The sequence below is a fragment of the Mus musculus genome, chromosome 1, assembly GCF_000001635.26.
Source record: "Mus musculus strain C57BL/6J chromosome 1, GRCm38.p6 C57BL/6J".
Classification (NCBI taxonomy): domain Eukaryota; kingdom Metazoa; phylum Chordata; class Mammalia; order Rodentia; family Muridae; genus Mus; species Mus musculus.
Window position 1 is genome coordinate 92,436,190 of NC_000067.6, and position 60,374 is coordinate 92,496,563.

Consider the following 60,374-nt stretch of genomic DNA (forward strand, 5'->3'; position numbering starts at 1 on the left):
CTCTGTGTGCTGGGGGGTATCTAAGAATGCTGGGGCTTCCTTCTTTTTGTGGCTACAGTTCCTCAATGGATTACTCCTGTCTTGTGACAGGAGTGAGCTCAGGGCCTGAAGGTTGTCTGTGACGTAAGGTGATCAGTAAGGCTTCTCTCCCACTCTCACAAAGGAAGAGTCCTTTCATTACCTGGGTTTCATCAGTAACAGGGTCTGGGGACAGCCACTCTCTCCAGCCCAGTCACTGAGAAAGTTGGAACTGAACCAGCCAGTGGATTAACAGGTTGATAACACAATGACCCTTGTCAAAAGTAACTGTTTTGATGGAGGACTTGTAGGATGAAGTGATTAAGAGCAGGTGCACACATCTGGCCATACCTGCAGGCCCCTACCAGCCGTGACCCATTTCCTGTATAAATACACCTGCATCCATTTCCAGGCTAGAGGGTCCTTCAAGCCAGCGCAGTTTATTACATTGGCCAGCTCTTACCCACCATGAGGCTTTCTCTAGCTCTGCCTCACCCCTCACCTCTCCACTGCTCCGTTGTTCTCCGAACAACCAGAGCCTCTAAAGGTCAGACTGAAGGATGGAGCCAAGCAGATCTGTGGGGCTGCATGCAGGGAATGCCAACCAGGTGGACACCCTGTGCCTCCTGCAGGCAAAGCATGGCCCACAGATAGCTTCAATTCGAAGCTGATCTTGCACTTCCCTGCTTCAGGCTGTGGAGAGGACTGAAGGGTGCAGGGAGTGCTAGGGATGTCTGAGATGGAGGATCCCCACATTTGGATCTTACCATCTGCTGGGCAGTGCCCCCTGGGGCTGTGAGGAAGGAAGCCAGTGTGTGTGTGTGTGTGTGTGTGTGTGTGTGTATGTGTCTTTGTCTCAGTCTGGCTCCCAGGTTGGCTACAAGGAGGCACATTTCATTTCTTGCCATTGATCTGCTGGCTGAGCCTCATTCACAGCCCACTGGGCTATGCTCCCACCCCTGGAATACCCTGGCTCTGGGCAAGTCCATTCGCTTTGCCCTGAGGCTACTGAGTTTGGCAGGAAGACAGGGGCCCTCTGCTTTCAATCCGCACAGCATGAAAAAGATCCTGCTGCTGCTGGCACCACCTCGTTCTAGGAAAATGCAGGTGTAAAGGATTTGTTTGACATTCTGTCAGGATACTAAAAAATGTAGTAAAAGCCAAGCACTTTTGGGTGCTTTGTTATACTGCTTTGAAGACCCCTTGCGGTAAGCCTATACTGCAAATCTCTGGTCCTAGGGTGTCTGGTGAGAATTCCAGAGAGAGCAGGACACACCAAAACTCAGAGCTTGGGTCTCCGGACAAGTCCAGGGCCTTGCAGCTTAAAAGGGCAATTTCCCTCAAATTCCAGTCATCTTCTAATCCTGGGTTTGCTTCCTTTCACATGAGTTTCCCGCTAAAGAAACCCAACAGGAAGAAAGGACCTGAGGGCTGAGGTCCTGGCAGAAGCACTGCCCTCAGGGCTGGCTTTATATTAGATGAAGAGGCCAGGGTGCCTCAGGCTCTTTCCTCCATTCACCCAGCTCTGAGCTGTCTCCTTTCAACGCCCTTGTAGCCTGGTGCTACAGCGCTAACCTTGCTCATCAGCCCCAGGGCAGGCCTGCCTGGCTCCTTGGCGCCAGCACATACTGCTCACAGCCAATCCAGAAGTCCGTTTTGGTAAACAGAACACAGGATGTTTCCAAGCAATTAGGAGCCAGCAGGCTTTAGAAGAGGGGCCCGTGTCAAGCAAGAGAACATTGTTCATTCCTGTTGCACTGGCCAGGCACCCACTTACAAAGTGTAGCCTGACTGCCGGTCCTTGAACCCTCTGGTATTCTTCATCCTGAAGTGGCCACCTAGTCACATGCTGCCCTTACTGAATTGCTTTGCCTGGTGAACGGCTATTTGCTGTAGCACCACTGCTGTGTGGAGGGTTGCAATTGGCAGCAGTCAGATACCTGGGGAGCATGCCAGCTGCCACCAGGCTGCAGGCTGAGCCTAGCGCTACTGAAGATGGAGGAAACCACGAGAGCCTTAAGTCCATGAGGACTTCCTCTGTCAACAGAAAACACAGAACCAGTGTTAAAACAGCGCCCTGTTCCTGATCCTCAAAGTGCAGAGGCGGCTGCCAATGTGGGCTATTCAAAGTGTGTGGTTATCTTTCAGCTCTGATCCAAGCTCTAAAGGGCAGTAGAGACTCTGGTGAGACTGATGAGGGACTGCATCAATGCCATACCAGAGTATTTACCAGTCCTCAGGGCTTAGTCCTGGAGACTGGAGAATACTCACCCTCTTTTGCCCGAGTGAACACAGGAAATGGGCAGATGGACTTCTGTAGCAACACTAATCACAAGTGTCACACTACACCCAGGGAGTAGAGTCATCAGGGGAAGAAACAAGCACTTGGAAGGACTCTTAGGGTCCGAGTGTCCTGACTCTGTCCTGACGTGCTAGCCACCATGGCTGAGGTCTCTGGACTGTGGCCCAGGACCTACTTCTCACAACGCTGCATGCCTGTTCTGTGGGCCTTCAGGGGCAGCAGTGCCACCCAGCCAGGGATAGCACGCAGAGCCAAGATAAAGATGCTTTCTTTCTCTTTGACCCTTCTCAGGGGGCTCACAAGCTACTCAAACCACAGAATCCCAGGGCTGGCCCATTTCAGAAGGGGAGGGGGAGGGGCCGCAGGCAGGTAGGTGGCCCCAGCAGTAAGGCCAGCTTTTCTGGAAGATCAAAGTGTTCTCTTCTGTACTGCCTAATATTGACCTGCTCTCCAACAGTGTTCTGTGTGTGCCTGAATGGAGCCCAGTGCTACCAGGGAACTGAGTGCTAAATTTCATTAAGTTTTAATTAAGTTAAATGCAAGTTACATGTGCTTGGAGCAGCCACAGCAGGGGTCTCAGTACAAACTCACAGCTTAGGACAGCAATTCAGATTGACACCCGCTCCTAAGGACTCTCCCCCCAGGTTCCCATGCAGGAGAACAATAAGATGCCACTGCTCTTTCACCTGGGACTGGCACCCTCATTTTGGATAGCATCATCTGTACTACCCCACACCCTATGCTCAGCTTGCTCTTCAGAGATAAGAGAAAGCGAGCCTGCTCTAAGACTCGGTTCTGCTAGTCTGTGGCCATTCTTCACCCTTTTGCTCTAATGTGCTTCAGAAAAGAACAAATGCTTCAGAAAAGACGCTTCAACAGTGTGTGAGAGACCCAAAGTGCAGGGGTGGGTGGGTGGGGGGCGCAGGGCTGAGCATCCTTAGGCACCAGGCACAAGTGTGCCACGCAGACACAGGAGGAGGGGCTACAGAGCCGGCTTTATTTCTTCAAGTTGGAAGGGTTCAAGGGAACAGCACTGGGGCACGGGGCTTCCAGTGGGAGCTGGGCTTTCAGCAGACCAGCTCTGCTTTGTTTCTCCTCCAGATGATTCCAAAACATCACTAGAAGGTTCCAGAACCTTTTCAGTGGACGCTGATTCTTTCATCTCTGCCCAGGCGTGGGTCAGACTCTTTTTGTTAGATTTTTTTTTTTTTCTGGCAATTTCTTGATCATTTGCTTTTTTTCCTGTTGTCTTGGAAAGCTCTGGAGTTCACAGAGTTGGGCAGAGCAGGCATCTCCATGGCTATGACACGGCTGGGCGGAGGGGACCCTTCACTTCAGCCAGATCCACTTGTCACCCACCTCGGCATTGTACCCAGGGGCATACTTGCGGCCTGGCAGCTGTTGGGGGAAGGAATTAAACACTGTTTAGAGTAAAGACCACTTTTCCAACCTTTAGAGTTGGTCAGCTACTGCCCATCCAGTACCAGGGATACCGGAGAACAGAGATCCATTGTAATGAAGCAGCCTTGCCCACAGAAGTCCTGTCCAGGACAGAGATCCAGATGGAGACAGAGCCCTAGCTGGTTTTTCTATTTTGTATGATGAGCAGGAAGGACAAGAAACCAGTGGCACTCAGTGATAGCTGGCAGAGGAGGCTGGGCTTAGAAAATGCCTTGTTCTCAGCCCCGACTGCCTGCTTGACTAGTGTGAATGGAGACAGTAGCTTAGCCTTGGGAACCAGTGATGGACTTATTACTAAGAGGCCACAGTCCGAGCTGTCTGGCTTCTGTGACACCATCAGTACTGACTCATCAGGACTCCTCCTGGTTATCCTGCTGTTGCCCTGCGTCATGGAGACCTTGTAGCTTCAGAACAGTAGGGCTAGCCTTTTCATGTACCCCAACCAATTGCAAGTGATATAGATTTTGGGGTGGGCGAATTCAGAGCCTCAATCTGGGCTTGGGTAGCAGCTGAGCTGGTCAGCCCACTTACTCTCCTTTATCCGCACCACCCAAGCGAGCTCTCCAGTTCTCATGCCCTTGAGGTCTTACTGAGCTGCCCAGTCAAGGCTCGACTCTTGTGCTGCAGCCTGTGAGGAGCTGGCTCACCGGTGCCTTTGTCATCAGGGCCATCTCCACTGTATAGTCCAAGGAAGTTTCAGCTTAATTCCCTCCTCCCCCAGTGATAAGGCCAGTGAGGGAGCAGGGCTAGCTCTCCTACTCTCACGACCCCAGGGTCAGCTCTCCCCACTGCTGCAGATGGTGTGGGGCTAAAGGGACCAGGTATCACGCCCACCCCCACATCATCTCATGGCAGATGAGTGGCAAGACCAGCTCTCCTGAGACCACTGACTCACTGCAATGGACATTACAAGTGGAGATGTGTGGACAGAGAGACATACTGTGGGACACACTGTGACACACTCCAGCTTCCATCAGAGGTTTCCTATGCTTGTTGTTGTTGTTTGTGTGTGTGCTATATTTTTGGGGGAGGCTGCAAGGGTGAAGGGTGGGTATTGGGGAGGAGATGAGTGGGACTGGGGTACATGATTCGAAACTCACAAGAATCAGTAAAAAAGTTAAAAAAAGAAAAAAGTTATTGACTTACTCATGAATTTCCTATACTCATTAACTGATGGCTCTGATTGGGTCATCAATACTTAAAATATTTGAGGAACTAATTTCTTTTGGTATTTTAGTTAATAATAATTTAGGAACCTAAGAAAAATTCTGAAAAATTTTTCAGGTGATGGCATATTTTGAAATATACCCATTTGAACCTTGGAGATTTTTTTTTTTCAGAATTCACTATTGTAATTACTTCAGATCATTGTCGTGAGTTTCAGTAGTTTGTTGTGTAGGTAACAACGTATTCAGAGATGTGTACTGTGGTTTCCTGGTCTGTACTGAGTTTATTTTTTCCCTTCTTAGAAAAATAAAACAAAACAAAACAAAACAACCCAAAAGAGGCTGTAGTCCCCAGGGCTTTGGTTTGGAAGGAGTGCATAAAGGGAGTGTGAGTAACACAAGTGGGAAGTGCAGGCAGGCATGGGAGACAGCACTGGGCTGGGGGCAGGGAGGACTCTGACAAGGTTAGTTAGGCCTTGGGAAGCCACTGAAATACCCAGGCTTAAAAAACATTGGCAAAGAACTACTTTGGAAGCAAGGAAGCCATGGGAGAGGCCCCTGGAGCTGTCACTGGGCTGAAAGGATGGAGAACTAAGCCTCCCTCTTCCAGTAGCTTTGTCCTTCCCTAGCCGGTGGCTAAGAAGGACAGATAAGAGCCCAGGTCAGAGAGAACTCCTGACAGACAATGTGAGAGATAGGGACCCGCCTAGCACAGCAGGAGGATGCACCACACAGCCGCAAGAGCAGCCTATCAGTACATGAGCAGCATGAGGGCAGCAGAGGCTGGAAGCACCCCTACCGCCCACTTCCCCAGAGCTAACAGAAAGAGGCTTTCCTGCGTAGAGAAGATGGTGGGTCTGGAATGGCCTCAGACAAGACGCACAGGTACAGTGTGTAGGGGAGGACCTGGCAGAACAGCCACTGAAACACAGAGCTTCTCCAACTGCCATCCAGCTGAAGAGGTCCACTTCTTCTCATTTGTTGAACCAATCCCACAATTATGCTTGATGAACAAAACACACACACACACACACCCTACCCACTGTGTGCAAGTTGGCTATGGTGGCTTCACCAAGGTGCAGTTGGGAGCTTGAGAGGCAGTGACAACTGTCATCTTGTGTCTACCAAGTGAAGTTACTGAGGTTTGTATTACACCAGTGGCCAGTTGGTCAGCATGTCCAGGAACTTCCAACCACTACTGTCCTGAATTTTAGACTAGAGCAAGTAAAAACTAGCTGAAGACCACCAATCTGAGGCCTCACCAATGTCTACTAACTGCTTCACAAAAGCCACTCTCTGGAATTCTTAGGGGTATTTAATTGGCCTATAAAATCTAGTGAGGGATGCTCTGTCCCGGGTTCTGGAGAGAAAGCACAAGCACTTGAACATACATAAAAGCACCCTAAGTTCCCAGTATCTAACTGTGTGCTTGTCTGTGGGCTGGAGGCCATGCTGAATCTAAACCAAAAATTAGTTCTTGGGAGGTTGCAAAGGAAGCTCAAGACCCTGCTGCCTCTGGGGAGGACCCTTCGATGCTACAGGATGCACAGGTACTTCTGTTTTCATACAGAGTAAGTCACTTGCCTGGAGCGCAGAGCTATTCCATCCACAGAGCAAGAACCAGCCCCTTACACACAAGCACAAGAGGGATCTCAGTCTCCCGAGTCTGGAGCGGGCCCTGTGCCCGAGTCGCTAGACAGCTCACCTACTCACCCCAGGGAGGGCGGACCTGTGCTGTGAGCCCTACTGTTTCCAGCCCCCATTCCACCGTACAATGCTTCCCCTTGCTATGTGCTTAGGATAAACTCCCAGAAACAGAACTGCTTGCTGAAGCAAAACAGCCTGAAGAGCAGGTGTGGAAAGCCCCCCCGCCCCATGGGTTTAACTTGACTGTGTGGAAGAGCTGGTCTGGATTACTGTGCGGAGGCTTAGGGTGTAGACTCAGCACTGTCTCTCCTTAAAAATCTATCCATGATCTTGGTCTTTTAGGACCTTCACCAGGATCAGCAAGCTGGCTTCACTTCAGTCCTGGCCCACTGACTGCCACTGCACACAAGGTACCTCCTACCCACTGTGTGCAAGTTGGCTGTGATGGCTTCACCAAGGTCCCATTGGGAGATTAAGATGTGGTGGCAAGTGTCATCTTGTGTATACCAAGCAAAGCTACAAGCAACATGAAGGAATGGGGTTCTGAGAGTTGTAAAAGGTCCCCCTCTATCTACATGCCACAGCCTGCTGAAACGTATACTTCAGTCTTTAGCGTGGACTCCCACACCCTACCCCAACCATATGCTGGACTTGGGTCAACTTGTAATACACCAGCTTCCAGGCCCTGGACTCCAGTATTGGGGCCTGAGCACTTTAGACCTGCCAGACTAACTGTCATCAAGTAACAGTAGCTTCCCAACTGGAAAGCTGAGACCACGCCCTGATCCTGAACAAGCCAAAGTGTAGAAGGTAGGGGCTTAGGGTCTAGGCAGAGAAAGAGCTCCAGAATTTGTTACAGGGCCACTGGTCTTTGGCTGAAGACAATGTCTATGTGAAGCTGGACAAAGAGCCTCCAGGAGCTGTGAGCAGAATGAATCCATGGCTACTCACAGAAGGCTGTGGGTCAGATGGGTTCCCACCAGCTCCTCCTCACACAAGCACAAGCGAGATCTCAGGCCACATCGTACCCCCAAACAGGCTATGCTAGAGGCACTGGAAAGCTGGAACTCAGGGCTAGCAGGCTTAATGCTGATGTGCATGTAACTGCACTGCAGCCAGAAAACTTGTAACACTTGTCTTAGAATAGAACAAAATCTCACATTCCAAACCATGAAACTCACAATGTACTGCAGCTAGTGATACATTTCCAGACACATGCAAGTGGAAAATATGACCCTAAACCAGAGGGAAATCAGACTGACTCTGAAATGACGAAGGCGATGGATTAGTGAACAGGGCTATTAAAGCATCTGTTACAAAAGTGCTTGACATGTTCTGGGAACAAAATGACAGATGACAGAAATAAGGGAGAACTGGAAAACAGAAAGGACCAGGCAGGAGTTCTGAATATAAAAGTAAAATTCCTGTGCCGGGCAGTGGTGGTGCACGCCTTTAATCCCAGCTCTTGGGAGGCAGAGGCAGGCTGATTTCTGAGTTCGAGGCCAGCCTGGTCTACAGAGTGAGTTCCAGGACAGCCAGGGCTACACAGAGAAACCCTGTCTTGAACTCCCCCCACCCCCCAAAAAAGTAAGATTCCTGAAGTACAATTCTGTTGGCTGGGTGTAGGGTCACGCACATGTGCTATGTGGGGCTAGGAAGGACGAGTCCTTGGGATTAGCTGTGCTGCACACGGCAGGCCACACCCTAACTGTCATTGCTGGGTGCACAGGAGCAGTGCCAGTCTGCTTTGTGACCACGGGCTCTTCCCAGAGGCATCCTCTCTAACCTGGATCACATCTCCTGGATCTGTCCTCCCGGCTGCCAGTCAGGCATGCCTCCGGCCCTCTGCCCCTCCCATCCAGTCTACTTTTCTTCCAGTATTTCCTTGTTGTTGCATCAACACTTTCATGTTTTCTGTTTCTTTGAAGAGCCAAATGAACACAATGGAACACCAGCACATTTCTTAACAACATAGAAAAGAGCATGAAGACCTAAGAGAACTGACTCCAAACAAAGTAGAAAGAAAAAGGTCAAAATAGTTCCAGTGACCCATGGAAACCTCCATCTAGTGCATGTATAAATAGAGTCCCCCAAACCCTCAAAAATAATGGCTAAACCTTTTCCAAATGCTTTGAAAAATATAGCTACTCCACCAAGAAACTCAGTGAACCTCCACAAAATACAGAGAGACAACCACAGAGGCACATCACATGAAACCGAGAAAGCAAGCAGGAAAGGGGCTGAGAAATCCTGAAAGCAGCCAGAGATAAAAGGCTACAGGGGCACCAAGACCAGGAATGACAAGACTTCTCACTAGAAACAACACGGGTTTGAGGCACAGAGAACCTGCCATGTGTTGTAAGTACGACTGATCAAGCTAGAATCTTGTAGCAATTGAAAATACCTCTCAGATTGAGTTGAGGTAAATACTTTTTAAAGAAAACCAGCCACTGGAATTTGTCACTATCAGACACATATATAAAAACTGTTCAGCTAGTCAGGCAAAACCTGGGTCCAAACAAAAGAATGGAGTACACCCAACATGACAGCTCAGAAAGAAGACAGAATTAGAACGTTAAAGGGTAAACAGTTTACTGTATCTTTTCTTCCAATCCATTGCTTCAACGCTGCTTCTAAAATGGCTTCTAGAAACAACAGTATAGCCATGGAGGAGACCTCCCCTCTTTTCCCTTTTAAAACATGTTTTCTAATTGGCTTACAAAATAGGAGGTCTTGATATTTTTCCCTAAACCCATTCATTGTCTTTGTTAACTCTCTCATCCCATACCCTGTCTTCCTTTTTCTGGCTGGAGCTAATCCTTGCCCAGCATCATCCTTTTCTACACTCACATCACCGATGCTCTACCAGATATTCTCCCTTATGGGGGCACTGACAGCTCCTTTCTAGTTCCTGGCTTCTACACATGCTCCAAGTTAAGCACACAGCTCTAAAGAGTCTAAGCTGGATCCATACATGAGAGAGAACATGTGGTGGTGTTTGCCTTCTTGGCCCCGGGTCATCTGTTTTCTAGCTCTATCCATTTACCTGCAAACTTCATCTTTCCCCATATCTGAGTACAATTCCATTTTGTATACATCACATTTTTTAAGCCATTCAACTGTTGACAAGACATTTAGAAGGCTGGTTTCCTTTCCTGGCCACTGTGAAAAGAGCAGCAGTGAACACTGAGGGCCAGTGTCTCTGTAGCAGGATGTAATGTCCTTTGGGTCTATGCCCAGGGTGGTAGAGCTGGGTCATATGGTTAGTCTATGTGTTGCTTTTCTGTGGAACCTCCATACTGATTTTCATAGTGATGTACCAGTCCACACTCCCACCAACAGTGAATAAGAGTTCTTTCCCCGTAACCTCGACAGCATCTGCTATCATTTGATTTCTGGATAATAGCCATTCTGGTTGGGGTGAGACAGAATTTCAAAGTGGTTTCAGTTTGCATTTCCCTAATGGCCTAATTATATTGAATACTTTCTAAAGTATTTATTAGCCATTAATATTTATTTCGAGAATTCTCTATTTTCCAACGCCCATTTTTAAATCAAACTGTTGTCTTGAAGTTTCTTTCCTTTTCTTCCTCTTTTTCTTTTTTTTTAGTTCTTTGTCCTAAATGTTAGTCCTGTCAGATGTAGAGTTGCCAGATATTTTCTTGCATTCCATAGGCTGCCTAAACAAAATTCCCAGTCCCAAATGTAAACTCTCTCCTTGCAAGCTATTGGTCATGGAGGCCCCAGGATAGATTTCCAGCGTTCTTCTTGGTTACCCAGCAGAACTGAACAATGAGGCAACTTGGTTGTAAAATAGAGAGATGATCAAGCTGGAACTTGGCCAGTAGCTTCTTCCCTGCTGGATGGCTTTCACAGCGAGAAGGTGCTGTACAGGCTAAAGGGTGAGAAAAGGCCTGAGCTCTTACCAGCTGTGAACCCAACAACTATAAACACAACTTGTGAGACAAGGTGTGCTTACAAGTGCAATAGTGGCACTACTATTATAAGTAACCTACAACTCTTGGAATAGATTTCATGCCTACTCCATAGGAGGTAACACATGAGTGTACACACACACACACACACACACACACACACACACCCCTTTGCTCCCAAATTTATGGCTGGGACACTATTGGCCTTAGAAGGAACTGACTACTGTTGTCTGACCGGACACTAAACTGCTCTCTAAATACTTAAGGCTTATACTCACAGATAAATGCCACTATTGACTCAGAGAAGCTTCTCTGGGAGTGACTAACAATGAATGCAGAGACTCATGTCTGTTCAAGGTGCTAAGAATAAGTGATAGCTAAGTGCTCATCCCTCAAAGGATATTTATATACCTCCTCTAAGGCTTAATTAGACAGCATCATGGAAGAGGGAACTCAAAGAATATAAAAGTAGGAAGAAAGGAAAAGGGCTGCAACATGCTATCTTCAGGGCATAAGTGGAAGCATGCTCTCATGAGAGCTGTGGTTGCCTGAACTGTGCTTACAAGAGTAGGCCTGCCAGCAGTCAACCATGGATAGCGGAGGGACTCATGGGGCCCCACCCAGCCCTGCTGAACTATTGGCTACTGACAGATTCTGGAAGTTACCGACTTCAGGTGCATACACAATGGTGATAGATCTGAACCCTTGCTCCCACAGCGAGACCTACCACCTGACAAGGCCCCTCTGAAGGCAGCTGCTAACAGATGCCAAAGGCTTTGCTAGGGACAAATGCAGAGGCCATGAGTGCAGAGACAGCCTCTATCACCAGACCTGTGGCATCATGCAGAATTAAGCGATGAAAGTAGCACTGGTAAGCACGTATGGACAGAGGCCTGAGCATAATGGACGTTTAGAGCATTTGGGTGCCAGGCCAGAGGGTGGATGTGTGATAATGAGTCTGGATTGGGAACGACCTCTGGGGTGCCTGTGTTGTCAGAGACAATGAGAGCAGGAGGCCTCTGACTATGAGTGGCTGCATCCCTGGATGGACATGTAGGATGCCAGGATGCTTGGGAGGTGGTGAAAAGTAGGTGCTGGGGAAGCAGGAAGCAGTGACCACTATAGGCAAGTCTGTTTTCCCTCCGTCCTCAGCTTCTTAACTTCCTCTTAACTACCTACCTCGTCTGCCTTGCCTGGATGGACTGCCCACCCGTGAGTCTCCCAGGAAATAAGTTATTCTTCCCATATTGTTCTTGTCAAGTATTTAGTTGCAGCTACAAAAAAGCAAATACTAGAAAGTCTTCTGAAATGGCAGTGACAGTCTAAACCCCACAGCCCCAGTCTGTGTAGTGTGGTCCGGCCACCTGCTGACCCCTGCCGTAGTCCCAGTTCTGTCCTCTGCCTAAGTCTCCTGTGACTCCTCTTCCCACTGCCAGTGACATTCACCTTTGCCTATCCATTCACATAAACTCTTGTCTTTAACAACACTTCGTCATGGTTCACTGCAGCCCCCACGCAGTCATTAGAAGCATCCTGAGTGTCCCTCCTTGACCTTTCCAGAGTACCCAAGGTGCACAGCTCCTGCACCACCATCTCATACAGCCAGTTTGCTCCTTCTCTTTGTTACTCACGACATGAAGTGTCCTGACATCCTTGTCAGAAGTGCTGGGGTGGACCCACTAGCTGGCTGCTGACATTCCTGTACTTCCCAGGAGTGGCGTGAGGCAGTGCTGGCTCCCAAACAGCAATGACAGCAGAGCTTGCCAGTGAGTGTAAGCAGATCACTAAGTCAGAGTTGTCTGAGGTTTGAGCACAGTGGCTGGCCAACAGTTCTGCTTCCCAGGGAGTGCCTTGGTGAAAGCCACAGATTCCCAGGCTGTCAATAGCTGGTAGGAAACGGACTGAAGGGCCTCACACACTCATCTCTGAATCATCCACAAAGAAATTTCCAGTGGGAAATTTTGTGATAATTGTTGCTGTCTTTAATAGCCAAGAAAATCCTGTCCCTGGGAAGAAAGTCATTTTACTTACTGCCATGCATCATTTCAAGCCATTCTTTAAAATGAAAGCAACTCAGTTTCCTTAAACAACAAATAAACAAAGCTAACATTCCTCTAAATGGTCACACAGTTCTTAGTCAACAAAGAGGAAGCCTGAAGAATGCACAGTACTTCTGAAAGAAAGAGACAGAGCAGCTCTGCAAAGAAAGGCTGCAGGCAACCAGAGTTAGGGTCCTCAAAGCAATGCTGACCATTCCCTCCCTCACTGATGCCCACTCGGGACTGTGCTGCAAGTCTCTACACTGTGACTAAGAGTCGGGGATGCACATCACTGCCGAGGAGCCTGCACAGATAGTTTGTGCCAAGAGGTCTGGGTGAGGTCCTGGCCCAGAAGTGACATGCTAAGGAGATCTAGGTGACAGCTCAGTTAGCACCCAGAGTCCATGCTTAGTATGAACTGAAAGCTGGTGATATGGAAACCCTATGAAAGTACGGGAGACCTCCGCCAGCCTCACAGCATCCTATACATATAAAACTTCTTGAGTAACTAAACTTGTTTTTCAAAAAACACTCAGAAATTAAAAAGAAAAAAAGATTCCTCCAATTATTTGTTTAAAATCTCTATCCTTTCTATCTTTAATTAAATCCAAATGTCCAGTGCCATGGACTCTCTTTGATATTCAGTATTAAGGTCTCTACTGCTCTGATAAAACACTATGACCAAAAGCAACTTGAGGAGGGAGGAGTTTATTTCATCTTACAGTTTATGTCCATCATTGGGGGAAGTCAGGGCAGGAACAGAAACATAGGAAATGGAATCTTGCTGACTGGCTTGCTCCCCATGGCTTGCTCAGCCTGCTCTCTTACACCATCCAGGACCACCTGCCTAGGGGTAGTACCACTCACAGTGGGCTGGGCCCTTCCATATTAATCGTTAATCAAGAAAATGCTCCACAGGCTTGCCCAACCAGCATTCTGGTAGGCTCATTTTTCAGTCGAGATTCCTTCTTCCCAAAGCTTGTGTCAAGTTGACAAGACACCATCTAGAAGATTATTAGAACACAGAAAGCCTTAAACACACAATGATGGTGATGGTGTCAGGCTCACCATAAAACCACTTCCCTATGTGTGGCTCACTAGCTGGCTCAAACCAACTCTGCCCTCCCATATAAGCCGCGACAGATGGCACATAAAGCTCTCCACTCACAGGAATCAAGGCAGGCAGTGGCTGTGTTTTATGGTGTTAGTGTATGGAGAAGGTGGGCTTACAGTCAGCACATCAGCCTTCTGGGGTATCCCTAAGTCTCAGGAGCAGCAGCAGAGAGGCACCAAACAGAGCTTCTGCACACAGTAGGGATGAAATCTCGAGAAAAGCAGGAAGACTGGAAATACATCAGACCTCATGGAACCCACACACAGCCAGCCCATCAGCTTGATATTAGAATGGATTCTGATGGCCTACTTTCACTTTGATCCTGACTAGAGATCTCCTTAATAAAATACTTTATTATTATTTAATATTTATTCTTAATAAAATACTATCAAAAGTGGCAAATATCAGGCATAGTGAGAGAAGATGTGAGACAAAACACAGGGAGCACCTGCCAGGGGGCACAGGGAGATGACCAAACAGCAGAAGGGAGCCAGGCCATCCAAGCAGACCCAAAAGACATACACTGCAGTTATCAGATTGCTCTATCACAGATTAAGGCTCAGCAGGGTAAGTGTTAGGGTGCCTTCCCTATCTTGAGTCAATACTGTCCCCACAGTCCCCATAATAACTTGAGGGACTTAGAAGTATGGAGAATTAGGACCCATTATCACAGCAGTCCACGGGAGGAGTTAAGCAAACAGAGCTCAACAGTCTGTGACTTTACGTTGCCTGCAACAGGAAAACTACTGACATTAGACTCAAATATATCAGAGATGACCATTTTCATTACCAGGTTAATCACTACAGTGGCCAACTAGTAACAGAACGATGACTAGTTGGCAAGCAGGAGGACATACATGAAAGCCAGAAAAAAACCATAATCCCCCAAAAGTAAAATACACAGGACAGGTCAGAAAACACCATGAGACAGCCCAGGTAAGTACTTTTTCCAATGTAACTGGATAAATATTACAAACACTCAGAATAACTAGAGGGTTTTGTTTGTTTGTTTTAATACCTTCAGATAACCAGAGAAAGGCTGACGTGAAAGGGAACAGAAAATAAATCCTGGGCAAATATTAGCTGAAGACAGTCTAAGGTGCTGGAGCAACATTCCTGAGAAGAAACTTGAAGGCAAGCTCTGTTGATATGGGTACAGGCAGTAATGTCAAAGGCACAAGATGGAAAGTACTATCCACCTCGCCAACCACACACCCACTATCAGTGAGGCCAACGCTGACAGAGGGAGGCAGGTCCACAATGCTGTAGACCATCCTTCTGCAGCTGGCAGAGGGAGGTAGGGAGTGTGGGACCTGGCGGCCATAGGGAGCAGCTGTATCCACTCAGGTAAGATGTCAGTCCAGACACAGACCATGGTCAGGAGATAGCTCCCAAATGTATATGGTGAATACAATTATTTTCAAAAAGGCTCAAAGAACTTGTTTAAAAGAAAATGTTGAGTCCTTCAAGTAAGGGAGGGAGGAGGGGGAACAGCCACATTGAACCCCTTAATCAAAGCTCAGTGGTCTGTAGCCTCTGCTGCTGCTGACAGGAGTGCAGGCAGCTGTCTCCGGATGCAGACCCATGTGTTCCACACTTTCCAAGAACCAACATGCTACAGCAGATGACGGACAGAGGACACTCTTCCTATTCCATGATGCTACTTGGTGCAGGCTACTGGTCTTGTTAGGTCCCTGACCCTGCCTACACAGCTAGAAATAGCAATGGAGGAACAAAAGACTTGTGAAGAAGATGTATAAACTAGAGAAAGTCACGAGGAGGGAGAGATGCTATTTCCATGTGTGCATCAGTCCGGCACCGTTGCTGCAATGTACAAATGTAAGGCCTCACAAACATACAAATGTAAGGCCTCACAAACATACAAATGTAAGGCCTCACAAATGGAAACCTCAGAGATACACTGTGAGGAGTAAGGTGACACTGGATGTAGCTGTGAAGAACTAGAGCCATCAGCTAGTGAATGGAGGATATGTGTCCAACAAGACAATGTACCTAGAAAGGACACTGGATCCGGTGCTTTATCACTAGAAATGAGGGGGACAGCAGCTGATCCACTCTTCACGGAGGTGGCTTAGTGGTCACATGTATCCCTGACTTTGCTCCCATAGTAGGGCTCACCTCTCTGAAGCTGTTGTAGATCCGGCTACCCTGATGAGCTCCAATAGTGATTTCTGGGAGGTAGACCGGAATGGTCGTGTAATTCAGCACTTCTGTCTTATCCTGAACCCTGAAAAGTAAGACAAACATGGATTACAACAAGCCATCAAAATAAGTACCATTAGACAAATATTCTTAACTCTTCATGTATCTACAGGGACTGGGGAGATGGCTCAGCAATTAGAAGCACTGGATGCTAAGAGAATCTGGCTTCAACTCCCAGCAACTGCACAGCAGCTCACCACTGTCTATAACTCCAGTTCCAGGGGATCTGTCACCCTCGCAAGACATATATGCAGGCAAAACACCAATGCACATAAAAATAAATAAATCTTTAAAAAAAACCCAAAACAAACAAAAAACCCCAAAACAACAACAACACCACTACTACTAACTAAGTGCTGTTCACAAGCAGGCATGTTCAAGGCACCACTTCTCTTAAAGATCTCTGGGGTCATGTAGCCACTCTGCTAAACAGCTCCAGAACTGAGGGAGTTCTGAGAAGCCCTGATACCTTCAGATAGTGGGCTCTCGATGAAGGGTTTGGGAAATGGAAAAATGGAGCCAATGTGTACTTCACACACAATAGCAGGAGTAATCTACCAGCAGATGGTAGTCCCCACGTTATGCACACTATGCCCTCATTAGAAAGCCAAGTGACAGTACCACATGGAACTTGCTAGGTAGCACACTGGGCCATATTTATCAAGGGTAGATTCATTTCTGGTACTACTAATACCAACTGTAGGCTTCTCCCTTGCTTTACCATTTCATTCTGCTGATTCAAGAACGTTTATACAACTGTTACATCCCATTCTCTTCAAAGATGGGTTCAACATAAGCACTATGCTTGAAGAGACAAACCTTTTTTTTCCCCATTTTTTTCTTTTTTTAAAAATTAAATCTGGGCATAGTCATGCGCTAGACACCCTAGTACTTGGGAAGCTAAGGCAAAGGAACTGCCACAAGTTTGAGTCCAGCCTGGGCTACCTGGGGAGACAAATGTCTGAGGGGAAAAGGCACTAAAGCCTTTCTTAATCTTACAGGCTCAAGAAACAAAGTAATTATTTTCAACAAATTCTTAGCTATACCTAAGTTGTAAAGGCAAGAGAGGATGTTTCTTGTCTGCAATTTCCAAGTGTAGATTCTATAACTGTATCTGGTTCCTGGTGGCTAGATGGCTCACTATATAAACCCGTAGGCGACAGCCAGGTCCCCACAGAACTAGAACCTAAGAGGAATGCATGGTGCATGGGTCCGTGGGTCACGCTTGCTTCCACAAGAAATCACAGAGAAATGATGACTGTGGTAAGGCTGAACTTAGTTGGTGGCAGGAATGTCCTAGTGCAAATGCGCCACTCCCACAATGATCGAGCGATTCAAATCCCCCAAGCACAGTTGTTCGGGTAGCCCTGCCTGCCCGTCCTCCTGCGTGGTTTGCACTGGTTTAGGTGAGTGCCCATACTAGATAGACACTGTCAAAGATTAAGATTGCTTTTCTTAGCTTTCATATCCTATCCAGTTGGTTTTTTTCTGCCAAAAGAAATGAAAACATTTAAAAACAGTTCAAGCATACAAACAGTAGAGTCTGTAGAGGACACATTAGCCCTGCTCTGTAAGCTTGCTCTGATTAGCTGTTACATGAAATTCCACAGAGCCAAGGCCTGGCCTCAGCACTACTTTTGAGCACTCCCTCTCTACAGCAACAAGTTGACAACCTTCTCGTGCTCTTCATGACTTGCTAGCAGCATACACACACAGCTCTCTACTGTAACACAGGATTATTCTGTACCTGCTACTGTTAATTCTGTTGAAGTGGTAACAAAATATTTCAACTAAAAATGAAGTACACCTTAAATGTTAACAAATATCAAAGGAGGGTGTCCTGGAAGTATGTGAACTATAGAACAACAGCGCCATCTATGTATGATTTGCCAGAATTACAATTTACACATGCCCCAGAAAAAGAACAAGAAGGCTTTAAAAGTACTCTGTTGTGTACCTTACTTAAACCTGGAGAAACAACTCTTAGCAGAGCTCACAGGATGAAGAGAGACACAGCACATCTCCGGTAAATACTTGTCAGATAGGCTAGAGATAACATCCTTGATCAGAGATAATGAAGAACTAAAGGCACTGGGAAGCCTCTATGATTCAGAACACAAAGCTGATAAGGAGCTATGCTTACGCAATAAACACATTTCAACGCTACAGATGGAGAAACCCATCTGAGAACAATGTTCCTGCCACACCAGTGTCCAACTATGATGTGACGAAGTGTCACAGGCTGATTAGTGCCATGGGCAGACGGCTTTAACCAGAGGCACTGAGGCACGACAACAGAAAAGTACAGAACAGCAATTAAGGTTCTATGGCTGAATATTTCTCCCATAGGAGAGAGGCCACTTTTCTCCCACTTTCCACAGGCTGTTTTTACTTCCTCCTGAACTGTAGTTCTGCCTGAAACCCTGTGGAGAACTTGCATCCATCACCACAGTACTAGATCTCTGTCTGGAAACTTCCAGCAGCTGCAATGAGCCTCATGGGCAGTAGGTGGGGCTGGGAGGGTGGGTATGGGGGTGGGGGTGGGGGGTGCACTGAAATGTAGCTGAAATTAAACAGAAATGTTCTAAAACGATAATTTGGTCAAGTCTGGACCAAATAAGTCTAACTGGCAAGTGGCATGTTTACAGCAATTGTCTCAGAAACAGATCATAATTTTCACTCAAGAAATTAAGATCAGCACAATTACCATTGAAAACTTATGAAACTGAGGAGAGGGCACAACACAGGGAAAGGACAAAGCCACAGTAAATGAAATACAAGCAATTAATTGGATGTTGTAACTCACAAACTCTGGGAAAATTACAGGTCACAGCTCTATACCCTGATAACCATATAACTAAGTAATACCAAAATTATGAATTTTAAGCACGGGTCAGATCAACATGTGTTTCAGATCAAATTTAGAAAATGATATGGTATTATCTGTGGGAGGTCAAAAGCCAGAAATACTCCCTAGTCGCAGTGAGTCTGTTTGGATCTTAGTCCTCGTGCCCTAATGCTAGCTCATACACTCTGCCCAGTTAACTGATTCTAAAAAGCAAGGATCACAAGACATTTGTGTAACAGACTCAGGGCATTAAGAGGAGGTGTCATGGTGATAACAAGACAGTAATAACCTTGCAGGCTGTGAAGAATATAAAGTTCAACACTGGGATTCAGGTCACCAGGTGCTAGAGCAGGACAGAGGTTGCAGTTTCTGAGCTAATCCAGGAACAGAAATGTTAGTGCTTGAGAGCACTCTTCATAAAGAGGAAACAGGAACTCTCTTAACCTAAAAACAAGTAAACAAAACAGACGAACCTCTGGAGGTGTATTGGAAAACAGTGAGGGCAGTTAGGAACTGACCAGAAGCAGAGATCCAAAATGAAGGCACCAAACCACTCCAGCAGAGAACAACAGGATCAGAAGAGAAACCACAACAGAGTAGTACATCAGCCTTCAGAGTAGTCTTTGGGGAGAAGTGAGGGTTAGCATAAATGGAGGGGCCCAACAGCCTCAGACTCTATCCCAAGCACATGACAGAGCAGGGCAAGACAGGCACAGACAGGCTCAGAGTGCTGCAGCAGCTCCACTTCCTGACAGACATCTCACAGCATCTCCACCATCTGGGCTTTCCACTGCAAACCACCCTTCATTTTCTCATCTTCATGCAGCAATCTTATATGGCTTCCTGTCCTCTTAGGGCTGTCCTTCATGCAGGACTCCTCTGCCACACACTTCCTGGACTCATAGCTCCCTGAAACTACGGAAGAATTCCTGACTCCTCAATTCTTGTGTATTTCACGCCTCTAGGGCCAATACCATTTAGATAACATGCCAAGATCAGCAGCTAGCTTGGGATGGGCCCTCTTTGCCTTTGACCACATCGGTATGTTGAAGCTTCCTCATAAGGTAGAAGCTTAGCTGTATGAGGTCTTGTTTCCTGGGCATCTTACCCTCCAATGAGGGACAGTCCAATGTGGACTGGCCTTAACTAATCTATTTAAACAATTAAAGCCTCTCTTGACAGAGATGCCTTGGCTGTAAACATTAAACTTCCTAGTGCTTTTATTTTCCTCCAGGTTATATATGTTGTTATTTCTTTCTGTTCCATTTGCTCTTTTTCAGTGTAGAACTATATACGGGTTATCAATAATAACCTAACCACAGACTCAATGCTATACTCTCTTGAAATTTCCTCTGCCAAAGAGATTAGTCTATTACTTAATTAGCATCAGGCAAGTTCTCAGGACAAGGGCAGAAGGCAGCCAGATTCCTAGCCAAGGTATCACAGCCTAGCTGTTGGTAAAGTCCATGCGTGAGTATGAGCCTCAGTGCTACTGACTTTCAAGTTCCTACTACAAGAGCCCATTATGTTCTGCTTACAAAATGCAGCTACTTTACTAATCTAAAACATCAAAGCCTTCCACATACCTTAAAACAAAACAAATAAATAAAACATGGCCAGATTCTTCACAGCAACACCCCACTCTCTAGTACTAAAACCTCTAGGACAGCAGGGTAGAACGCCATAGAATCAGGAAGCACAATTTTTCTTACTGGATTCTAGGGGAACAGTGAATGGAATCATTCCTTCCACTTCCTGATACCTAGACTGGCTATGGAAGCAGCACCATATACTGAATGCTGATTCAAAGCACATACTACCTTCTGGAGAACCCTGGAGTGTAGGGAAATCTTCACAGTGAGCACCACTATGGGCAGGGTACCTGGCTATACATTTTATTTGAAAGATGAAATAGCCAGATGTGTGATTGGCTGAATATTGATTTATGAGCTGGAGACTATATTTTGGCTGGATGGTCAGGGCTACAGAATGAGGCAAATGCTTCCTGCCTGCTTGTCTTCATTCTTGCTGGCAAGTCCATCTATCCTGTTGTTGCAGCATTCATGCACCAATATTAGAACCAACTTCTTTGGGACTCTAATGTACACTTAAGACTCTGGGATTGGGGCTGGAGAGATGGCTCAGTGGCTAAGAACACTGACTGCTCTTCCGAAGGTCCTGAGTTCAAATCCCAGCAACCACATGGTGGCTCACAACCACCCGTCATGAGATCTGATGCCCTCTTCTGAAGACAGCTACAGTGTACTTATGTATAATAAATAAATCTTTGGGCCTGAGCAAGCAGAGATCCTAAAAATTCAATTCCCAACAACCACATGAAGACTTACAACTGTTCAGCTACAGTGTACCCATATACATAAAATAAATAAATAAATTAAAAAAAAAAAAGACTCTAGGAATCCTCCAGGCCCTCAGCACCAGATAGGGATTAGAGAGAATAGTGTCAAATAGCTATTGCTGGATTATCACAACAGCAACCTATAAATCAATCCAATAAATCAATCTCAATCTCTCTCTTTTTCACATACACACACACACATACACACACACACACACACACACACACACACAGCCCTACCTATTCAAGGGAACAGAATGTATGACTCCATTTCAAGCAGTAATAGGTATCCCATGGTATCCACAGGGTTGCTTTCAGAGACCCTGTGGAGAGCAAACTCTAAGGACATAAAAAGCACAGTACTGACTGTCACACAGCCTCCATGTTTCCAGCCACACACTTTCAGTAATTCTCACGGTGGACACAGCAGTCACTACAATGCTCAAAGAATACTGAGAAGGAAAAATCTCCACATACTCAGAACAACCACAATATTCAAACAAACAAACAAACAAACAAACAAACAACAACAACAAACTTGGCCAATGTTGTGGCTAAAGCAGGCTAACTGCACATTTCTTAGATGACAGTTACAATATACTAAGAGATCATATCTTGCAGTAGAGTGGAACAATGCCAGCAATGCTGTAAGGGACTGAGAGTGCACCATGCTGTCAGCCACCTGCCCTCCTGTGGAATGGCACTGGACACAGATGAGCTAGGAATTACAGGAAAACACAGCAACTGAAATGTAGTTTTTTTCTAAAGTATGAAATGCTGATACAAAGCAGAATATATTAAATGATCAGTTAAATTCAGAGATGGGGAAAGGAAACAATGTACTAAATAGAAAGCACAAGAGAAATGGATTCTAATAGTACTGCTCATTTTAATGTTAAAGATCCAAGTATAGAAGATACAACTGTCAAGACAATATGAAAAAAAAGACGTAACTACTCGCTGTGTAGAAAAATGACTTAAAATTAGGATAATAAAAGTAAAAGAATGGACAAGACACCATGCCTCTGCTGAGAGCAAAAGTTAATATTACTGTAAATGTTAATATAATATTTCAGACAGAGGAAATTTCAGAACAAAAGAAAACAGCAGGCATATGCAGATGAGCATTCTCTAATTAGAAGATGTATTTAACAACAACAATTGAAACACAAGGCAAAAATAAACAAGACTCGATGGAGAGAGAGACCCCAGAGAACGGGCATTGCTTGAACTTTAAGCCCCTTTCAGAACTGACAGATCCTACAGAGGGCACAGATGACCCAGTCACCACAGGCCTCGGCTCCATGACAGGCAGGCTCAGCGTTCCCATAGCAGAACCCACACTGTCTGCTCAATAGAGCATGTGCCAAGGCAAAAGACATGCCACCCAGAAAGACACCTGAATGGAGGTGAAAGGAGAGAAATAGCAGAATGTTTGCAGATCACAGTGGGGTTTGGGGGTGGGGGAAGAATGATAGGTGTAAAACCCCAGATACGACACGAAACAACACACTCCTAAATCATATGTGAGACAAGGAAAGTCTCAACAGAATTCTGAAAATATTTTCCTTAGTGAAACTGAGTGAACCTGGGCTTTGTTAGGAAAGAGGGTCTAAGTCAGCTGTCTACCCTGGGATGCTGAAGAGAGCAGCTGAGATCTAAGGAAGCAGGAGGAAGAGTAAAAACCATCACTGAAAACAAAGCCTCGATGAACAGCCAACACCTGGCTCTTTGAAAGTCACCAGCAGGAAAAGGACTCACAGCACAAAGCAACCAGGAGGAACGTAACTGAATTTAGAAACTGCATGCCAAAGCGACTCTTCTCTGAACAAATTAACAGGTTTCTGTTGATTTTTATTTAATTATACTGCATCATTGTGTATCCACGTGTATACATTCATGTTCCTGTGTGTGTGCAAGTGCATGTGTGTATGTTTGTGTCTCTAATGTGTACAGAGGCCAGAGAGTAATTCTGAGTCTTCCTCATTCTCTTTTAGTCTTAATGTTTGAGGCAGGGTTTCTTACTGAAAGAATTTGGCTGTCTGACTGATCAGCAGGCCCCAGGGACCCCCTCTGCCTCCACACAAGCATGCACAACTAAATCTAGATTCTTATGGGTGTGCCTGGAGTCTACTCAGGTCTCTTACTAGTTAACTAGGTTATCTCTCAACCCTAACTGTGCTTCTTTACAGATAAAATATTCAATACCAATAATTTCTACAGAATAATCTTACCAAAAAAGAAAAAAAAATCAGTAGTTGTAAAATGTTATTTATCTGTACAGTCTGACCCAGTAACAATTCTTATTCTCAATGAAGTAACCTGCTGGTACAACTGCATCTCTGAAGTCCCTTTAAAGATCTAGCATATCCTCTATGGAAATACAAGGCATCCAACTCTACCTGTGTGCCCTGTGTAAGTGTATCTGCTCAGGATGCAACCAGGTACCATCAGAGGGCTGCAAGCTTGCTTACAGACACAGGGATAAACAGAAAAATGGGAAGCCTGTTTCCTCTGAAACTCAAAGTTCCTTCCCTGAGGCTATTTTGTCGAAGTAGTTTGTTCCTTGCTGTGAATGTGGCAGGAAGATACTCCCAGCAGTCTTAACTGGAGGGAAGGAAGTGAGTGGCAGGGGCTGAGTGACCAAGGTATATCGGCCTTTGCATGGAAAGGCTGAGGAAGCAGGACTCAGCCCTGTGTCTGAAGCTTCCCAGGAGTCAGACTTGGGAGTGGCCTTTATAACTCAATAGTTCTGGGCCCTAGTTTGCTTGCATCTCCCACTAAAATGTGCCTCTGCTGAGAGCAGACATTTTATTTGATCTTAAAGTCTTTCAAACTAAAACCAATCCTGGCACAGAGTAGAAGCAAAATAATGACGCAATTAATAACAACAAATTACTATGTACAGCGAGTTGCTCAGAAGGAAAAAGGGTAAAGACCGCAGTCCTGGCTGGTGCAGTTGACAACTAAGTATTAATTATTTAAAAAACTGTCCACTTCTACAGCATGCAGCAGACCCCTGCAGTGTTCACCAAGGAGTAGTCTGTTCCCACCCCAGAAGTTCGCCCAGTGACTCACAGCATCCGCAGGTAGTGAAAGGTCCAGTCGTCCTGTTTCAGCCAAGGCCCTTTGTTGTACTTAAGGTATTCAATGTCCTCTACCACCTAAAGCAACAGAAACAACTCCAGCTAAGAATTGTGAATTCGGCAACACTGCACGTTTACACAGTCCTGGCAGATCATACAAACCAAGAAGACATACAAGTCAAGAAGAACAAATGGCAGGACTTCAGTGGGTTCAGCATGACCCTGCCCCCTCAACATTCTGAAAGAGCAAGGGGACAGAAGTCGCCCTGATGATGAGAGGAAAGCCAATTAAGGAGAGTACCCATATCTTCCTAAACTACTTCCTTCTGCAAGGGAAGGCAGCCACACAGAGAAGCAGAGGAGCCTGAACACCAACATATTCCTGGAGAGCCCAGGCCTCTATTCCTGCCCTTCAGAGAGGCAATCTTCTCATGCTCACTGCTGTTCCGGAACATGCCCAGCTCGGACCTCACTTAAAGGTCAGCGGTTCATAACTAAGATATACTATCTAAACATAATATCTAAACACCAGTCAAAAGGTACAAAAATAAACTGAAGGTGAACAACTTGGTGTTGATCCAGGAAGGTAGTGAAACCAGCTTTCCAGTCCAAGCAGGTCAAGCCAGGAACTCAAAAGAATGCTTACAGGAGGCAGCAGAGCCACACTAAACACAACTTCCTTCTGAGAGCAGAATGCTGTTCCCTGGTAGAACTCACCAGGTCCCCTCTCTCCTGTCCTCTGTACAGAAGGGCTGAGCATGCAGGTGGCTCACAGCCATCAGCTCTGCAAGATCCTTCTGCAGGTCTGAGGCGTCTGAGCTAGCACTTGTATGCTCCTAAGGGTTGTTCACTAACCCTTTCCTGGCCTTCACGTCTGTCTGAGACTGGGTTTTGCCATGCAGCCCTGGCTAGCCTGGAACTCACTATATAGACCAGGCTGCCTCACACTTACAATAATCTTCCTGCCTCTGCTTCTCAAGTGCTGGCATTACAAACAAGCCTCACTAGGCCAGGCTTGTCTGCTGGTAATTGAAGCTTTAGATACAATGAATATACAATGCAATATAAGGCAGAACTCCAGGCTCGGGGTGGGGGCAGTGTTAGTTTCTGTTGTTGTTAACAGGGTCTTATTACGCAGCCCAAGCTGGTCTTGACTTTACTATGTAGTTCAGGCTGGCCTCGAACTTGTTTGTTTTTTTCACCAAATGGATATCCATTTACCCTAATACCATTTAAGAAATTACTTTTCCCCTCTTATTTCACTTTTTGATTTTTATTATCTTGAAGGAACTCTGCCAAACTAAGAGAGTCTTTCTGTGCTGTTCCTGGGGTCTGGCGAACCAAAGCAAACTCACCAACTGGATGATCCGTTATTCTTGTACTAACAACCCAATCTTCTCCTTACTATGCATACACTTCTGTACTTGGGAGAGCAGATGTCCTGAATTACTCCTTTTCAGAATTTTCTTGGTTGTTACTCATTAAGTTCCTTGAAAACTCCATCAAGACTAACTGGGATTTCATAAAATGCAGTTATTAACTGGAATTTCACAAAATGCAGACTTAAGGAAAACAGTTCTCTTTAAGTTAGTTAACTTTTCCTCTGAACTAAGGCAAGGTTCTGTCATGTTTTTTGACACAAGTCCCAAGGCATTCTGCATCTTTACATTTAATTCTGCATCTCTGCATTTGATTTTAAGATCACACACACGAAGCTATTTTTTGAAGAGTCAAAAGCTTCACAGCTCAGGGCAGCTGACGAGCAGGGAGTGTTGGGTGGATTTTGCCATTTGACTGTGACATGCCAATGCTCTAAACTAGCGGGAATCAACCTCGTCAGGTGGTCTGGGGAACCCTGAGCATCAAGCTGAAGAGCGTCTGCCGCTGGCTGGCATCGCCCCACCTTGGTTGGGTCTTCAGCTTCCCAGGAATCGTACACCAACACCTCACACATTTCACTGTAAGACAGAATTAAAGGCACATGGTCAGCATTTCCAGGTCTATGCAAATGCCCAACAGCCACCAGAGCCCCTTGCTCTGACATAAGCGTCCCCCACCATCTGGGACCAGAGTGTCCTGGAATTCATGCCACTACAGTGTGACTGTGGAAGGCAAAGATCACTCATGTCATTTTGTTTTTATTCGTAGTTTTACGTACCCTGAAGATTTTCAGTATCAAACAATCTGTTATACACAATATGCCAAGGACCAGAGAGCCACATGGAGCTAGGAGAGCACACTTCCCCCATGCTTCAACATATCAGGGATAGAAGACAACCCAGCTGGTGGTGCTGGCCCTAACTTCGCTGAAGAATGCCCGCCCCTCAAAGGACCATGGGGCTGTGTATTCATGCACTTCCTCTTCAGCCATGCTGAGTGTTTTTTCTAGATATCTACCTACTACCTGAATAGAATACATAGGACCTTTAGTGCTGAGATTTGCCATGGACTTGAGCATAGATTTATTTTTAGCATCAAGAATTTTAAGGACCTAACAGGAGAGGAAAAATTAAAAACAAAACCAAAAAACCCAAAAAGCCTACCCAAACAAATATACAAAACCTGGATTGAAAAGGCTCCCGTTGGCTCTGCAGCGTGAGGCTGTGAGTGGAGAGAAAGCACTCTGGGCTGTGTGGCTCCAGCCTCTGCAAGGCAATCTGTCTTACACGGGAGTGCTGGGCTGGGCTCACCTCATTTTGGGGAGGAAGGTTTTCTTGTACGCATTCTCGATGTCCTGGAGATAGGCAGAGGTGACCTTCATTTCATGTGGCTAAACAAAAGCAGAGAAAACATCCCAGGAGGTGTTCAGACTTATTTTTTAAAAATTGTATGTATGTATGCGAAATGTGACCACAATTGGAGGTACTTCTTCTAAAGAGCTACCAGCTTCAGGGGACAGGCAGTGAGAATGATTCCTGACTACAGTGGAACCTGTGCCATGACCACCCCATCCCCCTTTTATAAAGCAACTGTTTTTGTGTTGGTGAGACTAAGACTTGACTTAGAAAACACATAGGTGACAGCTTAAATTTGGACTCACAAGTATTTGAAACATTTCAAATATGTTATCTAGCTTAACAAAATTTCTTCCTACAGCTATGGAATATGACTTGGGTTTCTCACTGACTTCTATAAACAATTTTGCTGAAAGTTATTTTACAAAGGAGATTAAATATTTGCAGTTCCCTCTGTAATTCCATGGCAAGTCCTGAGTTATTCATCAACTTAGAGTGAGCTCTTACGCAGCCTGAGGGACATGCACAAACAAAATGGTTCACTTGTCCTTGTCAGGGCAGGGAAGAGCTGGTTCACCTAGAGGGTAAGCAAGATGGCTCAGTGAGTTAAGGATGCTCACCACACAGCCTAGACACCTGGGACCAATCTCTGGAACCCATGTGAAAGGGGAAGAAAGAATGTCACAAAGTGGTCCTCACACTTCTGTGTGTGTGCTGGGATACATGTACATCTTGACAGTTTACAATACATGGTAGTACATATAATAATAGTAATCAATACATGTTTTAAAAACCACTTGACGCCTGCACTAGGAATGATGCCCCTGAGCCCCTGCGAGGACACAGCACTGGGATGGCCACTTTAAGCTCACTGCAGCAATCTCTATCTCCACCACAGCATGCAAAGGCCATGTCTTCCCCATGACCAGCATCTATTAATCTCTCAGAGTGTCAACCAAAAGGGCAGCTGGATACGGAGCACATGGCTCTCTATAGAATCAGGACATGTGAAGGACATCCAAATCACTTTCATTTCCAAGCCAGAGGATATGAGACTCTGAGAAGAGAAGGGTCCAGGCAGGGTAGATGGGGTGCTCGCTCTGTCTCCCCATAAGATGACTCAGGGACAGATGTGTGTTCATGGTTGGGATCTCCTGCACATGTGTGCTGACCTGGCACCTGGCCCATGCTGATCACAAGAACATGTAGACACCTGGCTCTTATGGGTAATGACTTACATCTCCTTTCTTCTGGATCCTGCTCTGTACCTCCGGCACGGGCACATCGATATAGATGACTGCGTGTGGTGGCAGGTACTCCGGGAGAGTGAGCCGCTTAATTTCATTATAGTGGTCCACACCTACAAGAGAGCCCATCACCATCAGAGTCCAGACGGCTCTAGGCTTCTCCTGGCACATGAGGATCTATACCAAGACTTAACCTAACCACTGCCCACAGGACAGACCTTGTGTGTGTCTACCTCATTTCCTGGGCAAGCTGGAGGCACACCTGCATTCTCCTCATATGTTTCTTGAGTTGGGATGCATAATAGAGCCAGATATGTGTATCTGTTTCCTTACAGTACACATATGAGACTCTGCTCTGTAGGGAGCTCTAAGTATTTCAGATTCAGGTGGAAACGTAGGCCACTCTTCCCTGGTTCAGAATATCTCAGAGACTTTGATGTAAGCATCTAGTGAATCAGATTTACACAGAAATGAAGCAGAGCACTGAGCCTGCCATAGTCATCTCACCTCAGCACCCAACACAGACACCACAGTCCTGATGATCACTCTTGTTATTAGAAAGAACAACAACCCAGAGTCATCACACACAACCTACCCACACTAGCCCCAATAGGGAGAAGGCACTAGGTCCACAGTGGGATATCCACACTTGGGCACCTCTACGCAGTGTTGAGAAACACTGTTTCCACAGCAAATCATCCAGAAGTGACATGTGGGTGCTTGCACTAAGCCCATGGAAAGACACTTCACTTCCAAACATTCCAGTGACCCTCGAGGTCACTGTGTTGAAGGCTATCTTGGACTGCTCTGTGATCAAGACTAAGGAGAACCAAGCGGGAACAGGAAGAGTGTGATGGAGGAGGCATGCCCATGGGCTAGGGCACCTGCCCCAACTGCCCTGACCACACCTACACAAGGAGAAAGCTATGCGTTGCCCTGCTTGCTAGACTGGCAATGTACTAGCCCTGGCCCTCTGCTTGCTTCCTCTGTTCCATCTCCATTTGTCTACTTATTTATGCCAACATCTCATTCCTTAGGCCATTTTTGCCTCCCTGGATGCCAGACATTAGCTAATGTGCTTTTCCCTATTCTGGTACTAACATGACTGACTACAGTCACTAACCCTACACAGGTGAACTCCAACGGCCACCGGCTACAGCATTCGTGGCACGGCCAACCCCTCCCTCCCTCCCTTCAGCTCTCCGTGTGCACACGAAGCCATGGAGTGTTACCCTTGGGGTTTCTGCCTCCTCAGAATTGTACCCAGGACCTGGCTGCCTCTCTGTTATCACTCATGGGCATTATCGAGTCAAAGCAGGCTCACTGTCACTGCTGACATCTATTCCTCAGGCCTTAGCAGCAGGAATCTGTAGGTGTATCTTGAGCCCATCTCAGAGAGTCTCACATTCAAGATTAGCCAAGAGAAGCCACCATGCAGCCCACTGATTCCTCTTCATTCTAGAAGGTGGTCTTCCATTACACTCCTGCTGTGCTTCTGGTGCTTCTGCAAGAGTGACCACTCTTCCCTGCTTGTCAACGTTAGCTTCAGGAGTAGATAGCTCCTGCTACCAGTGTCCTCCAATCTAGGCCACCTGTTCCCTTCCCACTTCCTCCCAACCGGCCTCCTTCCCTTGGACTTTCCCTCACCACACATGTTCTCTTCAGACATTCCTGTGATCACCTATCAAATCTTCCTTCTCACACCTACATGCTCAGTGGTCCCTCGGTCCTTCCAGAAGGTATCCGAGCTTCCCGCCCTAATAAGGTGCCAGTCTTTGCTTGTCCATGCCCTGACTGCCACTCCAACACCACACTGGCCAGCCCCCAGCCCCTCTTCTACCACAGCACTCGCCTAATGCTGACGATTCAGCCGTCCTCACTCCTTCCTGTACTCGATGGATAATCCCTGAAGGCCAGTTACCACAGGAGCTGTCCCTGGCCATGACTCCCACCCCTGCCACATGAGCTGGATTGCAGGGTGCTCCTCTACAGCACTCTGGATCAGCTGAGGGGTGGGTGCCAGGCATGCTGTTCCGCCACTCCTTATTTCTGTTGCCTTAAGGTCCCTTCCCTAGGACAGCAAAGCCTTGCTTGGTGTGCCTGCGCATCCAGCCAGAACTGTGCTCACAGTGCCTCAGAAATCCCCGTTGACCAACCTCAACTGCTGCTTGGCATGTGTAGGGCGGGCAGGCTTCCCCTCCGGCAGTAGCAGCATGTTTCTGCCCACTCTTCCTGCCCCCATACACAGGTGCATGCCCTCTAGCCACCCAAAAGGAAACAGCAGGGCCAGAGCCAGAGCCTCAGGTTGCAATCATTCCTTTGCTTGCCTCAGTTTCCCTGATCAAACACATTTACACTGACCTCCAGCTTTCAGTGCCCACTGCTGCAGCCATCAAGCACACAGCAAGAACCTGACACTGAAACCGATGCAGGCCAAGCACAGCATGCGCAAACTCTTTACAGATACACCAGCCTCTCTGGGGTTCCCAGCCAGCCTACTTTAACCAACAGCCTTTTATTCTTCCTCCTTTGTTATCTGCCATTGATGTAACCAACACCAATGTTCCTAAAATAGGGTCATCAACTGGAGGGAAGCAAGGACACTGGCAACTGTGCAGGGACAGAGGGGAAAGTAGAACAACCCAAATCTATAAACCCATATGCTGGAAACTGGAGAGTTCAGCACAATTAGTTACACAGACCACGGGAAACTAGTGAGGCTATAGGACTGAACTGAGGGTCATGGGTCTCCTAGGGAATGGCTGCAGGAGCTGTGGCCTGAGTATTCCTGAGCACCAAGGATGCCACTTTGCTTACAGGGTAAGTGGAGGGACAAAAGATAGCTATTTAGGATGAAGAAGACAATGGGAACTTAGTGAGCCCCCTCCTAACCTGGGGAATATGGTACACCACAGCACTTATTTAATTCAAAATACCCTCCCCTCATCCCCTGCGGAGGCATACCCATCAGCAGAGGCACATGCACACCAGGGGTATATTAAACAACTTACACTGCTTTCGGATATAGCCCTGGTTGTACATTGCCTCCAGGAAGACAAAGTCACTGTAGATGGAGCGCTCCAAGACCACACCTTGTCCTGTCAAAACAGGTAAACAAAAAATATGAACCAAACAGATTAAAAAGTACCTCTAACTAGAAATTTCATTTTAGAAATGGAAAGCCAAGAACAACAAAAATGACTGTGACTTACAATTCCAGTTCTTACCACATACATTCAAAGACCACACTATCTACAAATGGAAAGCCCTTTAAACCATAGTGCTCTTTTGGTCTGGGGTAACTCTGTCTTCTCCATCACCTGTGGCAGAGAGGACTATGGGTCTCTATCAGATCCTTGAGGATCACTGGGACCTCTCCAATCCTGGCCTCCTCCTCCAATCCACGCCCTACTCCTCACAGCCATCAGGGCCTCTCAAGCATCTGAATATAAAGAATTAATATACAAATGTTTCAAGTTCAGGATAATTTCATAACTCTTAGTTATCTCATGTGTCTGGAAATGGGACAAACTCATGGGCTTGTCACAAGAAGTGGCATTGCAACATTTGGTACAACGCTGTACCAAGAGGCCAATGCACCATTCCTTTTTCTCTTGAGACCATCTCTATCATTAAAGAAAACTATTTGTTCTCTTTCAACAGCAGCTTTAGATTACAGCCTCAAAACAATCACATCCCAAATAACACCCTGGTTCAGAGCATTGTTCTGTTGACAGAGAACTGCTTTATACTCCAAATATGCTTTCTAGACCAGCAGTCAGGTAACAATCTCAGATCACTTCTTTCTCTAGGTCCAGTGTCTTCTACATCTTTTAGCATGATCTAAGAGACACACAGCTCCCCGGGGATACTCCTGTCTTTGAGGTGGTCGTGCTGAAGAAGCCAAAGATGAATGCTCCCATCGTACTCGGTGAGAAGGCAAACTGGAGGCTCACAGAAGACACCATCTCGCCATTATATCTTGATCCTTCCTTCTCAGCAGCAGGACACTTCAGCCTGATAAAGTTGTACTCAAACCTCCTTTCTCCTTCAGAGTAAAGACTTCCAAGTTTAAAACTCTCAGCTGGTAACTTCTCGCCTTTATTACCAGCATCACCAGCTCCATACAATATAACCACTCAAGATCTTTAAAAGTCCCTGCGATCTACCCTGCGAGGCTCAGGCAGAACTTTTCCCTCAGGAGAATTGGCCCCGAGGCACCACTCACCCAGAGAGAAAACTGGTTGTTCTGTAACTTCACCTAGGACCAGCTCCCCAGAGCAGCTCCCAAGAGGGAGACTCCAGACCACATAGGTTTCTAGCAATAACACTAAGACCAGAGCTTCCATCCATGAAAGGAAATACTCATTAATACAATTGGAACATCAAAACCAGACACTTCAGCATGACTTGGGGTCTGTGGACACACACCGTGTGCTCAGGAACCCAGAGTCCCAGGCAATGGGTCCCAAATTCGAGTTTGGGAAGCAGCTTTATCAGCTATCTTGAGGCCTTGCTGAAAACACATTCTTGTTCTCACAGCTCAGAATCACTGAGCCAACTTCCTAGGGGTTGAACTTCCTAGCTGAACTTGTTTCTAAACCCACCATCAACCACAAGGAAACCACTGCTACAGGAAGTAGACACAACCTTAAATATAAGCTACCCGGTCTTTCTCACACAATCTGTCCATCAATCATGGGTGGTCATACGAAGTAGACACAGCTTTACACGACAGCTACCCCTTCTCCCACACAATTCACTCATCAACCACAGGGTAGCCACTGCTCTAAGGGGTAGACACAGCCTTAAATAACGACCACATCCTTTCCCCCTCCCCACAACATACCACTGTGAATACAGTTCCTGGTACACAGCTTTGGCTACAGGTTCAGCAAGATGTCTGCTGTTCATTTTCAGGGCATTCTGGGTTCAGGGCAGGAAGGGCTGTATTCTGACCTTATCTATACACTCCGGTTCTATCATCTGCTCTCCTCTCACGTCCTAACTGCTTCCTGGTCCCTGCTGCCAGTCTTCCATTCTACACATTGCTTGCTCAAACGTTTACTTAGATAACATCTGGGGACAGTTTCTTTTAACTGAATGGGCACCAGGATCCCCACCTCTGCTACCTTTTTAAGGTTTAACTTTTAAACTGACCACTGTCCCTCCAGAAAACCCATTGGCTGTCATCCATGTCTCTCTCCATGGGACATGTAGTCCATCCTCATGACTGTGACTTCACATTTTCCCAGTCATCTGTATGCTGTCCTCCAAATACAGTGTCATACCGTCAACAAGCTGCAGAGCTCCCTGTCGTGGGCAGCAACAATAAGGCTACACTATTTTGAGCCTGCATCTACAGGGATTTTGAGGACTTACAATCTTACTGGAAACACAGAACTTACCTAAAAGTACCTATTCAGAAAACCCTCTCCTCAGAAAACCATCAAGGAGCATGCCCTCCACCCCCGACCAAGGACACAGCCATACCTGTGCTCAGCAGGTGCTCCAGGGCATCTGCATACTGAAGAAGGCGGCTGGCATACAGCCAGGACTGCAGGCGGTAGCTGTTGCCATCGTTGCTCTTGGGATCATCATAAAATTTCTCTAAACTACAGCTGCCACTAAACTCTATGTCGAGGGGCCTTCCATCGCCTGTGGTGGTGCTTGAGTACTGTATCCCTGCTTCTGGGTAGTGCTTCATGCCTATAGGGAGAAGACCTGGATGACCACTCACTCCTACTGCAAGTGTGTGCTTGGACAGAAACCCAAAGAAAACTTGAATGTTATTGTCAGGGCTGGTCATCAGAACCCAAGGGAAAGTCCCCTTTGAGCCCACACTTCATCACATACTCAAGAAGCACATTCTATGCTGTGGACAACAGCTAAAGAACATGCTTCTCCATTCTCTACAACCAAGTAGATCAGCACACCCCTTCCAACCCTCACCCCACTGCTGCAGTCCAATATTCCCAAAGGCAAGCAGGCAGATGGCTGCATGAGGAACTGAAGAGGCCAGCCTATGTCCCATCACCCCACGTGAGAGCCAATGTAGTGACAGCTCCTCTGGCAGGGCAGCTCAGAAAAGGACTCTGCCGCACTCCCAGGTAAAGTCCTATTCCAACTGGTAACTGCCAGGGATGTTTTTAATGTTCCCTTTGAAAGATTAACACCTCTCTCTGATTTGATCTGAGACAGGGTCTCCCCATGAAGCTATGGTTGGCCGAGTACTCACTACATAGCTCAAGCTTGCCTCAATCTCATGGCAATCCTCTTGCTGTAGCCTCGTAAACACTAAGATTATAAGCATATACTCAACAAGCAATTAAAAATATAAAAGACCTACCTTAGGCCTAAATCTACCTAGTCAATAGCCAAGCAAATTCTAGCTGGGATAAGCAGCCACATGCCTGACAGGCCAGGGCCACTCTGCCCGGTGCATACCTAGTTGCTGTGCGATCTCCTTTGCGAGCTTGTTTTTCCCAGAGCATATGTTCCCATCTACTGTTATCACTCGGCTGTACTCATGCAGCTTTTTGGTTGTCTTATCACCAAGAATGGCGGCCAAAAGCCCATACCTCAGCTTGCAGTGCACACTGGTATGAATTCGTCCCTGAAAAACACAACAGCACATCACCACTGTGGTTACTGCAGGCATTAGCAGCTATTATATAAAACACTAAGAGGCACCTCTTGTTTAATGACCTGACTCCCTTCTTCCTCGGTGTGAGCTCTCTGAGAACTGGCTGTTCACCTCCTTAGGTCTCAGAACAGACTAAGAAACAAGGATGCTTGTTATGTTAATGAAAACTGGATGGATGGATAGACAGATGAACAGATGGACAGAAGGATGGATATGCACAAATAGCAGCAGGGAGGGGGACCTGACAGAATAAAGTATCTCTCTGATCTAGGCTTTTACCTTCTGCCTGTTACTAATTCCCTTACCTCCAAGAGACTTTAAGCACGAGAAAGCTAGAAAACTTAAGCTTAAGTAGAGTTTCCATGCTCTAGCGCCGAGAATGATGCCTGCAACAGTGGGAACTGGCCACTATCCACAAACAGAGCTATATAAGCATGATTTTTGCCTTTCTTTAATTCTGTAATCACCCACAGAAGCTGAATGCCCAGGCTCTGTGGAGAAGCATCATCTCCCTCTCCTGCTGCACGGATGCAAGGTCCTCCTCACACCCCTCATCCACAGGCAAGGGACGTCCTCATCAGCAGTCTCCCAGTCTACTCCTCAAACTGAAGCTAAAATAATCCACTCTCCCCAAATAAAATCACCAAGCTGGGGACAGTGGAGGATATATAATTGAAAGGTGAATAATTGAAAGGGCAGCAAATTTTAAAATAAGCAAACAGATCTTACAAAGATCACACAGGCAGCATGTAGGTGCCTAAGATGCCCCCTTGGGAACCAGGAGATGTGCTGTGTGTGTGTGTATGCTCACTGGATGCTCATAAATGCAAATGACTTCCAGCACCCACGTCAGCACCCATACAGCAGGATGCTCTGTACTGCTAAGGAGTGCAAATGGGATGGTCGGTAGAAGACAGATGGTTATAAAACTACAGCCTCACTAACAAACCAGCAAACACATCACCCAATGATAGGAAACATTCCCACAAGAAATTTGCATGCATACTTTTTTTTTTTTTTTTTTGGTTTTTCGAGACAGGGTTTCTCTGTGTAGTCCTGGCTGTCCTCGAACTTACTCTGTAGACCAGGCTGGCCTCGAACTCAGAAATCCACCTGCCTCTGCCTCCCAAGTGCTGGGATTAAAGGTGTGTGCCACCATGCCCGGCTTTGCATGAATACTTAAATCAGCTTTTTCACAATTGCCTTATGGGGAAACTACCAAGATGATCTTCAATAGGTAAATGGATAAATGGCAGTATAACCAAACTATGGAATTAAAGGGAATGACTAAAAAGGCCATAAAGACACAGTGAGTCTTCCCCCACCCCTGCTGTTTTTGGGGGCTGGATTTGAGACAAGAGTCTTGCTATGTAGCCCTGGCTGGTCTGGAACTCCCTGTATACCAGGCTGTCCGAGAATTCATAGATCTGCCTGTCTCATGTTGGGATTAAAGGTGTGCACCACAACATCTGGCTTAAGAAATATTGTCTAGATTGTGTACGTGTGTGTGTGTGTGTGTGTGTGTGTGTGTTAAAAGAGAAACAAGTACTCTTAACAGCTGTGCAGCCCCACAAATAAATTCTAAGTGTAACTGTCAAAGTCTATGTAAAAAAAGAAAGCACTGTGTCAGGTAATATGTGTGACTGATTACACGAGTCTAGCATAGGCAAAATGACAAAAATCATCAAAAGCACAGTGGCTGTCAGGAGTTGACAGGGTGGGAAATAAATGAATATTAAGGACAATAGATTTTTTTTTTTTTAGGGCTGTGAACTACTCTGTGTGTATTGTAAAGTCCAAAATATAATATTGCTCATTGTGCAAAACAATAAAACTTCACAGCATAAAGAATGAACTCAATGCATGAAAAGCTTAGGGTGGAACGGGGTGTGACTGAACTTCCGACATGTGAATATATGAAACGACTTCACTGAAGAGGGTGATGTGAAGATACAGGGGAAGGAGTGTGGTCTCTGAGGGTCAAGGTCAAGAGTGGATTGTGAATATGCTCTGTGCTCTTGCTGCTGTGCTCCACTGCGATCCTAATAGGCTTAAGCTGACAGTGCTAATTCATAGTGGGGCTTAGGCTGACAGTGCCGATCCAGGCTCACATTCACACACACCTCGTCTCTCTCTGGTTCACATCTATACCTCTTTCACACACAGATCACTCCTGTTCAAAATAAAAATCCTTAGCATGACTGTCAACCCCTTTCCGATTTACCACCTATGTAGTTCTAGCTACTATAAAGCAAAGAAGTTATGATGCCGTCATAAGACGTGTCCTGTTTCCAGCCACGGTCCCCTAAGCACCTACTGTCACCCATTATTCTGCATGCACCCTAAAAGGTCCTAATCCTCCCCAATCTACCCCAAATCTCTGTTGCTGCTCCACATCACGTCACCCCAGAGTCTACAAGGCGTTCCACAAAGCAGTTTCTGAACCGATGAGCATGCGGGCCCAGGCTCCGGAGCTCCGGCATCTCGGCTCTCCGTATGCAGCCGGGAAAGTGAGTCCCGCTGCACCGGTGCTGTGAGCGGAGGCCTCAGGAGCTCGCGGCTCACGGGTCTGACAGACGCCGCCGGAGCGTCAGGGCTCGGAGCCGACAGGCCGAGATCCAAGCAAGGAGAGCCACCCGCCGCTCACCACGCGCTGGGCTCCGGCCGCGAGGCCGCGCGCGGGAGCCGACGCCGGGACGAGTCTCAGCAACCTCAAGGCCATGACTTCGCCGTCTGCGCCGGCTCAAGGACCAGAGGGACATGAACGCGACGGGGTCCTAGCTCGTCCGCGGCGCGCTGCCATGACGTCACCACTGAGTGTTCGCGGCGCCTGTCGAAAAAAGAAAATATTCCGGAACTGGGACGGGGCGGGGCCAGAGGGAAGGGGCGGAGCTTAGGCTTGTCGACGCTCTAGTTGCTTGAGCTTAGATTGTTTGGGCGAGGAGCGCGCCTAGATCCTAGACAAGTTATAGTATGAAAGTGGCAAAGGGCTAGAAGTCCTGCCTGGGCCTTGAGGCTCCCAGCTTTGAGCTCGGGTTCTCGCAGATGCTTGAGTTGTGTGACAAAAGTGTGACCCCCCACTCCCAGGTGTTCTGTGGGGTGAATCCTCTCGCTCCCCAGAATCTGTGCTGTCTCCCTGCTCCACGCCCAAACGTAGACCCACTTTCTGTTTGAGTTCTGTAGGGAGGATCCGCTCCCCGCCCTTCTGGTCGCTGAGGAGAGAGTCCATTCCCCATCTGAGTTCTAGGGGCGTCACATTCTCCCTGCCTAGGTTTCTGAGAGAAGGACCTGTCATCAGCTTGAGCCCTGTGGGGGCAACCAATTCACGACCTAGCAGTTCTGAGCTTTTGTAGTGCTAAGAGCTGAGGTGGCCACAGACCTGGCACCACCATATATCTCCAGTGCAGATCACCCTGCCTCATTTCCACAGCTGCCGACTTTATAGTCACCTCCTGGAAAGCTCTTCAGCTCCAAGAGCCTCTGAGGTGGAAGAGTGCAGTGCGCAGAAGCCAGGAAAGTGCTGATAGGGAGAGGATCCCCAAGACAATGAGGAGTTCTGGGTTGGGTTTGGACCACTTTCCATGTAGTTAACACAAAACCTCCCCCGCATTTCTGGATTTCTAGAAAGTCCTGTATCCTTACAGTACATTGAATACGGGAAGGGGAAACCTCTCCTCATTTCTTTTGAATCCTGATCATTATCTCATTTCCCTACTCCCCTCCAGTGTAATTCAAAAATCACTCAACCCCAAAAGAGAAATTTCCCAAGCACGTATGTTTTACTGAAGAATTTTACTTTATACATAAATATATGATACTAAATATGTACAGTCTCCTCCAGAAAACAGAAGCGATAATGCTTACTATCGCATGTTATGCTGCCATAACTGTCAAAGACAGTACAAAAATGTAAGACCTCCATATATCAGTATCTCAGCAAATTGAATCCAGCAACACATGAAATGAGTGGTGCACCACAAGCAATGGGATGTCATCCTAAAATCAACTGATATAAAAAACAAACTAACCAAAATAATTATGTGTGATCAGATTGCTTGGTTCAGGGAAAGCATTTGACAAAATTCAATATTCATTTAAAATAAAAGAACACATATGCTCCAACAAAGGCTACAGGGTGGCTGCTTCATCTTCATAAAGTATGCCCACAAAATCCTAAAGCTAACATCATATGAATAGAGAAAGAATGGGATAAGAGCACTGACTGCTCTTCCAAAGGTCCTGAGTTCAAATCCCAGCAACCACATGATGGTTTACAACCATCCGTAATGACATCTGACGCCCTCTACTGGTGTGTCTGAAGACACCTACAGTGTACTTACATATAAATAATAAATAAATATATATATATATAAAAAGCAAGGGGCCTGCTTTCCTCACAAGTACTCAACAAAGGAACCCCTAACCCACATAATAAGTACAAAAGATAGAAGAAGAATACATACAGGAAAAAAAGAGATACAATTATTTGTAGATTATATTATTTTTACTCAGAAAATCCAAAGGAGTTGACCAAAAAAAGCTTCTAGAATAAATAGCAAGTTCAGCCAGGTTATTCAATCCAAAAGGCAAACACAAACAAACAAAATAAAAAAGAGAAACACACACACACACACACACACACACACACACACACAGAGAGAGAGAGAGAGAGAGAGAGAGAGAGAGAGAGAGAATTACACAGTATTCTGTATGCTAACAGCATAGAAGTCAAAGCTGAATAGCAGATGGAATTCAATTTATATTTGGTCTAAGTAAACTTGTAATACTTGCATTTAAACATGACATATCTGTAGGAGGCAACACTTTAAACACTGATATAAGAAAACAAAGAAGAGTTTAATATATGTATATATAAAATCACAGATCAGAAGAAGAAACAGGCAATGTCAAGTCTTCTAAGTCTAATGGAGTTCCAACTAAAACCTCCACAAGGATGTTTTAATGGTCAGAGACAAGTTTTATTAAGTTGCAGAAATGTGAAGATGCTAGAATAGCCACAATGAATTTAAAAAGAAGAATAAAGTCAGAGGAGTTACTCTTCTGTTAATGAGCTTTATTATATGTTGATACAAAGCAAGAACATGTAGTAGTCAGGAGGGCTGTGGTGTTCATCCACAAATGAATCAGCACAAATGTTCTCAGCTGTTTCTACAACGGTGCAAACACAGTCCCATGGCAGGCAGTGCGAGAGCCATTGGCTAGCTGTGGAGAAGCAAATGAACCTTCAATAACCTTACCACAAGAAACAACAACAAAGCCTCCAACAACAGCAAAACCAAGCTTAGCATCACAAAATGGATCCTGTATTTGAATATAATATTCAAAACTACTAAGCTTTTAGGAAAAAAATAGGAGAAACATTTTGTGCCTAGGAGTAGGGGAATATTTTTAACTTGGTATCAGAAGCATCATTCAGAAAGAAAGAAAGAAAGAAAGAAAGAAAGAAAGAAAGAAAGAAAGAAAGAAAGAAAGAAAGGAAGAAAGGAAGAAGGAAAGAAAGGAAAGAAAGAAAAGAAAGAAAGAAAGTTAGTTAACTAGACTTATCAAACTCAGAAGATCCTGCTCTGGAAGAGACATTATTAAGAGGTTGAAAAGACTAACTGCAGGTGGAGAAAATATTTACAAAATAATATTTGATAACAGACCAGAGTCTAGAATACATAAACAGCTTTCTTAAATTCAGTTTGAAATAGTCCAGGGTTGGGCATGGTGGCTGGCACACTCCAAAAGTCAAGTGATGTGCTTCCATTTGTATTATATTGTGTGTTGAAATAAAATTACAGGAAGAACCAGTTAGGTGCTTCTGGAGGACACAGTATGAGGATGTGGGTGTAAGTCAGCAACACCAGACATCTTCCAGTGATGGAAATGTTCTGTTCCCCTGACTACACTGTGTCCACAACTGTCACAACTGTGCACATTCTGTGACACATGAATCTGTGTAGCTGATGGAACTTGAACAAGTGCAGCAGGGTGTGCCAGAGTCAATGCCCTGCCACTGAGCTGTACCTTCGTCATGCAGGACAACACTAGTGGGAAGACAAGGCCAGGGATACTCGGGACTACTACCTGGCATGCTTCTTTGCAACTTTCTCTTAATATGCCATTATCACTAGGAGAAAATTTGAACTTTATTGAGTGTGATATAATAAAGTAATAGGATTTTAAAGTGTAAACTTAAGAGATACTTTTTGTGTTATAATTTTTAGAAATTGAAGCAAAGGAAAGAAGGACTGCCAATCAAAGCTACAAGGTAGTTTAAAGAAACTGAAACTGTACCAGAATATAAATGCTCATTATTTTCTGGCTAAAAATCTCAAAATAGTTAATATAACATTTGTCTTCAAGTTAATCTGTAGATGCAACACAATCCCATATATACATACCCACAAGCTTTTCTTTTGTTGATGTTGACAAGCAGATTCTAAGATGTGTAACTCTTCCTTTCTGGAAGACTTGGGAGAAAAAAGGCGACCTAGACTAGAAGCAGGAGAATGGAAGACATGCTAACAGACCTCATGGTACATGAAAGGGATGAAGAGGGAGAAAGAGAGAATGAGAATAGAAAAGATAGAGAAAATAAAAGCTTGAACCAAGAGGTCTTACATAAACTGATGACTTATGTCAAGCAAGTTTTTTAAGTGTAGCATCCATACTGGCTGGTTTTGTGTGTCAAATTGACACAAACAGGAGTTATCACAGAGAAAGGAGCTTCCCTTGAGGAAATGCCTCCATGAGATCCAGCTGTAAGGCATTTTCTCAATTAGTGATCAAGGGTGAGAGGGCCCATTGCAGGTGGTGCCATTCTTGGGCTGGTAGTCTTGGGTTCTATTAAAAACAAAACAAAACAAAAACAAAAACAAAAACAAGCTGAGCAACCCAGGAAAAGCAAACCAGTAAGTGACATCCCTCCATGGCCTCTACATCAGCTCCTGCTTCCTGACCTGCTTGAGTTCCAGTCCTGACTTCCTTTGGTGATAAACAGCAGTGTGGAAGTGTAAGCTGAATAAACCCTTTCCTCCCCAACCTGTTTCTTGGTCATGATGTTTGTGCAGGAATAGGAACCCTGACGAAGACAGCATCATATATACTATTTGCAAGGGACATTTAACCAAGGTCATCAGAGAGCTAAATCAGACCATGTTGTTAAGAGAACATAGGATCCTCAGACACAGCTGCTTTAGGACTGATAGCCACAGCCCAGGGAGAAGAGAAATCACTGCCCGACTCCCTCAAGGCACTGGCTTGAGTGCTTGCTAAAGTCCACTCCTTGCAGACCAGCCTTGCTAAGTCCACTCCTGGACGTGGACACAGAACTAATGTTCTCTTTGGTCTTTCATGAGAGCCTCTGATTGAATCTCTGGTCTATCTGGCTCCCAACGAGTAGACAAAAAGAGCTGGCTGGGTGAGGGGTCCAGTGATTTGATTTATGAAAAGGTGATACTTCCTAGAGCAGAGTGTGATCTTCCAAACAATGGGTGATCTCTAGAACAATTTCCCATCCGAAAAGAGGGTTCACTTTCAGATAGATTACAGATTTAAAAGACAAATGTCACAAGAGAACGTTTCCATGAGCTTAGCAGAGGCAAATGTTTCTTAAATGGAAAGTCTCTATAAGGTGAAATGTACACATTAGACATTAAAATAAAGAACTTTTCTTCATTATAAGACCCATGAGGACACAACATTTAACTAATTGGAAGATCTTTGCATCAGAGGGCTCAGACCTGACAGGGGGCTCAGAATCAGACGATGTAAAAAACCTCTGTGTAAAGAGACCCCATATGAACACGGGCAGAAGATGTTCATCAGAGAGTTTATATCCAAATGGACAGGGAGAGACTATTGATGTCAGCAGAAAACCATTTGCATTTGGAAAATGCAGATTTAAGTCAGAGTGAGATACCTTTGGAGTCCAGAAGAAAGGCTGAATTGAAACATAATGTTTGGGACCACTGGGATACCACCAACAGGAGCTAAACTGGCACATGCAATTTGAAAAACAGTTGTGTAGTTTCTATTAAACCTGGCAACACACACACCTTGTGCTGCAGTAGTTACACACACATAAGCCTTATATATAGCTAGGTCCAGCCTAGATACAGTTCTGTGTAACTCAACAAACTGCACAGATAGCAGTTAGAAAAAAATACTACCTGGATTCCATATAGCAGCATTACACATCCTAGAGAGTATCCATGATACTGTCAGCCAATAGCAAAGCAAAGAACTGCATGCTGATGTACATGTGAATATAACCAAGAAATAATGCATGGATTGCTACATGCAAAGACAGGGAGACGCCCAGACATGGCTGAGCCAAAGCAGAACATGAAACTCTAAGTGCTTCATGATTACATTAATGAAACTCAACACACTCAAGTTACTCTGTGGCATTAGAAACCAGCATAGCGGTTCTCTTGAGGCAGAGAGGGTCACTGGGGGGTGAACTTCAATGATCTACCTGGGAGCTGGTTCCCTGAGTCCACACTCAGAAAGCACATTTGGATGAAGGCTCATTACTGTAGGTAGTTTTACAGGTTTGTTAAATTTCGTTAAAATGTTAAATAGATTTGGGTGGTATAAGAGGTTTTACTTGAATTACTGTTGAGAATACTACAGATATCTCTACCAATAGAGATATCTACTGGGGAGTATTTCCCAATCCCAAAGTTCTTCTCACAGCATCCTTAAATTCAGTATTCCTCAGACAGTAGATCAAAGGATTCATCATGGGCGTGAGGACGGTGTACACAGCAGAGATGAGCTTGTTGGAGCTCCGGGTATCAATGGCCTGGGGTCGCACATACATGAAGATCATGGCCATGTAGAAGAAGGTGACCACAGTGAGGTGGGAAGCACAGGTGGAGAAGGCTCTCCACCGGCCTGTGGCTGAAGGGATGCGCAGCACAGCCAGGGTGATGTGGCCATAGGAGAGAATGGTGGCCAAGAGTGGGAACACCAGAATGATGAAGGCCAGGATGAAGTCCACCAGCTCTGCAGTAGAGAAGTCAGTGCAGGCCAGCTTGAGGATGGGGGAGATGTCACAGAAGAAGTGGTTCAAGACATTGGAGCCACAGAAGGTGGCGCTGGAGATAAAGTAGACCTTAATCACAGAGATGGTGAAGCCACTAGCAAAAGAGAAGGCCACAAGCTGGACACACAGCCCTGTGGTCATGATGACTTGGTAGCGCAGGGGGTGGCAGATGGCCACATAGCGGTCATAGGCCATGGAAGCCAGGAGTACACACTCTGTACATACCAGGGAGCTGAAGAAGTAGAGCTGAGTCATGCATCCAATGAAAGAGATGCGTTTCCTCTGCAAGAGGAAGCCATCCAGCATTTTGGGGATGATGTCTGACACATACCAGATCTCTAGGAAAGACAAGGATCCCAGGAAGTAGTACATGGGTCTGTGGAGGGAGGCGCTGCTCCAGACAGTGAGGATGATGGTCAGGTTCTCCACCAGCACAAAGAGGTAGGCGAGCAGGAAGAGGAGGAAGAGCAGGTATTGCAGCTCAGGGGCTGTGGGGAAGCCCAGCAGGATGAAGGTGCTGACCTTGGTGATGTTCTCCCCCCTCATCCCTGTGCACCTGCAAAAGATCAAGAGGCCGATAGGAAGGGCCAAGTATCAGCTCATGGGAGAACAGGGAGCCAGCTTGTAATGTCAGCTGGAAGACAGACAGCATTCCTGATTCCTGTGATAGGAATTTATTCTGCCAGGTCTTAAACTGGGAAGACCTGTGCACTTGTGTTTGGGTGTCTACTGAAGAGGGTACAGACAAGGGGAACTGTTGAAGATAGATATTTAAGACATAGGAAACCTACAGTGGCTCACTAGGAGAGTAGCTGGGCTCGGAAATGGGTTTCTTTGTTGTCTTGTTGGGTAGGGTTTATATTCTAGGAAGGGCATGCTTGCTTTTTTTTCCAGCCACTATCAGCACCAACCCCTTGTTCAATCATGGCAAACATGATAACACTTATTTTATATATTTTTCCCTTGAATCAGAGATGCCAAAGTAGTGTTTGTTCTGCTGTGCTTTTGTATCATAAACGTTTACCATGGAGAAAGAAAGCTGGTATAGACAGGGCTGTGTGTGCTCTCCTGTAGAGGTGAATATAGACACGACCTTGCTCCTTAGTCTAGAAGAAAGAGTATAGAGAGGACTGTGCTTCTGCTTCTGATGTGAGTATGACAGCCTAGGAGGTTGCTGTGACTCAGTCAGGACTCCAAGGCCCCTTGACTGTGTGACCACCTCCTCCCTACCCCACCCCAGCAGGAATGCACATCTGCTCACACATCCTGACATTTCACCACAGTGGTACTCAACCTGTGGGTCACATATCAGATACGCTGCATATCAGATGCCTACGTTACAATTCATAACAGTAGAATTACAGTTACGAAGTAGCAACCGAATGATTGTATGGTTGGGGGTCACCACAACGTGAAGAGCTGCGTTAAAGGGTGGCAGCATTAGGAAGGTTGGGAAGCACTGCTCCACAGGTTTATAACGACACCACTGCCTTTCCTGGATACAGACTGGAGCAGCAGCTAGGGAGCTGGCTTAATTTGAACATGGGGCAGCCAGCCAGCTAAATTTGAACATAGGGAAACTGAGGCCAAAGGAAGTCTAGGAAGGTTCCTGGAAAAACTTTGAGGGAGAGTTAGTCTCTCAGTAGATTAAAAAAAAAAACCACAAAACCCAATATTCTTCTGGGCAACAGTTGCAGTTCTGAAGCACACAGATCAGAGAGGGAAACTGGGTAGAACAGCACCCCATTGAGACTCCGGCAGGGAGGGCTCACGGTGTTACCAGAAACGTTGGGTGGAATCAGGACAGGTCAGGACCAAGCTGTGGGGATAGTGATCCAAGGTGCAGCAAATGCCCATTGCAGCTCCAAAAAAAGGGAAACACGAGAAAGCTAGGTCTTAGCATTGCCACCTGCAGAAGCTATTCCACTCATGGAAATAGAGATCAGGCCCAGGTCTCAGAAGCACTGATAGAGTTGGACAAGGGTTCCAAAGCAGACTGAACTTAAGGTGGACAATGAACACACATGGCACAAGCCTCGGAGCTTCCTATCGCTCAGGTAGTAAGCTTTGGTACGAGGTCTAGAGACCAGGCAACCAAGCTGACCCAAAACCAAACAGGATGCAGAAGGAGGCTCTAGAGGCTACTCAGGATCCTGGAGAACTGGCAGGTAGGAGGGAAGTCAGGAGCAATGGCCCCTCCAACAATGGAACTTAAACATGGGGTTATGGAGCAACAAACACCTACTGGCTCTCAATAATGGAGGAACCAGTGCCAAGGCCACTGCTCATTCAGGTGGATGGATCTGGGCCCAGGACTGGCTCCCATAGCCACAGATAGTTCTTGCAGGTACCAGAGTGGCAGTGAACATAGGCACAGACCTGTTTCCTACTAACACCCAAAACACACACCACCTCTATGTTAGAAGACTGACTGTGTAGACTGATCATAGAGCTACTCTCACACACTGATGTAGTCACATCCCCCTAACTGCTGGCTGGCAGCTTTCATATGCTGCGGTGTCTGGGCCAGTGACTGGGCTTCTTCCTCCAGCTTCTTCCTCCACCACCCATTGATAGCTACACTTGCTCAGCTCAGGCTTCATGTCTCTCCTTTGTAGTTGTCCATGAATAACCCCTGGTACCTCACAGTAAGGCTTGTGCATCTGTCCAGTCATACAGCCCCACTGCATCTAGGTGCACAGCTTGAGGTGAGGTAGAGACCAAATCTGAAGGCAGACTAGAATGATGGGCGTTTACTCAGGCTGCTGAAGCTATGTCAGTGCTGATGGCCAGCCGGCTGCAATTTTTTTTTCCAATTTTTTATTAGGTATTTTCTTCATTTACATTTCAAATGCTATCCCGAAAGTCCCCTATGCCCTCCCCCCTCCCTGCTCCCCTACCCACCCACTCCCACTTTTTGTCCCTGTTGTTCCCCTGTACTGAGGCATATAAAGTTTGCAAGACCAAGGGGCCTCTCTTCCCAATGATGGCTGACTAGGCCATCTTCTGCTACATATGCAACTAGAGACACAAGCTCTGGAGGTACTGTTTAGTTCATATTGTTGTTCCACCTATAGGGTTGCAGACCCCTTCAGCTCCTTGGGTACTTTCTCTAGCTCCTCCATTGGGGGTCCTGTGTTCCATCCAATAGCTGACTTTGAGCATCCACTTCTGTGTTTGCCAGGCACTGGCATAGCCTCACAAGAGACAGCAATATCAGGGTCCTTTCAGCAAAATCTTGCTAGTGTATGCAATAGTGTCTGCATTTGGTGGCTGATTATGGGATGGACCCTCGGGTGGAGCAGTCTCTGGTTGGTCTATCCTTTCGTCTCCCAGCTGCAGATTTATAGTCTATGAGTAAAGTAAGTCTGGAGAAGCAGTTTTTAGGGTGCTCCCTAAGACACCATGATTCTGGTTTGCAAAAAGAAGAAAGCATCATGTTAACACTTAGCTGTCTGGCTGACAACAGTGGTTCCATGCTTGCTGGGAAAGGGCAGTGTCTCCTAGGAAGGTAGTGTCATTAGACCCCCCCAGTGAGGGGATCTCAGGCCCTGAGTACAGAAGGAGTCCTTTCCTTCCTGTTGAATGTCATAGCATACACATGATGATAACAAGGAAGACTCAGATTTCACAAATTTCTGACTTCCTTGATAATGGACCTTCACTTCAATGACAATGACTTTATGAAAGACAGCAAAGAATAGACATCTAAGACAGAATGGCCACATGGACACTCAGGCAGATGTTGAAACCATGCAGCCACGGGCCTGAGGACCTGACCTAAGAAGAGGCAGAGAGGGTTCTCCCCAGAGGTCAGGCAGGAGAGCAATCCGGCCACATTTTGATTTTGAACCTCTGATCCCCCAAATTTTCAAAGAGCAAATGTCTGCTGTTTTAAGCTATGGCCTCTGGTCCCCAGTGGCAATAGCCTTAGGTACTGTCAGCAAGGAGAGAGGAAAAGAAGAGACAGGTGAACTCAGTTACTTAGCCTACCCAGGTCATAGCAGTAATAGAAGTATAAGAGAAGGTCTTGTGGCTACCTGTGTCTAGGAGCTCTGCCTGGTGTGTGTGTGTGTGTGTGTGTGTGTGTGTGTGTGTGTACACTCTGTGAGTGTTTATTGGGTAGCTTCATGGCTGTCTGTAAGGCTGGTTCAACAAGCTTGGAATTCATAGGAAGGGATGGGAAAGAAACATCTAGAAAAGACATGGCACAGGACAGATCTGCAGTTGGGATAGGGATTCTTGCCATCAAGGGTGAGTTTCCTGTAAGAACTCAAACTTGTGATAGCTGTAGGCTGTCTCAAGGTAGCAGTTTCCTACTATAAAACACTACCAGTGTGGTTCAAGGCTGAGAACTGACCTTGGCAGCACTTACAATGACCTCCATGATGTCATCCAGCCCATGTCTCTTTAAGCTAACTCAGTAATGGCCTTTGTCATTGCAATCTCAATATTTGGTCCTAGACACTATGCATTCAGTAAAGTTCTCACAGATCCATACTCAACTCCCACCCGTGCTTACTCAACACAGGACTCATCATTATACACTTAGCACAGAAGTCCTGAACATATACTCACCAGACTGAGCACTGACTCATCCATACACATTCAGTGCAGTACTCAGGGATTCATAGTCACATAGTGCCCATCAACATTGCAGTACCTGCAGATGAGCACTCTGCGTCGCACTAAAGGATGCTACAAATGACCCTTTGCTGTAGCACTGTGAGCCTTCATGCTAGGTGCAGTAGCTGTGGAGGTGAATCCTCAGGGCCCAGCCTCAATATGGACATGTATGATGGGGTTTCACTCATGCTACACATGTAGCTCTTCTATGATGCACACTATACCACATACTCTAAAATTACCCTGTGAGTTCATCCTGGCTTGAGAAGTCCTCATCCTACCTGGGTCTCTGGAAGCTTCACTTGGACAAACTTTGGGAATGAAGAGGGGCCTCTTCCTGGCTGGTGACTCTGAGACTGGCCACAGTGACCAGATGAGCCTTAGACAGGCTATCAGGACATGGGATCCCCAAGTGAGGAAAAGAACAGGTATGGCTTTTTAGCTTGAGCCCAGTGTCTCCAGGGCCCAATTACTCCCTTGCAGCTGATGAAGCTTCCCATACTGGTAATGAGCTGGATCCAGGCCTCTGAGGCAGGCTGCCTCTGATGTTGCCCCTGCCTTTTAGCCCTCAAGCCAGAGGAGCCCATGGAGCCTTTCTTTGTCTCTCTACCCTCTTGGACATCTGACTGCTGAACTCTATACTACACCCAGTATTTCTCAGTAGCTAGCCTACTATCCTGCAGAATTCTCCCATCCACTCCTAAGTTCTAGCTGGGACAAACTTCTGCAGCCAAGCATGGGGTCATGAAAGATTTAGCAATACTAAATGGTTTCTGAACACATTTGACAAAGTGCTAATGAAGGCAGGGTGGCTGACACTGCTCTCCTGTGTTGCATCATGCAACCTCACTACAGTCTTCCTGAACACACCATGAATACTATGTACTGTGTAAGCCATGGTGCCATACAAAGCCAAAGAGCTCAGCCTGAAACATCTTGGCTCAGAGTCCAGACGACCACACATCATGAGCTGCAGCGTTTGCACTGTAAGAGCTCATCTGTCTGCTCCTTTAGAAGTATAATGTTTTAATTATGTAAATCAAAGCCTTTCCAGGTATTCCTACTGCCATTTTTCAGCATCTAGCAACCAGATGAGTGCATTAGAATGCTTGATTTATAAAACTGCTATTTGAGTCACTGACTTGAGTTTCATGAAAAAAGTGTTGAATTGATTTTGTCTTGAGACCAGGAATCTCCAACAATTTCTAGCAGGGTCCTAAATATACTTCTGTCATTGCATGCTACATATTTATATGAAGCTGCATTCACAGCATTGACAATTACAAAATCAAGATATTTATCAGCTAAAGAAGTTGAAGATTCTTTGTGTCCTTCAATGACAAGTATTCAGTGTCAAGATTACATTCCTTGCTGGGTGGTGGTGGCACACGCCTTTGATCCCAGCACTTGGGAGGCAAAGGCAGGCAGATTTCTGAGTTCGAGGCCAACCTGGTCAAGTGAGTTCCAGGACAGCCAGGAATATTCAGAGAAAACCTGTCTCAAAAACAAAAAACAAAAACAAAAACAAAAACAAAACAAAAACAAAACAAAACAAAGAAAGATTACATTCCTTGTGTAAAAATAAGCAAGTACATCCATGTAGTTAAATATGTGAATCTGTCTGTGTCTTTTATATGAGGGGAGATTCTTCTATACTAAGAATTGTTTTAAAATACATATGTATATTTTATATCAACAAATACTTGATTTATATACCTATTTTATGTACTTATGTTTAAAAGGTTGTGCAAAATTTCTCACACATAAAGAAACCACAAGTGAAAAGTATCTGAGAAGCCTTCATCTGAGCCACAGCGGCCAACGGGATCCTGCCTTTTACCTGGTCTGCCTGATGATGGAGAAGCCATCAGCTCAGCAAGTGTGGGATCAGAAGTGGAGGCTCATGGTTTTGCTTTGTGAGATAGTATAATGGACAGTCCTCAGCCTCATGTTCCCCAGTGCATCCAACGTTAAAGACTCAGAAGGAGGCTGTCAGGCAGACCAGATGCTCAAGCCCCAGCAAGAGAAAGTGTTTCAGGATTAGAGCCAGCCCAGCCCTGGAGCTTCCTGTGCTACAGACATCATATGGTTCAGGAAAACTCAGCCAATGTTCGTCCATACACACTCACAGTTGTGGAGTAGACACACTGTGGACCCATGAGGGAAATGAAGAACTTCTCAGGTACAGTGGGACTGCCTTCAATACAACCCCAAGTGCAAACTCCGTTCCTTTGTCTCCATGTCATGTTGCCACCATTAAGGTGAAGCTCACATGTGTCAGTCAACATCAAGGCAGGTTGTGTGCTGCATCTGCTAGTGCCGACATTGATATGAGGTAACCCTGGTGCTTCCCACGCTCTGGTCCAAGCCTCCTCAGAAAGAACCATCTACTTAATATGCAGCACCCGGGATGCTGATTTGATTAAAAACAAAGTTGGCATCTGAAGGGACGTGCAAGCATGGCCTCAAAGAGGGCTCAATGGCTGGTCATTCCTGAGCCCTTGAAGCTTTCTTGTTAAAGGTCCATGTCTCTTCTGTCTCCAACCAGCAGAAAAGAGCGACAACATAGAGTTCTTCTCAAAGCAGTTTATTCAGGAAGCTTTCAACATGCAAGCAGGAATCTCTTTGCAGGAATCTATCTCTAGCCCCCAATCGAAATCCCTTATATAATCCCTCAACCACGCCCCATCAGCCCAGTCCGCGTAATCTCAGTTCATTGGCTTTCGCCAAATGGCCTGATCTTGCATCATGGTGCGCCTGCACAGCTCTCACAATGGATGTGGCTTATTTTCAGGTGTATGAGGAAGTCAGGTACAAGTCATAAGACTTGGCTGCAGTCCTGGGTGCCATCTTGGGACTACCACCACACCCGCTCCCCACATTTCCTCCTTTTTTCTTTTTTTGGCAGAGAGAATGCCTGTCTTAGGTTGCCCCCTGCTGCAATGCCCCTTACCCGTCATTGGGAGACAAATAGCTTTGGTTTGATCCCTGTCTTAGGTTGGTGACATGCCCAGGGAGTCTTACCCACCATTGACTACTTCTCTAGCATGCCAAGCCATACTTGAGGAGACTGTCCTGTCTCCACCGCTGCAAAAGCCTGTATCATCAAGGCTTGGGTTATACGGCAAATGCACCAAAAGGCCAGGATGCTGATTAATATCAGACACAGGGAAAGTCCACCAATTCCGACTCACTCTTTCAAACGGGAGACAGCTGTAGATCTTCAATACCCACAGATAAATTGTTCACAGCCACAGCAGTTTGTACCACAGAGGTTAGGGATATGGCCGCAGCCGTGGCTGCAGTGGAGCAGTGACAATGGCCGCAGTAATGCGAAAAATCCCTCTTAGGTCTAAACAAAGTCATAGAAGAAGGAGCTTGAACAGGCCAAGGTACAAAGAGAGGCATTCTAGTCACAACAGCTAAATGATATTTAGATGCATCCCAGCACATATTATAATGACAAATATCACTATTACAATTAACAACATTATTCTCATAACTACAATTATAAACAATAAACACAAAAGGAGGCCACAAACAAACAGGCATAGCCTTAAAGAAAGCACTGTGCCCTCCAGCAAGTTGAGATACAGAGGTTTCAAACACACTAGACCCATTCCAATAAAAACTTGCATTACCCCATGCCACTCCCACTAGCATACTCAGAGGAGAAAGATCTGTGCAGCTACCATTAATCATTTGAAAGCACAGCAATCCCCTCAACTGAAGTTGCATCGGTTACTGCACAGGCGCTATTTCCCCATCCCATGGTAAAAAGGGTAACTGCAGCAAAGCATTAGATGTGGAAAATCGAGGGAACACTTGTGCTGAATGCGTCATGGGTTTGGGAAACACAGATAAGATTCCCCAACGTGGATCTTCAGTCATCACCATGGGAAGTATCCTCAACACCAGGAACATCCACCCCACTCCACTCATTTTGGACTGCTCTGGTCAACTGCTCCGGGACCCACAGCAGCTGTCGATGATCCTGAGGAAACACACAAACAGACCCTCTCACCCAAACCAATTGAGAGCTCTCCTCTCTTACCTGATTTAGCACCTCATTACTTCTCTGGAGTTCTGCGCCACATCTTTCTCTATCTTCTATGCAACTTCTCACTAACTTCCAGACTGGCAAAAGCCCTTTTGGTAAAACCCCCTGTTCCTCTGCAAACCTCAAGTCCCCATGGTGCTTGGTGCAACTTGTCCCCAAACCGGGAACCTTATAGTCTCAATCCGAGAACTTAACTTGTCCCAAAACCGGGAACCTTATAGTCTCAATCCGAGAACTTAACTCGTCCCAAAACTGGGAAATTTACCGGCTAGCTGCCCTGACTGCAATGAGTTCTGAATGAAGAGAAGGTTCCCCGTATGGACCACCATTGGTCTGCTTCTGTCTCCGACCAGCAGAAAAGAGTGATGACACAGCGATTTTCTCAAAGCAGTTTATTCAGGAACCTTTCAACATGAAAGCAGGAATCTCTTTGCAGGAATCTCTCTTAGCCCCCAATCGCAATCCCTTATATAACCCCTCAACCACACCCCATCAGCCCAGTCTTCGTAATCTCAGTTCACTGGCCTTCATCAAATGGCCTGATCTTGCATCATGGTGCGCCTGCACAGCTACCATGATGGACATGGCTTATTTTCAGGTGTATGAGGAAGTCAGGTGGAAGTCATAAGACTTGGCTGCAGTCCAGGGCGCCATCTTGGGACTACCGCCACACCCACTCCCCACAGGCCCAACCCTATGAAAGGGATCCGGGTTACAGGACAACTGTGAGGTGACTGCTCCCAATGTACTAGCATAGCTCCTAAACAACGTTAGGATTGTGAGACCCTTCATATCAGGAAGACATCATTGTTTCATATGTCTGCCGACTAACAGATGTAAGCTATGAACTGACACCCTTGATGAATGTAGTTCATCAAGGTTAGTTCAATTGTCAACTTGACACAATGGTGAATGACCTGAAAGGGAGTTGTCTAGATCAGGCTGGGTTGTGGTCCTGTCTGTGGGGATTGTGGTGATTATGTTAATTGATGTGGGAAGACCAAGCCTAAAAGTAGGTGACACCATTCCTTAGGTTTAGATCTTAAAGTATAAAAGAATAGGAAAAGAAAAGATGAATACAAACATACATGCATTTCTCACCCTCTGATCTTGTGGGTGTGGCCAGCTGCTTCAGACAGTGGGTGTGGCCAGCTGCTTCATGTTCCCACCACACTGTCTTCCTGGCAATGATGGATTGTGACCTGGAATTATGAGCCAAATAAATCCTTTTTCCCCTCAAAGTATTTTATCACAGCAACAAGGAAAGAAATGAGAACAATGGGACATTTGGAAAACATAGATTTGGAGCCCAGAAGAAAGGCCGAATTGAAGCACATGAGCAATTTTAGGTTTGGACAGGATACAGAATCATTGACTTTCTGTTACACTGCTAATGGGAGAAAAACTGATATATACAGTTTGGAAAACAGTTTTGAAGTTTCTGCTAAACCTGGTCACAACGCACATTCCTGTGTTTCATCAGGTTCCTGTTTCTAGCCCAGATACAGTTCTGTGTAGTTTACTAACTGCATGGGTGTCAGTAAAATGAAAAGAAAATACTACCTGGATTTTATATAGCAGCATTTACACATACCAGACATTATCCATAATACTGTCAGCACATGGCGAAGCACAGAACTGCATGCTGATACATGCATGAATGCTACTGAGCAAGCACACATGAATCATTGCTACATGCAAAGACAGGGAGAACCAAGCACATGGAACTGGGCATAATCAGAACATGAAAGTGTAAGTACTTAATGACCATAGTCACAAAGCCTTCCAAACACCCAGGTTACCCCCTGACATTAGGGGTAACCAACACAGTGGGTCTCAGGGAACAGCGAGTGTGACTAGAATCTACCTAGGAGCTAGGTACCCAAGACTACACATATTGTATATAACAATGTCAGAAAACATATTTGGATGAAGACTCATTATGTAGCTGGCTCTGTAATAGCACTAGATTTTACCAAAAGAATTGTAAAGAACATTAGGTACTATACAAGAGACTTTTTCCACCACAAGTTATATTCTAGAACATATACTATCCTACTATAGAGTGTGACCCAAACCCAGGGTCCTTTTCACAGCATCCTTAAACTCTTTGTTCCTTAGGCAATAAATCAAGGGGTTTAAGATGGGCGTGAGGACAGTGTACACAGCAGAGATGAGCTTGTTGGAGCTCCGGGTATCAATGGCCTGGGGTCTCACATATATAAAAAGCATGGCCACATAGAAGAAGGTGACCACAGTGAGGTGGGAGGCACAGGTGGAGAAGGCTCTCCACCGGCCTGTGGCTGAAGGGATGCGCAGCACAGCCAGGGTGATGTAGCCATAGGAAAGAATGGTGGCCAAGAGTGGGAACACCAGAATGATGAAGGCCAGGATGAAGTCCACCAGCTCTGCAGTAGAGAAGTCAGTGCAGGCCAGCTTGAGGATGGGGGAGATGTCACAGAAGAAGTGGTTCAAGACATTGGAACCACAGAAGGTGGCACTGGAGATAAAGTAGACCTTAATCACAGAGACTGTGAAGGCACTTGCAAAAGAGAAGGCCACAAGCTGGACACATAGCCCTGTGGTCATGATGACTTGGTAGCGCAGGGGGTGGCAGATGGCCACATAGCGGTCATAGGCCATGGAAGCCAAGAGTACACACTCTGTACACACCAGGGAGATGAAAAAATAGAGCTGAGTCATGCAGCCAGTGAAAGAGATGCGTTTCCTCTGCAAGAGGAAGCCATCCAGCATTTTGGGGATGATGTCTGACACATACCAGATCTCTAGGAAAGACAAGGAACCCAGGAAGTAGTACATGGGTCTGTGCAGGGAGGCGCTGCTCCAGACAGTGAGGATGATGGTCAGGTTCTCCACCAGCACAAAGAGGTAGGCGAGCAGGAAGAGGAGGAAGAGCAGGTATTGCAGCTCAGGGGCTGTGGGGAAGCCCAGCAGGATGAAGGTGCTGACCTTGGTGATGTTCTCCCCCCTCATCCCTGTGCACCTGCAAAAGATCAAGAGGCCGATAGGAAGGGCCAAGTATCAGCTCATGGGAGAACAGGGAGTAATGTCAGCTGGAAGACAGACAGCATTCCTGGTTCCTGTGAGTAGCAGGGAATGGAACTCTTTCTTCTGCCAAGTCTTAAACTGGAAAGATGTGCACTTGAAGAGTTTGTTTGGGTGCACAATGAAGAGGGGAAGTAGAGGAGAGGAAGTGCTGAAGATAGATGTTCAGGGTGTACAGTGTCTCTATTGCCCATGTGGTCTCATCCTGGAGTGCTAGATGCAGAGGGTTCCATGTCTCCTAACCTACCCTCTTGATGGCTCCATACCTCACACCCTGGATCCAAAAGGGGGTACAGAAGGAGTTTCACTTCAGTTCTTAAGAAGTTAAAAATTAATAGTCCATGAACCTACTCTGGAACTGTGAGTGAGTGTTGCTGAGTCCATGGCCTTCTAGCCTACTTAGTTTGTTAGTAGCCTATCTACTTCCTTTAAGGCGATTACAGCTGGGATCATGTTCCACCTCCTATCATGCATGAGTGCAATGGTCTAGGGGATGTTGGGATTGAGTGAAATCTCCAAAGTTGCCTAGCTAGAGTCATTAATTGCTTCCCCAACCCACATCCATATTAGCATGAACACACACAGGCATGCACGCATACACACACACACACACACACACACACCAGAAGGAACCCACACATTACACCTGTTGATAATAGCATCCCTGCCTCCCTTGGCCTCAGACTAAAGTGGTAGCTGGAAAGCAAGCTTACTTTAAACTTGTAGAAACTGAGGCCAGAGCAGGTCTAGGGCAATACCTGAAGTCACAGTGGGGAAGGTTGGCCACATAATAGATGAATGATCCCCTCCAGGATCATGATTGAATTCTGAGTAGAAAGCTGGAGAGAGAGGGGGGCTGTATTACCCTATGCTGGGAGATTCAGCAGCTTGGTGCATCCAAGAGCATTGGATGAAATGAGTCCAAGTAAGGATGCAGTTGTGGGAACTATGGAATGGGGTACTCCTGAGGTCCTATGTGACAAGTGCTGGTGCCATCTCCTGGTCTTGGCTCTTCCCATTGGTGGGTGTGTGGATGAGAATCAGGATAACTCACAGGATTGGTCCTGGTTGTGATGATGAAAACTATAGTGGATTCAGCTTCTGTGATGATCAATGTGCCCTGATTTTAAACAGCATCTATGGGGAAGAGCTGGCAGGTGTGAATGAAAAAAAATTATCAAAGGGAACATGAATGAAAATCAGAGATGAGTGTTGCCTTTTGTGGAGTGACTCACCTCTGGGTTTCCTGAGGAGGGCACCAGGGAGTAGGGGAGAGAAGTTCTGGTGGAATTCTACAGGGGCTTTAGTCATAGACAGAGAGAGCTCAGTGCTCTGAGACCAGGTCAAGGACACAGTCAAGACTTGCTGGAGTGGACGTGCTTTCTAGTGGGCTCAGTATTAGAGGCAGGAAAATTAACACCAACAGGTGCAGGCCTGTAAGTTTTTTGCAGGTTGGGCAGTGAGTTTCAGCATAAGGTCTGACTGTTCCCAAACTAAATAGGCATCAAGGAAGGCTCTATAGAGATTACCCACTCTCCCAGAGACCCATCCAGCAAGGTGGGCCAGTTGGGAAGCTGTAGCCCCTCCAACTAGGGATCAACTGGCAGCTGCCTGCTCAGCTCAGGTCCCACATCTCTCCTTGACGAATTACTCCTGGAACCTCACTCCGTGTCTGCCAAGTCATGCAGCCCAGTTCACCATCACCATGCCAATAGTGAGTTGGCCACCAAGCTCTTAAAATTAGAGTAGAGGGTAGGCACTGGACTAGGACTGTGCTTTCCTGGCAAAGGAGCACTGAGAGCAGCTGTTTTCAGAGTGCTCCAACTGTAGTTCCGTGGTTTGCCTAGATCAGAGTTTTGTGAACACCTTGGCACACTGCAGATAAAGGCATCAAGGCGTACAGAAAAGTGGTAGCAACTCCTAGGAATGCTGTGCTGTGGGAAACCCCCAGAGTCACAGATTTTCAGGGCTATCCAGATGGATGGAGTCTCCTTATTGATGGCTAGAGTCTCCTCACTGGTGGCTAGTTCTAGCATTCACCCATTTACAAGGTGAGTCAGATCTCACAAACGTCTAGCTTCCTTCCTGGTGGGCCCCAAGTAAGATGACATGTCCTCGTGAAAGACAGTAAAGAACATGAAGAGGTTTGTGTGAAGATCCAAGTCCCAAAGCCACAGGACTGAGAAGTCCTCAGCGGTTAGAAGAGGTAGGGAGATCCTTCTCAAAAAGAGAAGATGGTCAGGAGAGGAGATGGCATTTGATTTTGAGCCTTTTTGTACTTTGATTTTGGACTTCTGGTCTTTCTAATTGTAAGGGAAGAAATCCCTCTTGCCCGAAGAGCCAGCTCAAGTTCTCAGTGATCTTGAGACATGAACAAGGACACAGGTAAGCCCGGGCACTTGGCCTCCCTAGGATGCTTGTCATTGAGGGAAAGAACAGGGGATGCTTCTATGTCTGCCCCATGTCCAGGAGCTCTGTCTGCTTGGGGAGGGATGGTGTGTTTTGGGGCTACATTATCACCAGGTGGGTGGCTTCTTTTACTAGAGTTAACATGAGTGTTCTCAGCAGGAAAGGAAACTTCTAGAAATGAGTTTCTCAGCTACAGTTTTAAATTTGGGGAGGTTTAGGATGGATGGTAGTAAGGTAGCGGTTCCTGCTGTATATGCGACTGCATGTTTTGACATTCTCTAGGACATCGAGCTGCCTTCACTAAGTCAGTTCAGTAACAGCCACTGCCATTGGAATCTAAACATATGGTCCTGGAAACAGTCTAGGGTGTGACTGTGTTTCTTCCCAGCTAAGTGGCCACAGAGGACTTTGAAATACACATATGATTCTCAGAGGAGGGCCATCAGGACTGTCCTATAGACTAGGATTGCCTAGGTGTGCTGTGTCTCATGTCCCATCCAAGACTGCATATCCACAGACAGCTTGCTATTAGGATGCAGCTGCCCATCACTGTGGGTGTGGTAATTAATAATGGATTGATGGCATTGATAAAATCCTGATCTGCAAATTGAGCCCCTTCTGAGCTGAATTTTCATTTCACTAGGACCTTGGTCATCTTTGTGTGCACTTTCAAAAAACTCTCTCTTTTAGAGTTTTTCCAAAACTCTTCTCTGGACAATTGGAAGTGTGTGGCTCTTTGTTCATCTTCCTCAATGCTAGTGGCTGTCAGAGTGAGGGCTGGGCCCAGGCACCTTGCTTACAGCTGTATCCACTTTGTGTAGCCCACTCTTCTTAATTTCCATGTCCTTTTCTGCTCCAGATCCACACTGGATTTTGAACTCCAGGTCCCCCTAGTTTTGAGAGAGTGACTGCCTATGTGTGAAGCCCCAGGTTATGGTCCCAGGTTGTGATCTTGAGGAGAGAGATGGGTGAGGACACAGGTGATTGCATTTTCAGGCTGCATTTCATGGTTCCTATGGAGTCTGAGAGGACACACGAGTTCTGAAGAGGAATTCTCTCATCACATACCAGGTCTGCCATATGCCTCAGACAGAATGCCCTTGACCTGGCCAAAGTTCAAGCCCAGGTCAGTAAAAGAAACAAAGAGAGGAAAGGAAGATGTGTAAAGAATAGGAGTTTTCTGAGTCCTTTATCACTGTAGGTCTGTAGTCATGTGCTCAGAGGCTACTCCCATATCTGGTAGAACCAGAAGGACAAGGATCTTGACATGGTGAGGGCCAATATATTCTGGTCCTCTCAGTGAAAGAAGGATGCTAACTAAGCCTGTGTGCATAGATGGTAGGACATAGTATAGTACCCAAAACTATGCATTCAGCATGCACCTCCAAATATGCACTCAGCACAGTTCTCACAGATCCATACTCAACACAGAACCAATCCATGCTAACACCACATAGTTCATCAATATACACTCATTGCAGTGCCCGTAGATGACCACTCTGCATAGCACTTACAAGATGCAAGACCCTTTGCTGTAGCACTGTGAACCTTCTTGCTGGGTGCTGCAGCTCTGGAGGTGATCCTGCCCCAGTCTCAATGTGGACATGTATGATGGGGTTTCAGCCACGCTGGACAGGTAGCTTTTCTATAATGCATTTTATACAATATACTCTAAATCATAGTTGTGAGTCTGATATGAGAAGCACTTATCTTACCCGGGTCTCTGGCAGCCTCACTTCTCACTTTTCACTTTGGGAACAAGGAGGGACCTCTTCCTGGATGGTGACTCCCAGGCTGGCCACAGTGAACAGATGAGCCTCAGACAGATTCTTGGGATGTGGTCTCCTCAAATGTAGGAAGGAACAGCTATGTTTCTTTTTTTTTTTTTTTTTTTAGCCTGAGTCCTATGTCTCTAGGGCCCAATTACCCCCTTGTAGCAGATGAAGCTGCCCATACTGATAATGAGCTGGATCAAGGCCTCTGGGGCAGGCTACCCCTGCTCCTGCCAATGCCTGTCAACTTGTGGAGTGTCTTGGCTTCCGTTCCACTTGCCTGGTTGGAAGGCTGCTGCATCTCTCACTGGAGGAGCACTGTAGCCCTGGGCTTGACAGTTATATAGGAGTTTGTGTTGAGAGTCAGGCTGGTCCACAGCAGGAACCCAGGCCGGAGTGCAGTAGCCAGGTGGGAGAAGAAGAGGGGTGAACATGGAGGTGACTCTCCTGATCCCTCAGAAACCATGCAGCAGCAGAGGTACTGGATAATCCAGCAGATCTTGACTCATGTCCAGAGGCCCAGGACCTCACTGGCAAGGGCGCATCGGATGCACCCA

General features: G+C 46.2%; 3 protein-coding genes and 1 non-coding gene across 5 annotated transcripts; all 4 read right to left on the minus strand.

The window, feature by feature from the left end:
• Window positions 1-3,296: 3,296 nt before the first annotated feature.
• On the minus strand, window positions 3,297-37,636 carry Ndufa10 (NADH:ubiquinone oxidoreductase subunit A10). Of its 2 annotated transcripts, none has more exons than XM_030242321.1 (10): window positions 37,198-37,636; window positions 34,628-34,796; window positions 33,674-33,889; window positions 31,192-31,278; window positions 28,172-28,293; window positions 26,889-26,968; window positions 26,102-26,156; window positions 24,191-24,276; window positions 15,822-15,930; window positions 3,297-3,718 (listed from the first exon to the last, which is right to left on the minus strand). In XM_030242321.1, exons 3-10 carry the CDS (start codon window positions 33,885-33,887, stop codon window positions 3,650-3,652), a joined length of 822 nt encoding a protein of 273 aa, XP_030098181.1. In that variant the 5' UTR covers window positions 33,888-33,889; window positions 34,628-34,796; window positions 37,198-37,636; the 3' UTR covers window positions 3,297-3,649. The 2 variants fall into 2 exon arrangements, with proteins under 2 accessions (XP_030098181.1, NP_077159.1); NM_024197.1 differs by having other exon boundaries at window positions 3,519-3,718; window positions 37,474-37,569.
• Window positions 28,294-28,353, minus strand: Mir6900 (microRNA 6900). Its single transcript, NR_105865.1, has one exon. It is a non-coding gene; the product is annotated as a microRNA 6900 (primary transcript).
• A 5,855-nt stretch (window positions 37,637-43,491) lies between the features above and the next one.
• On the minus strand, window positions 43,492-44,430 carry Olfr1416 (olfactory receptor 1416). Its single transcript, NM_147038.1, has one exon. The coding sequence runs from the start codon at window positions 44,428-44,430 to the stop codon at window positions 43,492-43,494; it is 939 nt and encodes a 312-aa protein (NP_667249.1).
• A 10,198-nt stretch (window positions 44,431-54,628) lies between these two features.
• Olfr1415 (olfactory receptor 1415) lies at window positions 54,629-55,564 on the minus strand. The gene has a single exon (NM_001011525.1). The coding sequence runs from the start codon at window positions 55,562-55,564 to the stop codon at window positions 54,629-54,631; it is 936 nt and encodes a 311-aa protein (NP_001011525.1).
• Between the last annotated feature and the right edge of the window lie 4,810 nt (window positions 55,565-60,374).

Bases quoted from the DNA above. Each gene is read 5' to 3' on its own strand.
- Ndufa10 (NM_024197.1), bottom strand. From the start codon at position 37,548: ATGGCCTTGAGGTTGCTGAGACTCGTCCCGGCGTCGGCTCCCGCGCGC. The intron at 34,797-37,473 runs GTGAGCGGCGGG...TGTGTTTTTCAG, and splicing joins CGGCCGGAGCCCAGCGCGTG to GGACGAATTCATACCAGTGT. The intron at 28,294-31,191 runs GTAAGTTGTTTA...GCTCTCTTGTAG, and splicing joins GGGCTATATCCGAAAGCAGT to GTGTGGACCACTATAATGAA.
- Olfr1416 (NM_147038.1), bottom strand. From the start codon at position 44,430: ATGAGGGGGGAGAACATCACCAAGGTCAGCACCTTCATCCTGCTGGGC.
- Olfr1415 (NM_001011525.1), bottom strand. From the start codon at position 55,564: ATGAGGGGGGAGAACATCACCAAGGTCAGCACCTTCATCCTGCTGGGC.